At 43.8% G+C, this 72,089-nt stretch overlaps 1 protein-coding gene across 5 annotated transcripts; it reads left to right on the plus strand.

Annotated features, from left to right (window-relative positions):
• Positions 1-17,734: 17,734 nt before the first annotated feature.
• Positions 17,735-53,118, plus strand: LOC133351507 (transcriptional enhancer factor TEF-1-like). Of its 5 annotated transcripts, XM_061566766.1 has the most exons (12): positions 17,742-17,806; positions 19,452-19,514; positions 19,613-19,675; positions 21,571-21,582; positions 24,434-24,571; positions 27,075-27,118; positions 28,245-28,300; positions 33,541-33,674; positions 36,574-36,747; positions 44,143-44,283; positions 46,687-46,839; positions 48,888-53,118. In XM_061566766.1, exons 2-12 carry the CDS (start codon positions 19,488-19,490, stop codon positions 48,999-49,001), a joined length of 1,056 nt encoding a protein of 351 aa, XP_061422750.1. In that variant the 5' UTR covers positions 17,742-17,806; positions 19,452-19,487; the 3' UTR covers positions 49,002-53,118. The 5 variants fall into 5 exon arrangements, with proteins under 5 accessions (XP_061422754.1, XP_061422750.1, XP_061422751.1 ...); XM_061566767.1 differs by lacking the exon at positions 21,571-21,582; XM_061566768.1 differs by lacking the exon at positions 19,613-19,675.
• The last annotated feature ends 18,971 nt before the right edge of the window (positions 53,119-72,089 follow it).

Below are 72,089 nucleotides of genomic sequence, written 5' to 3' on the forward strand. Positions count from 1 at the left end.
ACTAATGTACGGTCGACTTCTCACGGTGAATTATATGACACGCGTGCTTTTGCAAGGTCTCTCACCTGTTCCCTTTCACTGCTTCACAATGCTTCCTGTACATTGCCTTCAGTGTTGAATGCGTCCCTGATTTATTGACTGTGTGCACAAGAGGAGACCCAAATCCTCGTTTTTGGTTCCAACTCAACCCAAATGTGGGAAGGATGTCTTGAAACAAACCAGCTCGGTTTTACTGGGCACGCCTTGATGACATTCAGTGCTAAGGGCCCTTGCGTGGAAATACAGTAGATGTCCCATGGGAAATTAATTTGGCACATGTAAAAAAAAATGGAACAAAAACTGAAAAGTGCACAGACGAAGCATGGAGAGATGCATGCTTGGAATTGTATTGAGTGACAGAGGCATCACATGGGTGAGAGAAAGTAAGCAGGTTAATGATATCATTAAAACTATGAAAATTAAAGTAAAGTGGGCTTGGGCAGAACACGTCGCCTGGAAAGTATAGTGACCGATGGTCAAGAATAATGAGGGAGTGGCAGCCAAGGCACAGGAGCACATCTAAATGGTGGTTCACCAAGGCGGTTGAGCGATTAAACAAGCTCACGTGCAGAGCTGGGTGGATTTCTCCATCGCAGGATTGCGAAGGATGTTGGGGGGGGGGGTAGACCTTGATCCAGCAGTGGATTGACCGAGGCCAAAGGTGACGGATGATGAATGGCATAATCTTTCTAAATCCGTGGAGCGATCTCGCTGCCCACAGGTGGACGTGACGGCAGCGGCTAGCTGCCCAGGCAACAGAAAATGCGTGCCACATGCCGCTACGCTGACCACATGACACGGTGGAGGGGGGCTAGGGTTACGGTAGTTGGCTTCAGATTTATGATGTACAATGCATTCATATTAGCACTCTCGGTGTCTTTGCACCTATTCGGCATTCATATTAAGGAACCTTGAGCCTCTTCGTTGTTGCAATTATCATGATTTACAGCTTATGTCAATGCACTGCTGGATATAAAGCCTCTCCATGGCCTATCGGTCTTGGGGGTTGTTTGACCATACTTCATCATACTGTTTGAAGAAGGTAGGCGGCCAGAACTGGTTCCGATGTAGCCCGTGCCCGACGTCGCCGTGGCTGAGAATGGAAACTCGTCCGCCGCCGGGTTCATAGCACATTGCGCTCACCGCTGTGCCGCCACTTTTTGACTAACGTTAAAACAATTGTAGCAGTAGGGCTTTTGTTGTTTTTGACTTTATCTGTATAAGTAATTTCTGTTTATTGAAAATAAAGATTGAACATTCACGGAATAGTTTTTGCAAGAATTTCAAGAATGTTTTCCGCACTTTACATTTCCAAGTAGTGATGTGTTTTTATATCCATATTCAGTATTTAAAATTAATTTACATTCCAATTGCTTTGTGCTATTGCAAAGTATGGAATATCGAAGTGGCTTTTAGAGCATGGTGTTTGCAGTTACTCTGAATCAAAACGTTTTTTAAAAGCATGTGTGCTTACAATAATCAAAATGCATATTTTCATAAGTACTATGTTTATAAATGACAAGGTCACCGGAGTGCTTTTAATGGAAGTGCAGGTGTAGATCGTGTTTACCCCCCCACGTTCCCCCGCTACCCATCCCCTCTCCACCATCATTTTTCCCTCGTCCCCCCCTCCCGCTCCCCTACCCCCTTTCATTTCAATTTGTTTTAACTCCCGCATCTGGGGATTGAACGCGTCTGCTTTGCATGGCTCTGCTTTTGAGCGGAGTATACAACCAGATTAGTGCAGATCACTTGGGCTGATTTTAGAACCGCCAGGAGCCAATGCTTTGCAGGCACCAGGGGCAGATCTGAGAGGAGGAAGAGAGCGGGCGGGCGGGTGGAGGGCGGATTGGTAAAGCCTGGATGGCTGGTAATACCAGCCCTAGAGGCAGTAACCAGATCTGGGCGAGAACTCTGGGCAGAGAAACGGGGTTAAGCACCAAAGGAGCCATTCAATGTCTCGCAGATCTTCAGACTCATATTTTTTGCGCACACTCCCTGAACGCGCGCAAGCGTGCCGTTTTCTCACGCGTTTTCTTCCGACGTGGGATCGCCTTCGAAAATAACCGCGGCTTTTGATTTTTGCCAACTAAGCGCGTGGGTGGCTAACGTGTGCGGCAGTGGCGTCGGGTGTCAGGCCGCCAGCCACGGATGCGAGCGCTGTGCACAATATCATCGCTCTCTTCGTCGCAGGGCTGCTGCCACGTGTGCGACGTGGCGGTTGTGTTCCGTGTACCGCGCGCGCTATGAATCGACGTCCGAACAAATCGTCCCGCAGCTCACCCGAGTTCGTCGGGTCTTGGGAAGCTAAGCGGGATTTGGGCCTGTGCGGTGTTTGGAATGTGCGACCAACGCGCATTTAAGCAGGTCGTTGTAGGCTGCTGATGAGTGGGGCAATGCAGCGAAATTCGCTGGATTGACGGTGCTGGCTGCGTGCCATGAATCAGACATTGATCGCCCTCTGTTTTTCCGACATTGTCTCGGGATGTGGTCACATTTAGACGCTGCATCAACCCAGAATTGTTTTGTGTTTTATCGCCATTACCTATGCTCTGTGGCACTTTGCGGAGTCTGCGTCTGTCGATACATGTCACGGCATGTTGGGTCCTGTTCCAGAACAGTTGTTGCCAGATGTTTTCAATTTTGCGTTGATTTCGAATGGTTTAGTCTGTTTTTTGCTGTATGTGTTATTTTGAAAATCTGCCAAGACTAAAAGACGAGTGATAAATTACAAGGCTGACCACTTGCAACAGATGGTGAATGTGCGATTAGAACAATGCCTGTCCACTCCATATTAATACTATTTCTTGCAAAATAGGGCGAACATACTTTATTAGTACCGTATTTTGTAAGACCTGCCACACTTTTTGCCGGTGGTCACGTAACCTAAAAATGTATATTCTATTTGATATGGTGTAACATATTACTTGATATGATCTCAAATGTTAAGGTCTGGCTAGACGTTCATCTCCTGAATTCTGCCTGATAAAAAATAATCATGTGGATTGAAAGTTAGTGCTGTCGATAAAACTGCTATTCTTATTATAGTATTTCTTTTGAAGTAATATAGGAATGCACTTTTAGGTTTGTACATTTTACACAGTGAATAGGTAGCTTTAAGTAAGGAATACTGGATTGAGAATAGGTTTTCCCCTTTTTTTCTGGTAACAAAACAGGTGTTAAGATTTTTATTTAAAGCTTTCATGACTGCAGGGATTCATATTCTTGGTTCTTTCTGTAAAGTCACGTAGAAGGGAAACAATAAAATAATAAAAATATAAAACAATAAAATTCTAACCTGATGATGATTGCTTGTGTTGCAGTCATCATCAGGTGTGATGATGATTGCTTGTGTTGCAGTCGAAACGTCGTGAGAATTTTATTGTTTTATATTTTTATTATTTTATTGTTTCCCTTCTACGTGACTTTACCGAAAGAACCAATAATAGGTGTTAAGATGTTAAAACACCAAACTGAAACCTTTTACAAGGAATTATGTCTGCATTAACCACAATACTTGTGGTCAGAATGCAAACAAAAACATACTCTGATAGCATATCCATTGTCTTTTAAACTGATTGGTCCACACCAGAGACAGCTTTCTTTGGAGCCTAGTCTCAAACGGTGTTAGACCAGAGGACGCCAAAAGGCGTACTATATTATTTTATTATCTTCATAATAATTATTCTCAGCCTCTGGCAATGACTTTGTGTTTGGTTGACCATACTTTGCTATGCTGGTGAGGGCAGGTTGGTGAACGGGGGAATGGACTCTTCCGTATCTCTCTCGCCACTAATTGTATCTCTCGCTGAGAATCAAACTGGTCTCCAAGCTTGTAGCGCAGTGCACTAATCACTGCGCCACCACTCCATCCCATTTTACTCTCTTGCACTATATTCCCCATATGTACTGTGCGAAAGCCGTTCTACATACATAGTTTCACAGCACAGTTGCTTTTTCCCTCCCACCCAATGTGATATGTCGTGCGGCAAAGACTCCATTTGGAACTCGCAGAGTAGTGCTACCATTCCATGGAAATAGATTTCACAGAATTACCACAGAAAGGCCCCCTTCAACCGATCTCTGGTCTGGCAGTAGGGGGTGGGGGGGGGCAGCGCTTTCCCATAATTTTCGTAGCTTTACAGGCAAACCAAATACTTATAATTGCCTTTGCTGGATTATTCGCCAAATAAAGTGCAGAAGCAATTTAAAAATGAGCACCCGTTGCGTTTGATCGTTTTCAGGCGTGGTATTATTCCTGTATTGTCTGATCGTTTCCAGTGTCCTCTGTTCGCGGTCTGATTCCGCCTTCGATTCCGTCACCCAATTCCCCGCGTTGCGCCCATTTACACGTTTCCTGTGCTCGTGCGCAATGTGTCTCTTCGCAGGTTGTGCCGCAACACGCATGACATCTTTGCAAAGGGCAGGTGCTTTCCACGTCCCCCCACCTCCCACCTCCTTCCCCGTTAATATCTGTGCTGTGGCACGAGCTGTGGCATTAGCAGCAAAGCACTCTTACTTCCTCCCCCTTCACAAATTCCCCAGTCCCATAGGAACACTAACACACATGTACACAAGACACACACACACACGTGGGCACCCGGGTTTAAGGAGTAAGCACACCACCGGCATAGGTTAAACTTTTCAAGGTGCATCTAAATTGGGTTTTAACATTTTGTTTTTTTGTTGGTATTTTTTTTATTTTGCTGACCGCAAGCACGAGTAATAATTTGTGTCAGTGGTGTCTGAAGCATTCAAAGCTTGCGTGTCCTTAATCTTGTTGGCCTTTGGTCTGGTTTAAGTTTCTGATTGTGCACTTGTTTTACATGTTTAGTTAAGTTGTAAAGATATAGCTTGGAATCAAGGTCACGATTGACATGTGTTGGCATAGGCGACATGAATGAACAATGGTGATGAGAAATGATGTGCTGTGTGTACATTTGGCTGTCGTTATTATATAAATAGTGCTTATGAAACGTGGTGGATGCCAAGATGTAAGTAATGTTTGCAGTGTGGTGAAGATGGTGGCACACTGCAGATAAGGTTATGAAAGATGACAAATGATATTTCAGTCTGAACACAACCGACTTTAATGTTTAAACAGTCCAAACAAAAGCCGCCAAAGTCGTTTTAAGAGGAGAACTTGGGACATTACCAGTTGTGTTTCACGTTTCAGCCGCTGTTGCATTTCAAAGGCCTTTGCACTGCAAGTTTAAACATCGAAAAAAATCACGAAAGAATTTTTTAAAGCAGCGGAAATTAAATAATGGCCAATATTTACAGCGATTCAACATTTCATTTATTTTTGTCCCAAGTCTGGGAAATCTGAGCCGTTTCTGGACAACCAATTTTTCTTTTAAAAAAATACTCTTGCTTACTTTTTACTGGGCAACTTGCCCAAGCATTAAAAAAAAGTACATTCATGATGCATTACATTTAAAAGGCATAACATAGACAATAGCGCTTTGGAGAGGCCGGAGAGTAGGAAAGGTGGGGAGGGAAGGATGCAGTGCATAAGACGCGCAGAGCCATATTTTTATTTAAATTGTAAACAAGAAAAAAGTTTGCTCGCCACAAGAGAACTACATGGTGTAATTGAAGCGACAGTAAATTTCACCCCCCCCCCTTCTCGGTTTGTCGAGAATATATTTTTTTCTATCGAGGCGTGCAGCGTGTCCCCTGGCCTTGGACTAAATCAATGAATGCACATGAAGGCAGTGATTAGCTGTCTCTGCATGTAGACGCATTGGGTGCTCCAGGTTTGTGAATCTTAATTGGTCTCAGGTGCGGCAGCTCGGTGACTCCCTACGGACGCGTTTATCACATCAATGCCAGGTGATTATTGTCCTGCATCGACTTGCTATTGATCGTCAGCAACCCATGCCAGCAGCGTTACGAGAGCCACGGAGGATTTTTTTCTTGTGTGTGGAGTTTTTTTTCTTAGGCCGTCCGCCCGCCCGCCCGCCCACCCTTGTGCAGAGGGAAGAAATCAAATAAAATAGAAAAAATATTAGGGCCGGGGATATTATTTTTCCCTTCAAAAGAAACTTTCCTTTCAACAAGTCGTTTAGCGACTCTACATCATTTAACATCGCCTTACAGATGTATCTTCGGAAGTGTGCGGGCGGGCGGCGGTGGGGGTGAGAAAGAGAAAAATAAATTAACGGCAAATTTCGACTTGGCTATTCATATGTGAAATACATTGTCAAAGGCAATTTGCAAGTGATGGATACGCCTTTGGCTGCTTAATAGGCGCACAAGAAGTCATGTTCATGAAAGGCAGAGCCTTCACAGCCACCGCGTGCTCTATTTTGCATGACTGCGGCGTGCAGGCTGCTAACAGACCGGGCGGGATTGCTATAGAAACCTCTGCAGGTAGCATTACAGCACAAAAGCGGGTCCGTACCCATGTGCGCTTTTTTCCATTGCCCAGAAAAAACAAACAGAAAAAGATTGTGCGGCTTAATTCATTGTGCAAAGATGGAATATTGCACTGCGAGTAAAAAGTAAATTAGTCGCCCATTGTGGAGCGTTAAAAGCCTCAGTGACTGCCGCAACAATAGCTATGCTGCGCTTAAAGCTGTTGGTTTTATCTTTTGAAAATGTCGCTCTTAAAAAAAAAATTTGCACACCAACCGGTAGTGCACCTTGCTCTGCTTGCAACCAATGCAATGCACCTTTCCAATAAGGCATGCTGGGATATATTTTATTGTTGTCGTAATCTTCATGGAAAAGAACGCGAATGCAAACCACGGGGCTTGAGTCCCTAATTAAACTCCCTATTGCGGCGTTGCCGAGGCTGGTTACAGGTTTACCTGAAAAGCATAATCATGTGCGGGCATGAGCCCCTCCGTGTGCCAGAATGCGCCAGGTATGCAGATGCTAGCAGTCGCGCGCCTTGATTGCTCCTGAAGCACTGAGCTGGCATAACTTCGTAGTCTGTCGAGACGTATATTGCACATCTGTCGGCATTTCGAGGCACGCAGAAAGCGCGCGTCGATATGATCGTTTAATAGATCATCAGCATTGGCGTTGAGTTGCTCAAACATGTACTCAATACCACTGCGAGTGCTGCTATGGCGGCGAGGACATTCCTTGTTCGGTACGAGATGATGAAAATGCACTCCTCCAAATCATATAACACATTTATGTCAGTGTGCGAATATTGGCCATATTTTTTTTTTATCACCGATCAACTTTTCTGGCCAGGCAGTGTGTCATCTCTGTGTGGCTTTAGCGATTTCAGAAGTTCTATCGGATTCCTCTGTTTTGTTCCGTCTGAATAGCTGGCCGTGCTTGAATCCTATCACTCGGCAAGACTTGTTAAAAGAGCTTCGTCTGCCCAGTGTTTGCCGCACTTGGTCCATCACTTTAAGACTCTCCACCAGCATCTGGCAACCTATTGCAGGGATTGTTTGATGTCGTGAAGCAAATGAATGAATAAGCCAACCATCATAAAACCTTGGGTGCTCTTTCATACTTCCCTCGAAAGCTGTTGCTGCGCAATTACTCGCATTGAGGTTTTGTTTCACAAGCAGTACACTATAATAATAATATATGTGGAACGGTGGGTTTATGGTGGTTAGCCCACCATGCGATAAACCCAGCGACCCGAGTTTGATTTCCGACCACGGCTAACATCAGTGGCACGTGATGTCTGTACCACTCCTGGTCTCCCACCTCTCCCCCTCCCCGCTTTCTCATCAACCCGCTGCACTGGCCACCATGGTGAAGTATGGGGGAGGACAACCCCCCCCCCCCCCCTGTGGCTCCCCATACACATAGCATAGGGTCAGGCCTTCATCCAGCAGTAGATTGATTGGAGTCTGTAAATGATGTGTATTATTATTTTTATTATTTAATCTTCACAGCACGGGTATATACGTGTTTGCTGTGGGGTATACATTCCTAACATTTTTTTGGCCATGGTGAACCAAGCACGTGTGTGTGTGTTATTGTGTATGTCCGAGCATCAATTCCGCCGCACACATTTTTAACAAATACATTTTTTTTGTTGAAAACAAAACGCAAACGCCCCTCGCAGTGACCTGTCCATCTTGAATGGAATCTGTTGTGCCGTGGCTTTTCATGTTGAGTGGACGCATCCTGAGCTAGACGGCCAATCGATGCGTTCCTTTTGAAGCTCAATTCTGTGTTCTAAGCATTGGGAAAATGCACACTGGATTATGCAGCATTTGATGTTGTGCATGTTTTGTTCTACGTATTAAATTGCTTCCACTAGGTCTTGTTTTCAAGTACCTCATTAGATTTCGGGGATTGAGTGGTAATTGTTGCATAGTGATGTTCTAAGCAACTCAAACGTGTTGATGGATTCTGTTTAATATTGGTATTATACAACCCCCAGGCATTATCAAACCAAATATGCCATTGGGATTACCGGTATAATATATAAAGGATCGTGATCCGATTACTTTGCACTTTAAAATGGGGTAGATTTGAAGAGCCATTTTTATGTAACGGCAGAAAAGCATTATAAGTGGCTTAAAGTCTCTGATTTTAAAGCAGCTTGTTGCCTTCCGTGTTCTGGCAGGTTTGCTTTGTTGCTGTGGATACAAATGATGAAAGCAAGGCTGCGTATTTTTTTCAGCAGCAGCAGCAGCAGGCGAGATAAAAGTGAAGGAACATTTGCGCCCATTCACTTGCGTAATTAAACAACATGTGTTTCTTTGAAAAGGTGCTTTGCAGCGCTGCCCTCCGTTATTGTTTTTCATTTGGTCCCTACGGGGGCACCCGATTACAAATGGGCGCACACGACACGCATTTGGAATGTCTCCCCGAAATAATTACATGTGTGGCGGGGACAATGTTATCAAGGAATTTTCAGCGGGCGTGCTTATGTCAGTCGCCATAACAAAATAACAATTTGAATTGGTGATTTTCATTTGCTGTCACATTCCCATTCTACATCGTCGGCAAGTCGAGGCGGCAGGAGGATTGGTGATTACCCTCGAACAAAAATGCTTTTTGAGAACTTCCCGAATTTTCTGTACGCGGTCTCGTACGAAAATTACTGCAATGCCCGGGCCACATTTGTAGCCGTGTCTTTAACTTTTTTTAATCCTTTATATTAAGTTTACTTGCTTGCTTGCTTACGCGCTTACGACCGTGCAAATCTTTCGGTCGTTTTTTAACCCACCTCCCGTGATCCAATCGAGCTGACTTTTGCACACAGACTCGTTGTGCGTGACAATTTATTTGCGTGAAAATTTTTTTCCAAAATTTTCCACTTTTTAGGAAAAAAAAAATTCATATTTAATTTAAAATACCAATGTGATAAAAATGAAACTCTTACTCAAGAAAAACAGAAATGAATAATAAAATAAAACCGATGCCACGCATATAAAGGATTTATAGTGAAAAACTTTGTTTTTACGGGTACATTTTTTGCAATTATTGTGTTAATGTGTGAAGAATACGATGTGTTAGGCTGCCACGACTCGTGCGTAATTTGGATGTAGGTCCCATATACACGACCGGCGAGAGTTAGCCAAATAAATTACCGTACAGCGAACAGTGCAATGTAGCAGTGTGTCAATCTCTTGAAATCACCAAAGCTTGCTGCCCTGTGGATTATTGTCACATGGCGCACAAAAATGACCTCTCGGCATGTGACACTTTGGGTAAGCAACTTTTTTTTTTAAATGTTGACTTTGAATGCCGTCCATTTTTTAAATTCCATGTGGGTGACGGGTTTAGCCAGCTTTGCACTGTAAAGCGCAGAGAGAGAGAGAGGCTTGCAACACAACCCACCAAGTTTGCATTGTGGAAAAACAAAAAAATAACAGAAACAAAGTGCGGGCACTTAGCAAACCGCTTGCGCATGCAATGCGGATAGTCGTGGACATGCGCACCGGGTTTCCTGCAACGGGAAGGAGAAACAGGCGCTGGATTTTGCCCCGGTGGAGGCTACTACCTCGCCCTTCTCTTCATGGCTTGGCAGAGACTCCGCCAGTCAAAGCGTTGTTTGTTCAGACCAGGTCACATGATTCCCAGCCACAGTTGTTTCCTTGTGTCGTTGCTAGGCTCAGATAGCCCCCCGCATAAGGAATAAACGGCAGGCCTCAATTTTAACACGCGGGCCAATTAGCAGATGGCCGTCTGCAATCTGACGCTTATTTGTAGCTGACGCGCGGGTTATTGTGGTTTGAAATTGAGTGTTGTTCCTTATTGAAATTTTCGGATTTTGTGAAAATAATTTATAGCACATCATGTGGGACAGTGCTTCATGTTATCACGATACTGTATGCGTACAGCATCTATAATGGAGAATTTACTGGCTGGTATGCTAAACGGAACCAGGTGGCTCGGCAGTAGAGCGAGCGGCGAGCAACTGGAAGGTTACGAGTTCTAATCCCAGTTGAAAGGTCGACTCATCCCATCATTTCTCCTGGGCCGCTAAAGTGAATACTACTCTGCGGGGAAGGGCAGCAGTGGTTGTCGCCCCGTGGAGAGGCCTCGCCCATGCCACAGAAGTGTGGAATTTCCACCGTCGGACGGGAGTTTGTAGCAAACCACTTCAGTGCTCGTGTGAGCAAGAAAATCACTTCGACTCTCGAATGTAACGTGGGTGAAATCTAAGCTTGCTGGCCAAAAACCCGAAACGTCGAGACACAAAGACCCCAAAAAAAATGCGCCTTGTTTTTTTATACGGTCAAGTTGGGTTACAGTTCCGCTCCATAATGAAAAGCAATCCCGAGTGGGCTGAAGAAAAACACATGACAATTCGGCAAACGCTCTATTTCCGCGCGGGGACATTTGCCAACATTTTCGACTTTAATCATCCTTTGATTGTAATTCCTTATTATTTTAATATCAGCAAGTTCCCTTTGTGGTGGTGGTTGTTGTTGTTGTTGCTGTTACAGCACTTAATCAAGAGCAACTTGATGAAGGGCTGTAACAAGTAATTTATTTGTTTTCGCCCACGCTGCCAGCACCCAAAATCGCCACTCTCCACCACCCTGCCCGCCCGGCCCCAACTCGCCACCTCCCGCATCCAACACAAGCCCTCCTCGTGGCCAACGCGTCGGGGGCGGGGGGGCACCCACAAGGAAGTGATGAAATCACGTGGGTGTTTCTGCCAGGTCCGTCCGTCGGCTGATCTGTGTGACAGCTGGCTGGCTGGCTGTCTTAGCCAGCAGGGTTAATGTTTAACGTACTGGCAAATTCTGATCCTGCCAAATAACCAAGGGTTTGGGAAGGGGTTGGGCTGTGGGGGGGGGTAGCTCTCAGGGCTGCTGTATCTGTGGGGCCAGAATTGGGAGGGTGGGGTGGTGGTGGTGGTGGGGAGGAGGATAAGAGTTGGGAGTTTGGTGGTTTTGCTTGCAAGGGAGGGGGGAAAGAGGGGAGAGAAAAACAAGTTTAAGCCAGGTGGTAAGCAGGGGGAAGGCCTTTGTTCATTCAACAAGCAGCTTGCTGCAGCAGCGTTTATTGCGCAACTGGTCCGCCCCGAGATTTTTTGCGTTGCGCGTGGCGTGGATGGGAAACGGGGTTGCTTTACATAATCTTCGAGTAACACATTGAATGTTAATTGTTATTTTTTTTTACAGCATTGCTGGCAATTTCCTTGTAATGTCATGCACGTGCGTTCGTATGTGTGTACACGTCGGTAACGCCATGGTAACGTCTGAGCATTAGACATAACAGATTTGGCAAGTGATGGGCACAAACCAGTTTGATTTCTTCTTCAAATCGTTGCCTGTGGTAATCTGATAGCATTTATGTAATGCTTTAAATATAAAACTGCATCAGTGCGATGTGTGATCACGGGCGCATAGTTTTTAACGCTGCTACAGTATTTAGTTACCAAGAAATTGTTCAAATAAACACCGCTGCACTGTATCTTCGTCCATTGCATGTAAACCACACGGATTGCTGCGGAGGTGCTCCAAGGTTTTTTGCATCGGGCCCATATCTACCCGATCCATATTTAGTATTTTACACTTCTATCCGCACGCACAGAAGCGGCTTTTAGCGAGAGGACACCAACACAAAAACATGTTTAGCTCCTGCCCCAGCGTGTGTCCCTGTCTGCCCGGCCGCCTTTCCCCGCGCTCCCCCCTCTTCCAAAAGGGGAGCAGGCGCACGTGGGTGTGTGGTAATGGCCTGAATCGGGGGATGACCCAAGCGCTTGTTGCTGCTGCTGCCGCTGCCTGTGCCGCTGCTGCCGCATCCCGTTTGGGCGTGGAATGCGCGGCACTCTGATCCTGCAGCGTGCACGCCAGCCGGGTCCGTGCTCTCGTATTTTAGACGCGCGGATCATCGGCCAGGAATGGCACGCCGGCGCATGCCAAGAGCTTGCGCTGGACACGCCATCCATCCATCGCTAGCCCGCCCGCCCGCCCGCCCACCCTCACACTCAGTGTCATCCCTACACAAGGAGGGTTTTTTTTTAATAACTAGCAGGCGCTGTATTAATAGCCAGCGCGCTTGTCGGTCGCGTGGGGATGCTGCCGTGGGTGGAAGGGTTAGTGCGTCGGACTCACAATCCGGAGGGCACCAGTTCGTTTTGGTTCGATCTTGTGATGCAGGAGGTTAAAGCAATGACGCAAATTTCTTAGGCTCTCCCCTTGCTCCTCTGTCCAACACGGCAGTTTGAACGGGTGCAACCCACAGCTCGTAGCAGATCGGCGGGGTCACTTGTGGTGAGCCACGGTTGCGAGTTGTTAACAAACCTCGCCTGGTATACAAGAGGTCGTGGGTTTGATCCCCACCCTGATGCCTGCTGCTCTATATTTGGAGTTTGCATGTTCAACCCGTGGTTGTGTGGATTTTTCTCTGGGCCCTCTGGTTTTTCCCTCCACATTTTAGAAACATTTTGGCTGCTATAAATTTCCACATGATCAGTCACTTTGTGGATATTATCATTTGTGGCCAGGTCGCTCCTGAAAAAAGACCTATACAGCTCAATTGGGCCTTACCCTGGTAAAAAAAAAAATTGTAAATAGTGGCGGAGTGAAGTTACCGTAGCTCGCACTTCTTCCATTGGTGTGTGGCCAGCGTGGAGGGGTCGGCCAAAATATTATCTTCGAAGAGCTCACTGCCACCGTCTAATCGGAGGCCCTTCTGTCAGAATTGGCGTGAGCACGAATTTGCAGCACTGTCCGTCTTCACTTGGTCTCAGAATCTGAATTTTTTTTTTTTGTTGGCAAATGTGCATGAATGGGCCAATTACCTGAACATAAACACAAGTAGAACCATCCGTTGGGATTGCAAGACCTCAAGTCAAATTGTGATATGTATTTTTTTGGGCCTGTTCCTGATTATATTTCCGGCACGCGTATTGGAATCCGCGTCGGGAGACAACAAATCCATTCGGGAATATCATAGCTTAGTGCGGACGCCCACGTGTCCGAGATTGGCTACCCAAGAGACTTTCACAGAGCTACTTCTGAAAATCACAGTCCCGGCGGGGATGCACTTTCCTGCACACTGCTACCAGACTGTATTTTCAGAATCAGAATGTTTATTTATACTGGAGGAATCCGATGCGCTATAATGCTCTTTTTTCACAGATGTCCAGTCAGGGCTGATAAGAACTTTACAACAACAAACAATACAAAAACACGATCGGCGTGCAGAGTACAAGATAGATAAAAAATTTCCAAACACATACAAATAAAACTAAACCATCCCCATCTGACCAGTCATCGATGGTGTGCAGCGGCAGTCGGACACAAATCGGCCTTTGATGTTTTAATCGGCCTTGGGTCAATCCAATGCTGGATTTTAAAGCCCTCTCAATGCCGTGGGTGATAATCGGGGTTGTTTGTCCATACATCACCGCGCTGAGCAATGCAGGTCGGAGTATGTGTACAACGTTAGCCGTGGCCAGAAGTCAAATTGGGGTTAGCGGATTCTTAGCTAACCACTGGGCTAATGCTGCCCCCCAGTTTAATGGAACGCCATGCCCTGAAATTTAAAAGTACGCGCGCGTTTGTTAAAGCGCAATGTCATTTTTAACTACGTGATTTTATATCCATTCTTTTTTTTTTGGTATATTTGGTCACCCACCCCTCTTACAACTATCCAGTCCGACTTGAGAGTTATGGATGTCCTTCATAGCTTTTTTTTTACTAGTACAGCAGGATTCCCTTCATTTTTCCCCGTTACGCTTCTTTTGTCTGAAAGGGCTCATTATTGTCTCCCTTTCCCCTCCCATCTGTCTCGTTGGCCAAGCCAAGCGATAGACGACATCCCGAGACCATGGGAAGGGAATTGCGATATCGATCGCCGAGGGTTAGCTTCAGAGAAATGTAATAAACTCGTGGTGGCAGAGTGATGATTGATGCGGGCTGTAGCAAAGCGCCTCTAAGTGACCGAGATCCTTGCCTTTCACACATCTAATTGTAGTCCACAGGAAACTTGTAGCCATGGCGACTTTTTGCACCTGTATCATGGCAGGCACGTGTGTGTGTGCCGAAGGAATCATTTTCAGCTTCAAAGTGGTCCGTGTTGTTTGCTCGCGCTCACTGAAAGCGCCCTTTCTCTGTAAGTTCTATAAGTTATGCCTCAAGGTTACCTGCTGAAACTCTATGCCGTTGCAAGGCAAATACAACACGCTCGCATGTTTAGAATGCGAATTGTTAAAGCATTCGGGTAGCTGGTTAGCTTTCCGCACCGTGAACCCAGCTAGCCGAGTTCAAATCCTGGCCATGGCTTACACTGGTGGCGATTTGATATCTCAACCGGTCCTGGCCCCCCTGCATTTACCAACCCGTACTGACCAGCAGAGTGAAGTATGGTTACACAAGCCACGTGGCCGACGCGACAGTGGATTGGCTCAGTAAAATGATAGGCTGTATTTTACTCCTATTATTTACAATGTAAAATGTATAGTTTCATACTTCAGGCACCAAATATCAAACCGGGACCGAAATCTATAGTACTGTGCGAGTGACAGAAGTTCATTGTGTAGCGGTGGTGTGTGCCTTTGTTTAAATAATCTATTAAAATATGGCAGGTGCCAGATGTCCCGGGGACAAAACGTATAGCACGGTAAGTGTGCCAACTTTAATTTTCTCACTGGGTTCAATGGATACGTCTGCTGTGCACACACACCAACACTGTGTACAGCTTACTTTAACCCAGCTGAGTGAGTTCCTTGTATGGGTGTCCTCAGCGAGGCAACCGGCACAATTGTGGAATTAAATCGGCCGCGCGCTTTCTTAATGTTGATCGAGTTGGGCTTTTCTTTTTGCCGTTGTTGCTTTTTATATATTTAATAACGGTCTGATTGCTTCCAGAACAATTTTTTTAGCACAAGGGTTGCCATGGCTGTCTCTTGCTTGAGCTTTTCAGATAAGGGCCGGCAAATTGCTGCTCTGGGATTTGTCAGGATAAAAAAGGCACGATAATTCCAATAAAAACTGCCCACCTGTCAAGATAGAGTGCCATTTGATGCAAGGCTCCCGTGTGTTTTTTTACAAGTAACTTACTTTGAAATGACAGAAGACTGGAGCAATTTTGAGGATCCGCATTCACGTCCGTACCGTTTTGGAAATGTTTACGGAGAGTCGAAAATATTTACCGTCAAATGCAAACGTGTTCCTTGGTTTTGGGATATAATACGGTCAAAAGGTAAAGGTGCAGCCCTGAAATTGCTTGCTCACTCCACTGCTGGCGAAAGGGCCTCCACTAGAGGGAGCTCTAGAGAGGCCCCCCCCCCCCAATCGGGGGTCATTGGTCTACTCTTCCACGCTATCCAAATGCATCGGAAGGGATGGGAGTACCCACACCATACCCCCCACCACACACGATCTGCCGATTGACTAACTCTGATGTAGCCATGTCTGCTGCTGGGTGGGCGGAGGTGGTGTTGTGGTGGGGGAGGTACAGGTAGTCTTCGAGTTACGATGGTCCAACTTACGATATTTCGATCTTACGATGGCGATAGCGATACGACAAAATTGTTAAATATTTTAAATTTCGCGCGGCAGGCAAACGCAGCAGCGTACGAATCTCGGTGAGTACATCACAATATGATACGTTACGATACGTTCCATGCATGTATGATACGTAGCTTTAGCGATTTCATTTTAGGGTTACCACGATACGATACGTTCAATGCATGTAAAAAAAAAAATTATATAGCAGATAGGATTGTTTCCTGAAAAAAACTTTCTATTAAATTGCAGGCTAAGAATTGACCTTGTTTTTTTTACTTTACATTTCACTGTGCAATACAGTATTGTAATTAATAAATACATACAGTATATCGTTTATACAGTACGGTACTGTAAATTTCTCTGTTTTGCTAAATTATCACCATTCTTTAAGACTCCTGGGTAGGCTAGGCCATCTTCGACTTACGATATTTTCGACTTGCGATGGGGTCGTCGTAACGCATCTCCATCGTAAGTAGAGGACTACCTGTATTTAATAAACTGCCACCATTGTTTTAACTTGCTGCGCTCAGAGATCGATCGAACTGGGAAAACTCTGGACTGCAAATCCAGCGTGCAAACCGCTACACCATGGCAGCATTCGGCTATAATAAGCGTCATTAAATATAACTGACTTGCAAAATGCTGAGAGAACACCGTTATGAAATAAAGCATTAGCCCCGTTCTTTTTTGTGAATAGGGTATGTAAAGCATTCATTTGAGAGGTTTTATATTTCCAGCGCATTACTGTGTCGTAGACCTGCATATATTATTCATTGTCATATCAAGGTCGCTCTGAAGTTGAAATATAGCATTTGATCAAACGTATGACCAACATTGTGAAGGTGTTTTCTTTTTCATTGTCGTAATTTTAAAAAGGGTTCATGGCAATGTCCACGTTGCTTAGCTTCGTGCAATAGTCGTGTAGTGGTTAACTTGCTGTTGTGTCATTACGAGTGGTGCATATGTACGTTCTTAACGTAGAATCTAATTCACAGTAACTGAGCTGTCGAATGTATCCTGAGATCCATGATTAATCATGGCATTATTATACGTGCTTGCATGTTTTTGGCACGTTATTGACACATACGACTGTGTAGGCTTTCGCGGATGTGCTGTGGAGCTTCCAATGTGCTTTTGAGCTGGTACCGTGCGTCCTTCGGCACGATGTCTTGACGTTTCGTTCCGTGCGCTGAGAGATTCTTCAGGAACCTGAATGTCTTCGGATGTTACTGTGGGACCACAAGCAGTATAACCCGAGTGACATTACCAATATGTTGCCCTTGGCAAAGAGATGGATTCCAAATTTACAGCAAAACCTCGCCACACCTGCCATAATATATATTTGTTGTAGTCGCCACTGGATCCAGGAACTGATTATTAATCAAGTATTTCAGTCTCCTGCAGAAAACCAAAAGACAAAAGTTAAAAAGAAAGGTGCAGCAGCCCTGTTATTGCTTGGTCACGCTACTACTGACAGAAAGGCTTCCACTGGAGGCAGCTTTAGAGAGGCCCCTCTGGAGGGGAGGGTTATTTGGTTCGACTCTTTCACGCTGACCCAGAGGTCTTGGAAAAAGGGGTTATGGGACCATTGACACTTTATACCACCACCACCACCACACGCGATCCTACGATCGACTAATTACAGAGTGCTCATTCATTCTGCCGGGTGGACGAGGACAGAGGCAGAGGGGGGGGCGGTTTCTGTATTTAAATCGAAATGTTACAGAGATGGAGCAACTTGTTCTCTCGTGATTATGGTGGCTCACGCATTTGTCGTCGTTTTTGTTTGTCTTGCAGGGCGGAATGAGTTGATTGCACGCTACATTAAGTTGCGCACGGGAAAGACTCGTACCAGGAAACAGGTATGTTGGGTTAGGGACCAGCAGTTTTTTGGCGCAAAGTTGGAAATGAGCCATTGTGCCTTGAATCCAGTGTCAGGTTTGGCCACCGTGACAATATGTAAAAGCTGCATGCCAAATAACCACGAGTGAGTGGGATATCACCGAATGTATACAGATACCATTAGAGCCCACTTTCAGCCCACCGCCAGTTGAAGGCATCCCCTCAATGTGCACATTTGGGGAGTGTTTATTTGACCATATGTCACCACCCTGGTCAGTGTGGGTTGGTGAAAGTGGGGCGCATAGAGGTATAGTGCAACAATGGGTTTTGCTGCACCGCCCTGCGCTAGCCCTGAAGTGGCCCGGATAAACATGTTTTTTATGAAGAGTGTTCACCCATCCAAGCACGATCCAGGCTCAACCCCAGCTGAGACCGGTGCATTCTGGGTGAGGTGATCACTCTTATGCAAAGTGATATACAACCCTACATCAGTCGACTGCTGGATAATGACTTCCCTACTCTGTGTGGGTTGTTTGACCGTATTTCGCCACGCTGGTCAGTGCAGGTTGGTTGGAATCTTACGTGCCAGTGGTTTTAGCTGTGGCTGGAAGTCGAACTCCGTTGCCGGGTTGATATCACGGCGAGCGCACTAACCACTGCACTCCTCCACGCTGCCTTTATATATGAGAATTGTTGTACCTTGACATCCCACTTTTTCAATTTTTTGCTTCGATATGAAGGCTTCCCTTTATTTGTGCCTTTGTTTTCAGTATATTGAAGCCTCGTTGAATTGCAGTTTAATCGGTGGGATAGTGAACAACATAACGCATTAAATCTTGACTTAAAGCTTTCGTGACTGCAGGAATTCATATTCTTTGGGTCTTTCGGTAAAGTCACGTAAGATGACGATTGCTTGTGTTGCGAGCGAAACGTCGTGATATTTTTATTGTTTTTTATTCACTTTATTTTAATTTTTATTATTTAATTGTTATTATTTATGTGACTTTACCGAAAGACCCAAAGAATATAAACACAACACCTTATTAGACTTTTCAAGTATGATGAAAAACAAACTATGTAATGAATGCTTTTGCTAGAAATGTCATTCTTTTTGTTTTGTAGAATTCTATAGGACACAACAGTTGACTGAAAGGGCCATTTTTACCTTCAACCGATCGATCCTACAAATTAAAAGTTCCAAATCGAGAATGTAATTTGGTAGCATTGTTCTTTCTACAGAGAAATGAAGTGATAAATGGCTGAATTCCAAATTGATGGTGTTGCATTGCATTTTTTAAATCATATATATATTTTTTAAAGCTTGAGCACACTCAAGCATATGTCATTTCTTACCACCACTTAAGGACGTGGCTGAGAGCGATTGTATCATGACGTGCCATTTTGCTTACTTTATGTTTTGGATAAATGCCCCTAACTCAACCGTGTTGCTTAATAAATCTGACGTGCCATAAAGATCTAGTTTTATATTTGCCCGTGAATAACAATGTTTGTGTTTTTCTTAATTCATTAATATATCTGTGCACTTGTTTTTAAAGTTCAATAACCTCGCCCTTTGGCAGGCCTGAAATGTAGCCCTGCGCGAGCATGTGTGTGTGACAGAAAATGCTGGATGTTTCTTTGTTTTTCACCATGTTACCACTGCAGGTATCTAGTCACATACAAGTGTTAGCCAGGAAGAAAATGCGCGAGTTTCAGACTTCCATCAAGGTACGTGCGTTCGGTCTTTTCGGCACTAAGCAATTCCAGGGTTGCACTCACCTCCAGGGTCCTGTCTCTTTCCTGCTCTCCCTCCATCTCTCCGGCAGGTGTCTAGTCACATACAGGTTCTGGCCCGGCGGAAATCTCGCGAGTTTCAGGCCAAGCTGAAGGTATGCGCTGCTGGTGGCTGCTCGGGATTTCCCTCTACCCTCCTCCGCCACTTCCTTGCCCCCCTACCCTTGCCCCGCCCCCGACCTCTCCCTGGAACTGCGCCTGGCTTCACCTGCTCGCTGCATGGCGCAGGGCTTCTGCTCAGGGGTTGCAAGTTTCTTATGGCCTGGCTCGCGAGATTGGACACCTTGCAGGACAACCTGCACCCGGGAGGGCAACCTGTAAACAAAACAACTGGAACAAAAACACATGGTGCATTCCTTTCCCAAGCAGGGGGGGAGGGGCGAGGCGCGTTGTGTGTGTCTGTTCCTACCACGAGACTGATTTTCTGTTTCCTTAACGTCAGCGCTATTAGCTGATGCCCACGGACGTTTGGTTAATGTAAAGCCCCGTGTGTGTTGGTAATGTCTGTACGCGTGGGCTGTTATATTGTTCTCTGATGGCAGCGGCGTGCAAACGGCGTTTAATTCACCGACATTGGTGAAGGTCCTCACGCAATCCGTTTTGTTCTGTGGCTCATAAAGCAAGTTTATTGTATGCATGTATATGAAAAAGCATATGGCAATAATAACTTTTATTTTAGCGATTTGCTTTAAACGTGTTTTCCTAAATTCCAAGTGTTCACTGGCCCTTTTTTCACGATACAAAGACTTTTTGCTAGACACGAGGTTCATCTCTGCTTCTGTTTCTTTGGCATGAATTTGCTTTGCATGTTCAGGCTACAGACTAAACAACGCAGACTTGGCCGCTTGTTTGATTAACCCTGTAGAGGCGGAATAGAGAGAGAGAGGGAGGGAGGGAGAGAGAGCAGCAAACTCGTCAGATCCTTCCACGCAGAGAGATGGTTTACCTCGTGAAACGAGGGTGTTCCCACACAACTTTTTTTTGGAGTCTTGCATTTCTTTCCCGAAAGAAAAGGGGGTGGGAGGGGGGGGAGGAAATGACACTGGTTTGTCGATCACTTACAAAACATTTCTTGAACGTAATAATATTAAAATATTATTTGGTTGATTGTAAGTACGAGACGAAAACCATCCCACGGAGATGCAATACTATTTAAAGCGGATAAGTGATAACTTTGGTAATGAGTCAAGACGGTGATTGTTGCAGCTCTAGGTAATGTTTTGTTTATTAAATTCAATCAGTTGCTGGTCGCTATGGCATGCATTGGCTGATTGGCTGATTACCTGCTAGTATGTGCAGCAGGCTTTTAAAATCTTCCTTTGGCTGTTTCATTAACCAACAGCTTCAATTGACCTATTTACCGCTCACTCTTAGCTCGCTCTTACCGTGACACCATCCTCATTCCTTTCAATTTCTAAACTCTAAAAACACATTTTTTGTCAATCTTGTACAGTTATAAAGTAAAAAAAAAAATCGTCTTTTTTGCCTCCTAAAATATTTCAAACGTACACATATAACTATTACCGTATAATAATTGCTGTTTGTCTTATGATCTTTTTTTTATGTTTCTTTTCAAATGTTATGCATGCTTACCGATAATCAAGTCGTGATATATTTAATTAGGGGAAAATAATCCCCCGACGCTGAGATCTCCAGTCTTGTGAACACAATGCTGTATTTAAAACAAGAGCAGCCATTTCAGTTTTCTTAAATGTACAATGTTGTTGAGACAAAAGCCTACTGCATGCCTGCAATTGAGCAATGATTACGCATATTCTAAGCTAATTTATTCCTTTTGGTTATCACAACAATGGGTATTTTGCATCTTCTCATTATTAATATTAATTGTGAATTGCAGTCGCTAAATGTTTGCCTGTAGCAGGAAATTGTTTTGTAAGTGAAGGGATGGAAATAAAAAGGCTTTATCCTCCTCTTTTTTTTCACTTCTTCTGGATGGATACATTAACACGTCTTCTGTTGTTGTGCCCAGGGAATGAACATGGTAAGTTTATGTATCGCCATGCCCAACATCTCGCTAATGCCATTGTGCAATAATGCATTGTGGTGGAACCCTCGTGAAATGTTGTGCCAGCTTTGACGATTAGAAAAAAAACTCCAACCCACACACATACAGCCAAGCGCGTCACTTGGATGGCATTTCAACCCAAATTCTTGAACGGTGACGTGGCAATAGCAAAGTAAATAAACTGCCCTCGCGCGGGTTTTGTGCTGCACGCACACGTATGCCGCCAAAATACACGCGAGTGAAAATGAGATTACAGGAAGGCAGAGAATGCCGGTTTGTATTCCAGTAGCCTTGCTTTGGGTCGTGAAAACCTGTTAACAAGCTGACCACGTGGTGACGGTGAGAATTGGGTTATACTCGGCAAATCACTCATTATTAAATTATTTAACACAGCGATCCATCTTGACCACATGTAGAAAATTACCATATTGCCCCCCCCCCCCCTCTTGAATTCCTGAATGCCTCGTGGCTGAACCTCCCCGTGCCGAGCCGGGAGGTCTCCCAGTGGGCCAAACTATTCCAAGACAACACTTCACAACGTATAATTACGAATACGGCAATATTAACGTGGGTTCTATTGCATTTTGCCTGTTGCACTTTCAGCCCGTCATGTTTTAATATTCCTTGCCGTTGCCGATTGTTGTTACGATGCAGATGTTTTACGCGAAGTAGTTCAAGATGAAGTGCGTGCGCTTGTGCCCCGTTAGCGCTAGCAAAGTTGGAGGCGGCAGTGCAAACGGGCACGCTGACCTTTGCCGACTGATTAAAGCCGCTTAATGTCATGTGACTGCCCCCCAGTGACCTTCCGTGGGTGGGGGGGGGGTTACACAAACCGCCCTGTCCGTGCCTCTTAGCGTCAGGTTGTAAGGAGGGCCGCTCCTCCTACCCCCCCCCCCTCACTTCGCCTGGCACACACACGCACTATATTAGCTGCTTAGTGACAGTTCGCACCAAACTGCGAGAAATCGGTGGCTTCCATCATTTTGTGGCCGCCCGTGAATGCTGATTTTGTGCCCCGTGGAACCTCTGAAACGGAGGTTTGTTAAGGGCCCCAGGACAGTGCCGCCCGTTAAAGTTCAGAAGGCGCTCCTCCGAGCACACAGGCACTTTGTGGCACAACTTGTTTTGTGTAAAACAATTAAAGCCGTGCCCTTCTGTCTCCCAGTTTTTTTTCTTGATCAAAATTGTTGGACTGTAAAATGTAATAATGTTTAATGTAATTCCTGCTAATGCCCGGGGCAAGCCTTCAGATTTACAGAAGCATTTAATCCTATTGGCATTATCTGGCTTTCTGGTCCACTGAATCTGTTTAACCTAATGAGGGAATGGCCAAATTGGCACTTAGTGTGAACCGGTGACCCTGTTTTGAGCCCAAATGTACAGTGTGAGAATGACCCTGACTGCAGGTGAATGCAGACGAGCCAGTTTGTGATTGTGGTGGAAGTTGTTGTCGTTGCGTAATCCATGCTTTGTGCTGTTATTTTTTTTCTTATTATCTGATATGACTTTTCAAATGTTTTGATTCATTTTTTTGTTTGCCATGACAACTGATAAGTGATGCGTTTAATAATGTTGGATGTCAGAGTTATGATTGGTCAATATGTTTCTCACGTGTGGTGTGTGTGTTTTTTTTCTTGAATGCACCGTTTGTTAATGTAACCAAACATGTTCAATGAAAATGTGTTATCTTTGTCCATTGCCTCGTTTAACTTCATGATATAAGAAATGTTTATTCACTAAATAAATGCATCCTAACGAGTACTGTACATGTGTGCATAAAAGTCCACGTAAGATGTGGACAAAAGGTTTAGTGTTTATAAAATGTTTACACAAGCGACAGGATCTTAAGTGTCACTTGAAAAATCGTCACCAAATCTTTTAAGAGTTTGACTGCTATAACATTTCCACGTGAGCCACTCTGTTGAGCTATCATTTGTGATAGCCAGGCCGCATATGAAAGAGTGCTACATAGCTCAGTGGGCTTTACCTGGTAAACAAAAAAACTTGTAGTTGAAATCCTGATGTCGTTTGAATTTCAGATATATATTTTCTGAATATGAAAACACAATCTCAGAAATGTTGCCCCTGTTGCTTTGCCTTTCCTTCAATAGTCCTTTCGTCCTTGTGCCTCCTCTGACGTGTAAACATAACAACAGTTCCGTGCTCATACAGTGGAGGCCTCGTTAAAGCAGCGGGCCTACGAACCTAAAATGTCACGACTCTGGAGCTTTACAGCACATCGGGATTTCACCCCGTTAAATAAATAAATAACAACCTTTGTTCCACATTCACGATATATAATGGATTTTAACTATCTGCAGTGGAATGGGAGAATTTAGCATGATACGAGGAAATACAGGGAATTTGAATATCTCTTGATTTATGTATTAAAAATGTTTATTAATAGTGGGGAAATGGATTACAACATTGTGAAATGGCCTGACAATCGGCTGTGTGACAAGCCTGGGCTTGTCTGTGTGTGATCCACTGCCATCGGCGTCCAACTGCTGTGAATGCTCACAGACATTGGTGCTGACACAAGTGACCCTATCAACAAGTGGGCCCTAGCACGTGCCTCAGGTCCAAGGTGTCGTGCCCAAGGCTTAGACATCGCCGATTTAATCCTGTGCTTTTTGTAGATAGCAAAGAGACTGCAAAAAGTTGCACCCAAACAAAGCAACCAGTTTTTTGCCGTAATGAGACTAGGCTATAACTGACCGTCAGCCAGCCAGCCAAATGCATTGCACCTGTGTCAGGCTAAATTTATCCGGCGGTAGGCGCTGAAGGTGGCACGGTGGAGTGACGCCTGCGTTTGTGACATTCCCAGGATCAGACGACGAAGGAAAAAGCGATGCAGAGCATTGCCAACATGTCATCGGCACAGATCGTGTCAGCCACCGCAATCCACAACAAGGTGATGGGGCTCACAGCTCTGCCGCAGCCTTCCTACCCGACAGCAACCGGGGTGAGAAACACTCGGCACACGTACATTCGTTATCCACGAGCCGAAAATTACCTTGTGCCCGCAGAGGAATAATTGCATATGAGCTTCGCCACTCCTTAAGCCACCCAGCGCCGTCGACGCAGAACTCCGCTCGCCTCATAATTTTCAGAATTCTCAATTAAGGGTCGTCCCCACCTCCTACTCGCCTCTAGAGTAAAGTTGACGTGGTTGTCCTTTAAGTTAAAACCCATGCCCTGCAGGTCATTCCTGATGGCGACCACACCACAACGGCCCCTAAACCACGCCCCGCATGATAGAAAGACAGCTTTGTAAATTCAAATTGTATTGTAAAGTTTACGAAGCTTTTGTGAGATCCGAGTTGTGTAATGATTCTCCCACCCCTGCTGTGATTCAATGAATTGTTATTCAGGGTAGCAGCTTGATTAGGGAATTGATGGAGCTGCCTCTTAGTGCTGTCACAAACCCATTCCATATAACGTTTACTAATAAGAGAAACGCACATTCTTAGACGATTTGATGCATGTATTGGGAGGTTAGCAATCAATGTTAATTAATGCAACACTACCTCTCATATAATTAAAATTTGAAATATTGTTCAAATCGTAATCATATATACACAAAAAAGCATTAAGCTACATGTCTAAACATAAATATTGCATCCAAATGTATTCATATTTCACATTCTGGTGAGGGTTAAAGCTGAATCTGATAGGTGAGATGTGCCGTATTTATGGAGGTTTTAGACATACACTTTAGTAGATATGCACCGATACAAATTCTTATTAAACAAATAACGTGGTCCGCACGTAAAGTTTGAAATGTAAATAATTTTAAAGCCAATCACTTAATAGTTACAACAAATATTTTGTCGGGCTTTGTTACATTCACGTTTTTCAGTGACCAACGTTGCGTTACTGCGCGGTGTCAAAAGCAAGATTGCGTTACATCTGTACGCGGGTTGCCATACGCAAGTTAATACCCACTCATGATCATGTAATCCACAAGGGATATTTATTTCAAGTACTCAAAATAAACTCGTTATAAGCAATGAAAGACGCTCCTCATCAGTTGAACGTGATACTTTAATTGTCAGTGTTGCTGGAGTTTATTTTGTTGTTGAGAAAAACAAACATTGATTACTTGAAATGAAACTATTGTTTTTAAGTGACAAAGATAAACTGTACTTTGCTGGTACAGTTTACAGTAAGTGCTGGTGGCGAGATGTTAATTCCCTTTCATGGTATACAGGAAGTCGTTGAGCTATCATTTGTGGCCAGATCTCTTCTGAGAAAGAGCAATATAGCTCAGTGGGCCTTACCTGGTAAAGTCGAAATTGTTTATAGTTTACTATTTTTGTTGGCCCTGGCCTTGATATATGGGAATTTATTTTTTCAGTTTGGTTGGTAGAGATGGAATGTGAGCCATGCCATTCTCCGAGAGATGTGCTCCTGATGATTGGGTTAATCTAGGAAAATCTGAAAATTATGGGAAGATATTTCTTATGAACGGGCTGATTTTTTGTAATTGGAAATGACATCGCAAACTGTCACTCCTTGTTTGTCCCGCCAAAAGTGGTGTCATGTGGCATTGGGTGATGTGGAGAGGCGTTAAATTATTCCATTCATATAAACTATCGAGAAAATCCAGAAATCTGACGAGATCTCCGAGTAGCACGAATGGCTACGTATGGTGCGAAAGAAGTTATACGTACGTCTGAAATTGTCCTAAACTCCAAAAATACTTGTATTTTTAAATCCTTTATATTAAGTTTGCTTGCTTGCGTGCTTGCTTGCTTGCTTACGACCGTGCAAACCTTTCGGTCGTTTTTTAATCCACTTCCCGTGATCCAATCAAGCTGACATTTTGCACACAGACTCGTTGTGCGAGACAATTACACTGTTTAGGGAAAACAAATTAAATATTTAATTAGCAATTGCTTAATACTGGCAGACAATCATCTGACCCATAGATTGCAGCCATCTCAAGCCAGAGGACGAGAGAACTCTAGCCGCCACGCATATAAAGGATTTAGAGTGAAAAACTTAGTTTTTATGGGTTTTACATCTGAAACTCATCTCTCCAAAATACAGAGGGTCGACCAGAAACAAACATTATGGAGATCTCCTGAAAGTTGCTGCAACGTACAGAATAGTATAAACAACCACCACCACACCAATGACGCTTCACTAAGGCATATAACGTATTTCGAAACGATAAATAATGGAAATTACTGATGCAGTTGCTCTTGTTATTCTAAAAGCCTGATTGGTTGGTTGGACGGGGCTGGCGGAGGGTGTTTGTATTGCCATTAAAAATATCAAACCTGTTCGCCAATGCACCTGTGAAGAGTCGAGCGTTTGCGTTATGAGAAAGGTATGCACGCCCCAAACGTCCCTTGCGTTTGGTGTACATACCGCTTGTTTTGTGTTTTTTTTTGCCGATGTTGGTGTTATTAACGTAAGCCTCTGAAACTTCCCCCTCCTCCTCCTCTCTCTTCTTGTAGTTCTGGCCAGGTGCTCTGCCAGGGCAGCCGGGCTCCTCACAAGAGTAAGTAATAATCCTCACTTCTGAATGCCGAAAAGCCAGATTTTCTGGTCACTTGATACTTATCAAGGGTGCCCGAGGCTTGTTACAACTCGCTCCACCTGTTTAAATTATAAATAACAATAAAAAAAGACAGTAAAAAAAAATCTGCTCGGGCTGACATTTTCAAAAATGTCAGAAGTATATAAATGTCATTCTTTGATTTGTTTGCCATTTAAAATGTTGAGGGGGGGGGGGGAGTGTAGATGCGAGTTTAAGAGGCTAAACTTTTATCAAAATTGTATAATATCGTAGGACGTGTGTGTTTCGCCCAAACATCTGTTGACAAGTCTTAAGTTGATGACGTGCACAATTCCGACTGCTTGCCAGTACCTTTCGAGGCTGGCTCTTTTGTCATTGGTTAGCATCAGAGCAAGATTCCATTCAAACAAAGAAAAACCAAAAGATCATAAGGTCATGCAGCTTTCAGCACATGGCTAAGATGCATTCAAGCATGCCGTTATATATACATACACCTTTTACAAAGTCTGTGTATACTGTATGCGAGTGTGTGTATGTGTATATATGGGGAGCGGTAGTCGAGCGGTTAGCGCACTGCCACTACGTGGGGGAGCATGGTGCTGGCCACCCACCCCCTCAAGTGCCGTGCCGGCTTTCATAGGTGCTCGCTAACAGCACTTGCCCCAACAGTCTTTAAAGGCTATACGGGGGATAATTGTCTTTTTTTTTAGATATAGCATGGAGCGATGACGAAATGGTTCATGTTCCGCGCTACAAAACCAACAGCCCAAGCTAAGTTCCTGGCCACAGCTAACAGCAGTGGCGGGTGAGATACATGAACCAATCATGGCCTTGAAACGAGCACTCGATGCTGCTGTGTGTGAACATCAGCACTGGGGAGACAAAGGTGGCTGGGCGTGGTGTCGGACACACCCCACTCCCCTGATGTGCCAATCCAGGCCTTAATAGCTACTTACCAGCAGTGCTTGCCCGGAAGGTATATTATGCAATTCGGGGATTTTCAGTGTGTATATATTTATATATATAAATATCCTTTTTGCCCTTTTCGATGTGTGGAAATACTGAAGCACTGTTGTAAACAATTGTGCACTTTTATCGCCTTTTGCAGCATCAAGCCCTTCGTGCAGCAGCCGTATCCTCTGCAGGCAGTCGCCGCCATTCCAGGTGTGTTACACACGCGCAGTGGGGGAGCTGAAATCCGGACTGAGTAGACTCAGTTGGTGTCATACAGGCAACAGCCAAAGTTACTTCCTGCTCAAAAGAGCATTGATGCGCTGGTCATCTCCTGTTTTTACAGCTTTGAGACGGTGTCAGAAATTCCACATTCCTATGGCGGGGGAAAATCTAGACAGGGGACTACCACCGTTGATTTCACCACAAAGTGGTATTCATTTTATCAACCGCAGAGGGGGAGGGATGATGGCCCAAGTCAATCCCCGTCTAGGATTTGAACTCACAACTCTCCTTTTGCGTCTCGCTCGCTGGGCCACGTGTCCGGTAATCGTTTTTTTTTTTTCTCGGCACAAGTGTTGCACTTGACATCACAATGTGGCTTTGGTTCAAGCGCATTTTGGGAACAAAAATAGGCATTCAATTACTTCTTTGAATTTCTGGAATACAATGCTTAAAAACACACACACATTGGACAATTTTAATAATTCTGGAATACTGTTTCTTGTACCTCTGTCTCTGTGGCATTAAAACTTCTTCCCCCCCCACACAAGAGGTTTGGTTCGTTACGATTGTTTTGAGTGGCTGCCAGGGAATGTGCACCTTGAGAAAAAAGAGACGTTTGATTCTTTGCATCTGATGGACTATAAAGAGAATAAAAGGCAGCGACTTGAAACATACACGAGTCTTTCGACAGAACATGTCTGCGCTTTTATTGGTTTTATTTCTATACATAGTACTCATATGGTCGAATGTTTCATAAGGGCTAGCTTTAAATGGGACCGTTGTCTAGTTTGTTTTTTTATATGTCTGATAAATGTTTCAGTTTAGTAAAGAAATATTGATGTATTCGAGTTTGTCATGTTTTGGTGTGTATGAGATGGGTTTTTTTTGCATGTTGTTGCACTTAGTCATAGCGTTTTGGCAGGTTATTGGCTTTTTTGTGTGCACAGCTTCAGAGGTTGCGTGACTGCACGAGTTAGGTTGGTATTTTGAAAGTGCCTTCAGGCTTAGTGCGAGTCTTACCTTGAGCAGACGAATGTAAACCTTCTCTCAGCGCTCAACTGTCCAGCAGGGCTTACAGAGAAATCGACAGAGCCGGTTACTTCCTTTTAACAAACTTGTTTAAAAAAAACATTTATTTACAAAGGCTGCCTTGCCAAGCTTGGGGTTCAGTTCCAACCCGTGTTCATGTCAAAAACAACTGTACGCTTTCCTGTATGTCCACCACTGCATACCTATTGGTTATGTTCAATCAGTACGGTGTATCACTGTGAAAGAAAACAAAAAACCCATAATACTCAAATGGATTCTGATAATTCAGGAAATCATGTTTCTATCATATTCCATTTAATTTTTGTTTACAATGGAGAGCTCGCTACAATACAACCCCGCCCGTGTAGTTATGTGCATCTGTGGAACCACAAATGTCCATTTCATCTCAGGCATTAGCAATCAATTATTTAATCAGTCTAAGCTACCAATCGCACTGAAAGGCTCCCCTGAGCAGTTGAGCTTTAGAGTGTGTACCGAAGTGGCAGAGAAGATGCCTCTGCAATGTGACGAGAAACAGAGTAAAAAAGTCAGACGCTATCTCAAATGCTCCTTTTGTCCTGCTTAACGTCAACAATGACTCAAAGCACAAGCTGAAACTAAACTTGTCGCTGTCATTAACGTACATGGTCTTATCATGGACAACATGAACACGTTGACAATTCTGGAACGTCTTCTTGGTTCTTTCGGTAAAGTCACGTAGAAGGGAAACAATAAAATAAAAAAAATAAAACATAATAAAATAATGTTGTTTTATTTTTATTATTTTATTATTTCCCTTCTACGTGACTTTACCGAAAGAACCAAGAAGATGAAACCCTGTAGTCGCGAAAGCTTTAAATCGAAATTCTGGAACGGTCCCTTCTTTTTCTCTCACGAACGTTGGATATATTCTTCAGTCAAGAGGCTTTGCTTATAAATGAGTTACGGTGGTAAATACATATTTTCAACCTGCGCTTCCACACTCCTTCGGTTGCAGGCATTCTTGAGGTGTACTTGAATTACTCAAAACACTTGCGCAGTTCATTTCCACATGATTACATTGGTGAGTTGATCCTGGCTGATTCCAGTTATATAGAAAAAAAATCTAATCGTTTTTAAGAAAATAAGACGACTTACTTTAGACTAGTCACTGCGACATTAAAATCCCCAGCCTTCTTGCTTTTATATAGTATAATACATAACCTGATGTTCCAAAAATACAACTGGAGCCTTTACTATAGATGGGTATTATTCCATTGCATGGGCTCCTGTTTCGTTTCCAAAATCAGATTGTCACGTGGCATGCCACTTTGCATGACATTGAAACATTGCAGAATTGAGTCTACCCCTCCGGCCTCGGTTTGCCCGAAACGTTCACCTATTCACTTTCTTCTCTTTCTTATCTTTTTAAGGCCACCGACGGTGTTGTTGAGTATATTCTTTTGACTGTGCTTGAGCACCACTGCCGATGCAGTATTACCAAATAATTTGTTTCGTTTAGCATTGAGGTGTAGCTCTTTGAGCGACCATTGGACGTATGTACTTTCATAGATATTTGCGCTGGGTTTGCAGCAAAGTGAGAAAAACTCCATCGCCTACTTATAAATCGAAGATAATGCTGTTATGTTGTTGTTGTCAATGTATTTGTTTAAAAAAATAACCTGTACAGTCCACCAAGTAATTGGCATTGTAATAATAGGGTTTTTCCCATTTTTTTCTGGCAAAAAAACTGAAACCTTTTTTTACGAGGATTCATGTCTGCATTAACCACAATTACTTGCAGTCAAAATGCAAACAAAAAAACACTGATAATAGATGCATTGTCCTTGAAACTGATTGGTCCACACCAGGGACGGCTTTCTTTTGAGCCTCGACCCAATTGGTGCTCGACCAGAGGACGCCAAAAGGCGTACAGCTCAAAGACAACGCACCATCAAAGTAATGAGGGCTCGGGGTGAGCATCTACATCATTAGACCTCCTTTGCCAGTACCAAAATATACTAATAGGATGATGAAATTGGCATTGTGTTTACATAAGTCTGCTAAGCCCTGATTCACATCATGAGGCAGACTACAAACACCCATCCGCAATCGTTGGAATATAGCCAGTGTTTAAACGACACCTTTTGCTGGTTGTCAGTGCCATCATTGTGGTATTTAAAAAACAAGAATCATGTATTTGTTCTCTCTCCCTGTGTTTGTATAAATAAACAAAGCAGCAATGGGTCGTGCATTAATGATGTAGGTGTGCCGTTGATTATTTGGAACTTCTTTGAGCATTCTCTACTGTGCTGGTTAGAGCGGTGTAGTGAATGGAGCGCATTTTGTCTCGCCTGTTGCCGAGCGACGGTGATGATCTGGGGATGCCTTCATCCGGCAGTGGATTGCTCACGGCAAATGATGGTGATAATGGTGACGTTAATCCGTGGTGATCGGTGTTAATTCGATGCATCGTTGACCTCCCGAGGTTGTGGGTGTGTGTGTATGTAATGAAGCAACCAAACATGGTTGGTGTGTAATGAAAAGATTGCTTGTGTGATGCCCATAGGCATATGCAGCCAGATGCTTGTAGGAGGCAGTACTGAGGGTAGGTTACTTAGGCTATCTTGTCCATCTTCGTCTTGCGCGTGTGTGTTTTCTCTACACGTAGCAGTTTCTTTTGCGTACGTAAGAAATGCTGAAATTAAAAAACAATGCCGAATATTAGTTTATTGGGCAACTGCTCAAAAGAGATTTCATTGATTAATAATCAAAGATGAACATATGTTAATAACCTAAGACTAACACATCGTGTATTAATCGTGGATGATGATGATGATGATGGTAATATGCTGACATTTGAAATCGTTAACTTGTAACAGGCATATATGTATTTGACTGAGTGGCCAATGTAAAATCAAATACTTTTATAGTTAGGCTAGAAAGGTGGAAAATAGCACAATTGATCATCAAACTTTTTAAATTAAGTTCTTCAATCATTTCCTGTAGTTAATTACCACATTCCCATTGGTTATTATTATAAATGTCATCAGCAATTCTGAGAGGGTTAATATTGTCACCATTTATCTCCAATCCTTTATTTCGGAAATATTTTCTCGTGTGGCTGCGAAATAACCTTGGGGAGAGTGCTGTCCTTGCTTCAACCTTTTTGCTGATGTGTGTATATATACTTAATGTCATCTCAATACATCTGTTTGTTCCAAAAGCTCAAATAATTTTGATATTTTTTTAAACATTGTTATGAAAGCCTAATATGTGAGAGCTCTTATGAGTGCATTAGTTTCCCAATGCACTCATAGCCTACAAAAGCCAGGCACAATGGTATTGGATATTCATTTGTCTTTTCTGGAATCTGATTGATGGAATTTGGTCAATGGTAGAACCATCCTATCCATAATCGGTGGTTTGGTGGTCTCTACATTGACCACTATTCAGTTTTATGTGATCTTAATGAATAGGTTGCATGTGATCTGTAATTTTTCGGGTCAGTTTTGACTGATTTCTTTGCTTAGTAAAGATTAGTAAGCTATCGATATATACACAGAAGCATAACTCTTGTTATTTGTCTCCATATATACATTTAAAGAAGCATTTATATTTGTAGTTCAGCCTATTGGTCCTCTTTAAGGATGAGAATCCTGGGTTGTAGTTCAGCTGGGATGTCAAATGTTATTGTAAAGAGCACTCCATCTAAACGATGGGGCCCTTTTCAACGCAAAAAGCAATGATGTATACAAACTCTTACATTGTTTGAAACCTTTTAGGTGAAAACATACATATGCAGAACTCCATTCTGTGTCTCCACATCACAAAAAACGATGTCCTGGACCTCCCCTATGTCAACTCAGCCTTGATATGAGTATCTGGTGTACCGTGTGAACATCATCACTGGGGAGACAAAGGCAACTGGCTGGCTGTGGTGCTAACTCCACCACCTCCTTGTGGGCTGTGCCAGCCTTACTGCAGATGCAGAGCACATGTCCAAAGGCCAACAATGGCAAATGGTCAGGAAAAAACAGCACATTGATGGTACAATAGAAAAGAGTTTCTAATTGTATTTGTTTTGTCTTGAGCAAGATTATAAAAACGTGAGAAAAGCGATGACGCGAGGCAATCCAAAGTCGAGCGGAGTTACCGTTGTGTCCCCAACAGTCTGTTCAAGACCACGCACACACACGGTGGATCTCTGTCTTTGTCAGGATACGAGAGCGCGGCCGGTCTTAACCCTCCTCCTGGTGCGGGCCCCGCGTGGCAAGGCCGTGCCATCGGGACGTCAAAACTCCGCCTTGTGGAGTTCTCCGCCTTCCTGGAGCAGGCGCGAGACCCAGACACGGTGAGTGACCTCCCCCCCGACCCATCACCACCACCGCACACTCTCAGATGCGATGGCTGGCCATCGAACAAAGACGGTCACCGCATCGCGCGCTTTCAGATGCGCTTCCTGCGTCCGTCTGGAACGCTCTTCCTTCCGATATTAGGAAGCCGCTGGAGCTTTGCACGTTTAGATAATCCAGATTGACAAACTCATTTCTTTAGCTGTGGCTTTTGCGTTTAGTTTCTTGTCCTTCCACCCCCGCACCACCGATTAGCACGGTTGGGTACCTTTTGTGCGAAAGAAGTTGAACATGCGTACATACGTACACCCAGTCCCCCCACCCCTATTCCCAGTCCCCAAATCCTCACAATTGTGCAGGATGTGCCGTGATAGAGGAGCGACGCTGGTCCACTTGGGATGGGTTGCGCCAGGGCCTTTCCATGCACCAGCATGTAAGCTGTGGTTACCTCTATCATATGGGTCACACACAGTTAAGGCTAAATACTACAATGCATAGGTTAAATTATCCATGTACACGTGCAGCCCTTTCTGTCAATCCACTGCGCTGGATGAGGGCCTCCCCATGTATCGTGGGTTGCGGGGGTCATTTGACCATGCTTCTCCACGATGGTCATTGTGGGCGACGAAGGAGGGGAGCATAAGTGTACAGTCCAACAAGTACTGTTTTGTGCTGCACTCTTGACTACATTGTAGACCTGCAGTTGCTTTTTTATGCATGGTGGTCATTCATCTAGACATTATATCCAGGCTTACCCTTGCTTAGCTTGTGAGGTTTGATGAAATTTGCTGAATTTTGGTATACACCAAGTTATTGACTTATATGACATTGTTTTTCTGGTTGTTAGAGAGGCCAGGATGACCATAGCTACATACATAAGGTTTGCTTTTTTTGTTAGAATTTATGTGTGCATTTTCCAATGTGGGATTTTGCCTGAATGGAGAAAAGTGCCCATCTCTTGCAAATTATTAGAATACAGGGTCAAATGATATTGCCCATGATTACAGTCACCCTGAATGTGCCCGGCCTCATCAGAGCTCGATAGCTAAGCAGGGTTGAGTCATGTTAGCAATTGGATGGGGATACTACCGGCTGGCATTACCAGGAATTATTGTAGGCTTTGGCTGCGAGTTGTCCAGCAAGGTAGCATTACGGCAACATCGCTGTGTGGAGAATTTCAGTGTTGTGCTCTCGTGAGCATGTGTTTTCTATGGGTGTTTCAGTTTACTCCCACAAAGCCACGCGTTAATGGAATTGCTCAAACAACCCCAAAGCAAGTCCCTCGTGAAACTGAGTCTTAAGACTCGGGGGGGGAGTCTTTGATGGATGTATAAAGGGCATTATTTGATGGATTCTAATACTTGATAACATATGTGTATATGTTGTGTATATTTACACATGTATGCGTGCACATTCATTCCTCCTTTGACAGTTTCCAATGCAATACAAGCAGCTTTAGAAATCACAGCTGCTCCAGTCATGTGCTTGGCACAGGCCAGCATGTACCGTGTGTATTAAGTGGCCTTCACAAAGCTGCGAGATCTGTAACTTTAGCCAGATGCCCTGTAGGAAAAGGTGACAAATCAATTCATCTGAGCAGGTGGCCGCTGCCTAATACACTGCTAAACATAACCGTGTTTATTTAGGATGCTCGGTCTTTAAAGTTGAATCCTCCAGAGTTAGGTCTGGGCACATTAAACAAACAACCTTAAAGTTATTTCCATTTTGTAGACATGGAATCAATAAAGTTGGAACACTGCGTAACAGCCTCTCTCTTAGCTGAGTAGCTCGACACAAAATGAGCATCCTTGTTCACAAAGTAATAAAACTTTCGGCTGTTATTAGGTGGCATTCAATATACACTGTCTCATCACCTAACTTTAGAACCTGACAAGAGAATGCCACGGGCTTCATTACAGCAGTCACGTAAGCTTGAAATAACGGGAAAGTTGGCAGCTTGTTGCTACAGGTCACCCAAAGTTCATGTTTTCTCGCTGGAATGTATGCAGCTCACTCAGCCTTTTGTGAATTTTGCATTAAAAATTGCAAAGACTGAAAGCCTATATCCTGCAATGAATACTTTGCAAGAGTTAATTGATGCTGTACTGTTACTCTGCTTTAATGTGTTTCATTTTCTCTTCTCACCTCCCGTAAAGAATATTCCTGGAATATACAGTCTCCACTTTGCTTTGTAGAATTTAAGTGCAAAAGACACTTGAAAAAATATATTTTTTGTTATTTTTTGTTGATGGTCACAATAAAAATATTCTACTTGTGGGTTTTAATCTAAATCGCGTGTGTATTTAGAAAAAAAATACGTTTTTTTTACAGACATGAGTAGTTCATTGCATAATTTTTTTTTCTAAGCAACTTTAACCCCTGCCTACCTACCCGGAATTCACTTCTCTGCAAATGGGCCGGACTGCTGTGCAAGCTTTGACCATCTGAGTGGTTTTGATTTTAAATAGTTTCATCTAAGATTATTGAATTATTACGTTGCACCGGTTACTTGTCTTGAGCCACCTTTTTCTTGGTGGCCAAACCAATTCCAAAATAGCACGGCATTGCACGTGTGTAGTTGTTGGTGCCGGTGTTGGCTGCCTTTCTGCCTATCCGTGTTTTCCCACGCCTCTGCATCATTTCTCTCTCTTGATGGTGAACGGAAAGTGTATGTGTTAAAAAAAATGTACATTAATATTATTCAGAATCAGAATTTTTATTTTCACTGGAGGAATATTATTGTTTACAGTGCTGTATATTGCTTGATGTTTAATCCCTGGTCTCTCTTGAATGAATGTGAGCTCTCACCTGTCTATACACTATCAGTAACAGTGAGGACGACACTAAACGGTTGATTCCTTATCGCTCCCTCCGCCCCCTCCCCCCCCGCCCGTGCAGTTCAACAAGCACCTGTTTGTCCACATTGGCCAGTCAAACCCAGCGTACAGCGACCCACTGCTGGAGGCAGTGGACATTCGCCAGATCTACGACAAGTTCCCCGAGAAGAAGGGTGGCCTCAAAGAGCTGTACGACAAGGGCCCACAGGAGGCGTTCTTCCTCGTAAAGTTCTGGGTGAGCCGCGCACACATGCACGAGCGTAAGCAACCAGAGCCGCCGTTCGCCAATTAGGGTGACGTGGTGTCCACCGCAGGGCCTCATGCCAGACCAGGTGCACGTTGAAGCCACGTGTATTATGGAAGGTCCTCGCTGGCAGGTCACTAGATGGACTCAGGTGCCAGGCCAGGTGCACTTTCAGGCCACGTGAGTTGTCGAAGGTCTCCGGTGGCAGAAAGTTGCCAGACAGAGTTCACTGGACAAAAGCAGATGCTAAGCTAGAGGCCCATTGGAGCCACTTGCAATATCAAAGGTGTCCCTGGCAGGCGGTCGTGCGGGACATAGATCACGGAGCAGACTCCGGTGCCAAGCTAGGTGCATGTTGAGACCACGCGGATTGCCAAATGGAAACGGACTGGCGGTCACGGGATAGACCCAGGTGTTAATGGTTTCACTGCTTGATAAGAGATGACTGGCATATGAACCACCTGTGCTGCCTACTGTGCCAGCTTGCTATGTTTAAGCCGCCTGGCTCTCCGCTCATTATTGACGCTCGCACACAACAAAGGCAGAGATCCCTCGTGTAGCTTTTAACAGAAGCTCTAAGATGGTATGGGGAGAAAAAGTAAACCTCAAACCGCTATCGAACGCTGCTCTATTCAGCAATAGAGAAGTACGGAATATAATCGCCTAATGTTTCGGGCAGCCGCTGGCCTTCACAGCAGAAAGGGCAACAAAAAACAATCTTATTAAATCGAGAGTTATTTATTTTTTTCGAAGATTTTATTTTTATTGTGCGGATATATAATGTCCTGCAAAATTGTTACTTGGAGAGATACGTGTAAGGGATTTTGTATCGAGCACAGAAAGCCCCAACTGGGTTTTGGCCGGGGTTAGTTGAGCAATCGCGTTTTAGCTGGCTTGCAAATGTTAGTTTAATCTCAGCATTTCCTTTGTAAAATCCTTTGCAAACACAGCACCACCTCTACTCTACTTTAAGATGACTTTCATGATAATAAGAATGTCTTATGCCTCATTTAACCTGTCCTTATACCACCTCATAATGCATGCAAGCCTACTGCATTACCCATTGCATACTTACACAGCCACACGTTTTCAGCTGCAGCACTGCAATTGCTTGCTCACAGCACTGCTGTGCCTCCACGAGAGGGAACTCTAGAGACCGCGCCTTAGGGTTTTTTTTGTCCTCTTCTATGCCGGCCAGACCTCTTGGCGTAAAGAAGTGGGAGTACCCACACTTTACCCCACCGTGCACGATCTGCTGATCAACTAACTGGTCTACACATACTGCTGGTGTGGACAGAGGTGGTGGTGGTGGGGGAGATTTTTAAGATGCTCGCCCCATTACTTCAACCGCCGTGCCCTGAGATAAAGTTAAACTGGCGACCTCTGGATTGGGAATCCAGTGTGCTAACCATTACAGCACGGCAGCTTCGTGCTGTGCCTTCTGAACCCTGAATAATTAACGGGGGTCACCACTCTCCCTCTCCACTGCTGTACCTTGCTCTTTGTCCCGGCTTGAGTCAATATTGAGCGAGTCTGGTTGACAGCTGCCTCGAGCCGATAGGAAGGCCCTCTCTGCTCCTCATGCCCCCCTCTCTTTCTCTCTCCTGCCTCACCCCCCCCCCTCTCAGAAACCAACAATAAACAATAAACACATTCCCAGTGCAAAGGAAATGGATAATAGTGCAGATTAGCAGCACCCACAAAGCATTGCTTCAGACTGTTTGTCTCACCCGTTGCTATGAAACACAGGAAATCGTATAATTTAGAAATCTATTCATTAACTGTTTGTTTCATTTGCTGCACCACCTGTGTGTTACTCTGTTCTCTTCTGGTAGTTGTTGTGTACGATGTGAATGGTGAGTGTTAATGTGTATCTTGCAAGGTATTTTTCTCCCCATACAGGGCTGACAGCCAGTTTGTGTTTTTTTTCTGCGAGGTTAATACTTAATTTGGAGCTTTCGTGACTGCAGGAATTACTCTTTGGTTCTTTCGGTAAGTCACGTATAAGGAGAAAATAATAAATTAAATGTTAGCATACGACGTTTCGATTGCAACGCAAGCAATCATCTTCAGGTATAAATGAAATAGAAACACAAATCTAGTATACTTAGAAATGTAATGTAATACAACGGAGAGTCGGATAACATAACAGTCAACACCCTACCTAAAGGTTAATACTTTACACTCCGTGCTTATAGGGAAGCGCATGTGCTCTAACCAGTGATCTGCCCTATTGACCTTCCAGTATTATGTTAACTAGCAGTATGAATTTAAAACACTCAAACTCCGGACCGGTGTTTTTCCCACGTTGTAGCAGGCAACATGGGAAGTATGTTCATAGTAAGTCTTGGCTGCTGATGAGTTCCAAACGGGGAAACTCAGGATTTTCACGTTTAAACAAATGCTGCCGTTTAAAAATACGTCTGGAAAGGCATACGGCTGATAGAATAGAATATTTTTTTTGTGAAAGTATGGAATGGAAGCTGATTAAATTATTCCAAAATGCTTGGCCTTAGTATCATCAAAACTACTACCACACGTTGGGAAATACCTCACAGACTGGTTTCTACTGTGAAGAAAAGTGTCAAGAACACAAAGGAGGACCTCCTTGTCTGTCCATCAGCCCGGCCTTAACATGAATCTGCGTGCGGTGGCTATCTCGCTGTGCTGGAAACCCAGCATCGATCTGTAAACCTGGGTTTCCTGGCCATGGCTGACATTGGTGGCAAGCGATATCCTTAGGTCGACTCAGCCTTAAATGAGTACCTGGTGCCATGTGTAAACGCCAGCATTCGGAAAAGCAAAGACCGATCACAGATCCTGCTCATGTGCCATGCCTAATAGGTGCTCACTTATAGCACTCCCCTCAACAGCTTTTATGGCTATGCGAAAGATATTTGTCCTCGTGTGTATATGTTTAGGGTAGTCAAGGATGTGGATATGTTGTTCGAAATGTTCCAAGTAAATTGGTTCACATGTGATGCGGAAAGTTTTTAATTGTCAAAAAATTGTGAAAAATATAAATGTAACATTTTCACATTCAGGGCGAACAAACAACGTGTGTGTGGGGAGCCGTCGTGTAGCAGTTCCGGGTCGAGTTCGATTCTTGCTCACGGCCAACATCGGTGACGATTATCTGAACCTGTCCTGGGCCTCCCCTAGGTCGACTCGGCCTCAAATGAGTATCTAGTGCCGTGTGTAAACATCGTCACTGGGGAGACAAAGGCGGCCGGGCGTGGTGTTGGCCACCCAACCCTCTTATGCAATCGCGGCCTTTATAGGTGCTCGCTAACAGCACTTGCCCCAACAGTTTACTCGGCCTATCTGGGGGATCTTTGTTTTTGCAGTTTGTATGAAGATTGCCTTCCGTGGCAAGAAACTGACAGTGCCAGCTGGCTTCGCTATGAAATGTTCAATAGGAGTATGATGGACAGTCCTTCCTGCCTTTGCAATGGGCAGGCTTGCATGGTGCACATTTCCATCGAATGTCGCCATCTGCTGGTAGACAAAAAGTTTAAACGTTTTGTATGCACGGAATGAAGTCTGCGTTAACCTCACGACACGTACTTGTGGTCTGCATTCAGACTTGATTCCATGCAAAATATATCTATTTGGTGTTTGAAACATCTTAACACCTGTTTTATTGCCATAAAAGGTGAAACCTAATCTTATTTTTCATATTTTGATACTGGCAAAAAAAACATCCCATGATATTTTGTATGCAGTTTCATGTTGGCTTCTTTTCCACAATATGATGAATGTCAGGGACACACTGGATTCCACTCCCAGAGGTGTGTTGCGTTATCACAATTGAGGGATGTGATCTGATTAAATAATAATCAAGCGTGTCATTTTAAGTGTTAACAACTGCAATCGTATAATTGTTTGGATAAAGATAAATATGTCATCGTAACCAGAGCCTGTAATGGCACCAGATCTTGCCAATGCTTTCTACCTTCTGCCATATCATTAGCACATAATTGATTATAAATTAAGAATCTTCGATTCTTACCCGTGTAACTCTGCACATCTATCATGAACCTTAAGAATCTACATTAATCAGTACACATTGATCGTTACACCTCTGCTGTATGTGTGGCGTTGTGATATTGTTATTTTACTTTTTTATATAATATGTTGTATTATTTTCTCGAACCATGTTATATTCATTTCCCAAAAATATTTCAGGTACATCATGCAATTTGCACGGTGAAGCTACAGTACTCATAATTTGCCGTACAATTTGATATTTTTTTACCTCTGTGAATGTGTACGTATTGGCCATATTTGTGAAAGTGATAGTCTAGGAGAAGCGTTGTGGTTGTTAAGAGCCTATGTTATGGTTATGTAGTATATTTAAACATCTGTTTAAATTGTTGAACAGGCTTGTTTTAAAGGGAATGGCGTTTGAGAGCTGTTGGCCTAAGAAATGTAAAACCGACATTTAATACATAAATCTCCATCCTCCCGTTTGATGTTTATCTCTAAAGTCAATAAAGAAAAGTCATGGGGAAGGGCTTTTTTTTGCATCAGCCTTTTGAAAGTAGATGTGGTGTATGCTTTCACGCTGGTGTTTAAGTTATGTGGCTGGACATCTTCAAAAATTTAAGTAAACTTGCTTGAATGGCCAGGCTCACGAGTGGGCCTTAAAATGGGAAAAGCGCAAGACTAGCCTGGCGAAAAGGCCGAGACACTTGAGCGCACATCAACGTATTGGCCATACGAGGAGCAAACGCAGCGCAACTGTGCTTGTGATAGAACGCACAGCCCTTAAGCTCTTTGTCAGTGAAGGGAATTCTGCTGTGCTGTAATGGTTAGCGCACTGGATTTGTGTTCGCCGCTTCAATCTCTCGACAACGTGGCGGTTAAAATCAGGCGCAAGTTTATTAAATCACCCCCCCTCCCAACACAACCCCCGCCTCTCTCTTGCCCAGGAATATAAAAGGGGTCCACTACAGTTAGTAGAGCAGCAGATTGTGTGTGAAGGTGGAGTGAAGTGTGGGCTGTCCCCACCTCTTCTCCATGATGTCTGGACAACGTGGAAGAGAGAGATAAAAAAAAAACTGTCAAAGGAACAATCTCAAGCTGATTGAACAACTGTGGTGAACCCATTTATACCGCTCAGTGCACAGAGGAGAGGAATGGATTTCAGGAACATTGCCCATTGTTTCAACTGCTGTGCCGGGAGATCGAATCGAATCGATGACCTCTAGGTTGCAAGTCCAGTCTGTCAGCCATTACCCTACAACGGCATCCCGAGCCCTTCTCTAATAGTCTAGCCAGCATGGGCGAGTAGGCCAACATACCCCCTAGATGGGCTCTCTGGATTCCCCTCTAGCAGAAGGCTCGTCTGGCAGCAGTGGCACGAGCTTGTAGTTCGGGGGCTGCACCTTTATCTAAACTATACCCAGTGTATGATGCAGCGCTACCAGAGCTTGCTGGCGGAGCCACGGCATGTCGTGCCATCTGCTTTAAGCCCCGTTTTGGAAAGCCTCGTGCGTGACGTTTGACCTAAGTGGGTGACATTGGGCCGCGTTTCAGAGGCAAAGTTGGCTCATCCTGAGGGAGCTTTCCACCGTGAAATTGTCAAAGGAAACATGAGAGACTGTTTTAAAGGCTTCTTGAGGATTAAGAAGGGTAATCGAAAGGGTGCACAGATAAATGCTCGCTACATGAAATGGTTTGCAAATGTCACTTCAGTGATGTTCGGGCCACAGAGGTATCGGTTGTTTTTTTTGTCAATGAGATGACTCGGCTTTAAAAGTAAGCTGTGGCTTTTCAAAAATAAATCTTACATGTTTAGAGGAAAGATTGGGGGGATGAAATAGCCTGTTGACAGATACTGTATTGCAGTAGTCTTAATTGTCGATCTAGGTTTCAGGTTCTGATACATTTTTCACGACAGATGTTTGCTGTGTTGTATTTCAACTACGGTAGGTAAAATGGGGTTATGTAGCCCGCAATTAAATTGAGTAGCGCGCTGCCGTGAGCTTTTGTTGTTTAGGTTTTGTGCATTAATGGGCGACATGGTAGCACTTGTGCCTCATAACAAGAAGGCCCCGATATACCGACTGAAGTGCATTTTTGCATTACGTTTGTATGTTCTCTTCCCCCCCCCCCCCTGTACTGCGTGGTTTTCCTCTGGGTTGTCTGGTTTCCTCGCAGAGCTCATTAAAACGCACGTGTTGGTGTAGGCCAGGGGTTGGTAGCATGCTACTCCGGAGCCTCGTGCGGCTCTTTAAGCACTGCTTTGTGACGTTTTTTATTAAGTACCACAGTCTCGTTTTCACCACATGCATTGCGGCTCTTGAAATATTGAGGGTATTTTTTTTTATTACCGAATTCGAAAAAAATGGCTCTTGTCATTTTGGTTGCCAACCCCGGGTATAGGCCAAACATCCCAATAGTGAAACATTAACTGCTAATTACTAAATTGGGATTACACACAGCACCATCAACCCCCTACTTTGAAAACTGTGTCAGGACCTTCCTGAACTATAGATGAGGGGAGGCTTTCCTAGGTAAGCAAACATAGTCGTCATAGTAATAGTCCTGTTCGAGGTTTTGGTTTGTGTGTTAATATTTAACCTGTCAAGAGTTGCCATGGACTGGCTTGCCACAAAATAAGGGAATAGCACCACATCTTATCCCAAATCCACGTTCTCCCGATGTAAAGTCACACGATCTTGGGAAGAAATTGGATATTCGTCTGCAAGAAAACATGAACCACTTTTATTTTTTAGTTTTCCTTCAAATTAAATATTATCCTGCTAAGACCTTGATGTAAATGGAGAATCCCAAGTGAAAGCTGATACGGGCACTCGCATTCCTAATTGCTCCCAAATTTCCCTCTTGAAGTCAATGTGTCACGCTCAATTGCACTGATGATGTGTATAAGCGCGCAAATGTTTCTTTCTTGAATTCACACGTCAAAGATTAACTCACGTCGGTTTCCTTGGTGTGTACATTGCCGTAAGTTGTCAGTTAGGATGTAAGAAACTGTAAAATAAAAATCTACATATTTTTGTTTACTTTGTTTTTACTTTACTGTTTAGCGCTTTATGGTATGAAACATTGGGCTTTTTAACCAGACTTTAACATACATGTCAGTAGTGCGTGCCAGAATGTTCATTTGGGCAAATGCAAATCATCGGGTGTGCAGTGTCGCATCGATTCTTCGATCAGTCTCTTTTGACACTTACCGCAAATGCATCGAATCGCACGCGAGAGTCTGTTGCCTTCGGTTTGTACAAAGTGATTTAATTTGCTCACGCGTCGGCTGGAGCCGAAATGGTCAGTAAAAATCATCGATTCAACGCCGCCTCACTTTGGCCGCTGGGCCTTGCGCGTTTGGCCCATGCGTGTATTTTTTTTGCGGTCGCGCAGGCGGACTTGAACACGAACATCCAAGAAGAGGCCGGGGCGTTCTACGGTGTGACGAGCCAGTACGAGAGTGCGGAAAACATGACCATCACGTGTTCCACAAAAGTGTGCTCGTTTGGCAAGCAAGTCGTGGAGAAAGTGGAGGTAAGATGTTTTTTTAAATCCTTTATATTAAGTTCACTTGCTTGCTTGCTTGCGCGCTTACGACCGTGCAAATTTTTCAGTCGTTTTTTAACCCACTTCCTGTGATCCAATCGAGCTGACATTTTGCACACAGACTCGTTGTGCGTGACAATTTATTTTCGTGAGAAAAAAAATTCCAAAATTTTCCACTTTTTAGGGAAAAAAATTTCATATTTAATTTAAAATACCAATGTGATAAAAATGAAACTCTTACTCAAGAAAAACAGAAATGAATAATAAAATAAAACCGATGCCACGCATATAAAGGATTTATAGTGAAAAACTTTGTTTTTACGGGTTAATTTTGTATCTTCTTTTATCTTAGGAACACGATGCTGGGTTCAAATCCTACACCACTTTCTGTAATGACGAGAACAGCTCGGGTTGTCACGATGTGGCGATGCTGCGATGATGTGTACATCGTACGACACGATATGCACGATAATAGTGTCGTACATTTTCTAAATATCGTTCTATCCAAGTTGTCATTGCTCATTTTCCTTTGGTAAATCTTTTAATTCCGGACACGATATTTATGACGTAATTTACTGAGTAGATAAAGTTGTAATACTTTGCTTGATTGGTGCTTAGCAAGATGTTTGTTGGAGCAATTTAGTCGTTTGTTATTACTTTTTCACAACTGGCAACATGTGTGTTATGAGCATTGCAGATTGTAAAGTTCGTTTTGTTAAAATACTCATGGTAGGATTATGTTGTGTGAACTTCAGTTAAAGAACTTGAGAATGGGCTTTATAATTTAGAAGTATAGCAAATCACAATAAAAACAATAGATATTTAAATTAAATACTAACATGTGAGAAACTGATATTGCTATCTTGTTAATATAGTGAAATTACATTTTGTGTAAAAAAAAAATCACAGCAACTCTCGTAGTATCAGCCTATTTTTGTGTTATTATGACAGTGTTGTTCAGCCTGCTTGTACTTTGCTAATTGGGGATCAGGTGTGTGACTCAGGGACACTCTTGGACCTGATTTCGTGGTGCCATACATGTCTGATATACAATAGGCCACAGCGCTTTGGTAACGCCCTGAAGAAATACGCGGGTTGTCTTATGGTGACAAATGAACCACGATCTCTCTATAGTGCCAACTTGAAACCATGCCCACCACTGGACAGTCCCAAACAGATATATATTTGAAATCTTGATATTAAACACTCTAGATTTGAAGCTTTCGTGACTGCAAGGATTCATATTTTTAGGTTTTTTCGGTAAAGTCACGTAGGTAAAAAATTAAAATTAATAAAAGTAAAAAAAATCACGACGTTTCGGAGGCAACACAAGCTTCCGTCTTCAGGTGGAACCGTCACAGCATGATAGCTGTATCAAGTGAGAGAAATTCCAAGAAACAGTATTTGTATATATACTGGTTGAGGGTGGGAGGAGCCAAGGTAGGCTCTGAATCTAATTTTTGTGAGGTTTTTTTTTACTTTTAATAATTTTAATGTTTTACCTACGTGACTTTACCGAAAAAACCTAAGAATATTAAACACTCTCTCCGCAGCTGCACGGTCACTCAAAGAAGGCTGTGCATCAGTGACAATGCTTGCTGCTCTGAATTGTGCCTCTAAAATATTTGATTGTCTTTGGCTATAGGCGGGTCATGAGTGGGTCACGTACCATGGATTGAGAGTCAATAAACCAGCAGGGGGGGTGGTGTTTGAGCATCAGTCCCATCGCCGTTCCGTGCAGAGCAGCCCTGGCACGCGTCGTTTACAGACGCGTCACTCATTCACATTTAAAAGCACCGTCCTTTTATGTCCAGGCCTCGCACTGTCGTTCGGATATTTTCTTACGGCTTCGGGGTGTGTATCGCCAGCTTTTTGATCCGTGATCATATTTCTTTGTCATAATCAATAATTGTCATCGTCAAAAGGTCAACCGTATTAAATAATTGGAGGATGTATTTGAAAGGGTGTGACATTGCCAATCTCAGAAAGGCTGAAAAGCAGATAGCTTAATGTAAAAAATGTGACCTCTGTCCAGTAACGGTTCATCATACTGTCTTATCGCACGAGTTATGTGACCCACTTTAGTTTATTGTGGGATTTTTATACCTCCTTGGCACCGATGTTAGCCGAGTTTTATTCCTGGCCATATGAGATGTACCGTTATATTGTTGATTGTAAATGCCTGGTTTTATTTTTGTAGATTGCTTCATATAGTATACCTGTAGAGAAACATCCATTGTGAAAATTTCATTAAGTAGATTTAAATGTATTGTTAATGTTACCAATGTGGATGAGCCCATAACAACAATGAAATGAAGGCTAAAATCCACCCATGGGTCACGTGACTCCTCGCCTCACGAAAGCGCTCTGCTCCCCCCCCCCCCCCCACAGACGGAGTACGCGAGGTTTGAGAACGGCCGCTTCGTCTACCGCATCCACCGTTCCCCGATGTGCGAGTACATGATCAACTTCATCCACAAGCTCAAGCAGCTGCCCGAGAAGTACATGATGAACAGCGTGCTGGAGAACTTCACCATCCTGCAGGTGCGCCTCCCGCCGGCCATACCGATTCTCCTACCACTCGCCCTTCTTTTTTCGTGTGGCTGATGTAGATGCAGAGCAACGACTACAATTTCACATTCAGATGGTGAGGCCAGACAACCGTGTCGGGAACAGCGGAATGTTTCGCTCTCATGTCTCCCTTCGTATTTGTGGATCGGGGCATTGCGTCGTTATTATGTTGTACGGTCTGTTCTGGATGACCGCAGTCGCACACCACTAGGCAGTTTAAAATTTTCCGTTTGTGCATCAGGTAAATCCGCATCTGCCCATGGTTTGTGTAGTGGATACGGTTTAGGGTGGACCATGAGCTTGGTGGAAGATCAAACTCGGGTAACTTCAGCGTTGAGTCTTTCACTAGCCCCGACACTAGCCCTGCTCTGTGTATGCACCACCTCTTGGTGGCACGCTCCAGGTTCAGCAGTAGTCCCCCAACTCCTGCTCAAAATGAGCATCAATTACCAGATCATAACCGTACATCACGTGGTTGAAAACATGTGCATTGTAATGAAGAATTATTAGTCTCATGCAGGCACGAAAATTATTGATAAGTAATATTCCATACATCTTATCGCTTAAATAACTTTTACTGAAGCCTTTACACCCCTTTGGTTCTCAATCGTAAAACAAATTATAATGTTAATTAATACAAAGGTTTGCTGAAACAAAGTAGTGGTACTTGCGTGCCTGTGCTTAATTTGTGTTTTGATGATTTACCTTCTAAAACAATCTGGCCATGTCTCGCACCCCCAGAGAGGGCATCTTGCACCCCCAGTGGGTGTGTGCACCCCAGGTTAAGAACCCCACTGGGTTAGGTGAAGGTCCGGTCAAAGCCAGTGCTTCAGGTTAGAGCCAAAAACCCATGCCCATCGTTCCACACGGTTTTAAAAAGTCCCTTTTATCGTCAGCTTGGACGAAAAGGAATAAAACATTTGTGCTGGTCACCGGCGCCTGATTCCACACACACTCTCACAGACATCGCTTTGAAGTGATGCCTTAAGAGTTACGAGCCGCGGGAGTACACAGAGTCTTGGCAGTTGTGCTTCTCCACTCCTTGAATCGATTATTTACAACTCAGTTTTTGCTTTAATGTGGCTCCAAATTAGACTAATTTTATGTAGTGCTCTTGGTAATCCTTTGCAAGAAAAAAGAAGTATTGTTTCGAGCTGTGGGTATCTGAGAAGAGGTGGACGAAATTGCTACACTTACACGAATGAAAAGACATTTCTCTGCATCCTATGTTCATTTATTAAAAACATATGGACATTTTAACGTGTGTTGGTTTGTGAGTGCAGTACATTTGCTAAAGAGTATGTATTTTTCTACTCACTCTGTTGATTCTCCAAAAGCTTTTACACGAGTAATTCCGTCTATTTGTGCCAAAAAAGCTAATTTCAAACCAAGTTTTTTTTGGCTTACTAATTGTTTTTAAAAATATTATTATACATTTAATTGAAATGCGAATTTTGTTCGTAATAAATAATCCATGCCCCCAAAACTTGCCAACTGCGCGGGCTTCTTTGCCTCAACATAAGGCTCTATTATTTTATTTTACCAATCCTGGCTTAGCTAACTTTTCATTCAAACTCATTGCTACGTAAAATTTCGATTTAAAGCTTTCGTGACTGCAGGGATTCATCTTCTTGGTTCTTTCGGTAAAGTCACGTAGAAGGGAAATAATAAAATAATTAAAATTTAACATAATAAAATAATTCTCACGATGTTTCGGCCGCAATGCAAGCAGCCGTCCTCAGGTGCTTGCGTTGTAGCCTAAACGTCGTGAGAATTATTTTATTATGTTTTATTTTTATTATTTTATTATTTCCCTTCTACGTGACTTTACCGATAGAACCAAGAAGATGAATCCCTGCAGTCACGAAAGCTTTAAATCGAAAGTTATTGACACTGTTTATAGAAAGAAAAACGTACACGTACGTCATCGCAATGGCAAAAGGGTTTTGTGTTTTGACCAGATGCTCTAACTCTGCGTGTGTTTCTTTTTCTTCTGCTCCTCGTCCCTGACCGCACTGCAGGTTGTAACCAACCGAGATACGCAGGAGACGCTGCTGTGTGTGGCGTACGTATTTGAGGTGTCCACAAGTGAGCACGGTGCACAACATCACATCTACAAGCTGGTTAAAGACTAAGCCCCATGCCAACCTGTACAATCGATAAACAAACTTCAAAACAAAAATCACTTGTAAAGTACCAGTGCCTCAGACCCTGTTTGGGATATCGTCTAAAAACATGTTTGAGCCTTGTGACAACACTCTAGCAACAGGTTAGAGGATTACTAAGGTATGTTTGGTACTGCTTAAGTAAGGGAGGCTTAAGGGATGGGTGATTTAGTCGTAAAAAAATACAGAACAATTGTAGATGTTGAAGCATCTTGTATTTTATTATACTGCAAAAGAGTGGCTATTGGGGTACACCTTAGATTTATTTCTATAAACAGTGTATATTTTTTGGAAAGTATTTTGTAGAAGAGACTGGATATTTTTGCTGTCGTAGGAAACCAATCGGTACTTGTCGTCGTTTCATTTTAATTTAACAACCCCCTTCCTCCCCTCATACGCCCGCACCCCTGCGATGCTTTATTCACATTTCCGGCTTATTTAGAAAGTTCATATTTTTTTCCCCTCGTTCAGTCAACCATCGCGTCATATCTGCACATAGTCTAGTTGCACATTTTTTTTTTGTCTTTGTGAAAGAAATCACTTTGTGTCGCTCATCGTGAAAGTGAAGGCATTTGGAATTTAATCGGTCTGAACAACATTAACCAAACTATTTCTGCCCTCAATTCCCCCACCCATTTATCTATACGTTTTAGATATCCCGTTTGTCATAACTGAACCTCACACGCTTGTACTTAAAGATTTTTTTCACGGTACAAGGAACGAGTTCCGTTTGGATGCGCTGATGTAAAAGACGGTGGTTATTTGTTTAAAAAAAAGAAGTCACCTTTGCATTTTACTAGACGTTGCAATTGATGCAATAACATTGCAAAGATTCCCAGGGGCCTTGGATTAACTTTGACTGTGTATTGATACTGTGTCCTGCCTTCTTTTTGGAAATTAACATTGGGTGCCTATGCTGTAGTCCGTACAAAATATCAAGTGGTTTGTAACTCAAAAATAAGGGTATTCCTAGGAGAAAACAGAAACAAAAAATGGGAAAATAATACTGAAAGATTATATATATAAAAAAAAAACACAGAGCATTTAAATATCCATCCAAAGGCTGCATTTATGTGTGTTTACGACAGTTCACCGGGAAATGCCTTTTAGTCATTTTACAAGTGCAGTTCAGCAGCCAGCAAAGTGTTTCTATAATCAAGACTGTTGTGTCGGTCTGTGGAATGTGATTCTGTAAAGGGGAAAGAAAGCACTCTGTGCCGTCTTACGCGTTACTGTGATTTGAAATTAACAGGTACATTTATTTACACGGACGGTACTAAAAGTGTCATGTGGTTTAAAGTTTTGGTCAGTTTAAGTCCGTCGGCTCCGCGTGACTTGCTTCGTTGGTGGTGGGTTCTGAGCTACTGTATAGTGATCTTAAAATAACACGTCGGTTAAAAAACTGAGCTTACACTTAGTGACGTGGGAGAATTTTTTTTTTAAAGAATAGCGAGTAAAAAAAATATATGAAAGAAAAAAAAGGCTTAAAATTTGGAGGTGGCTAAAAATCATACATCACGTGCCTCAATGGAAATTTATACAAAGGTTTCTGGCTTTCTAAAAGTGTTCTTTTTGTATGTTTAGAGTGTAAACTTCAGTATCATATAAAATATGAGTAAGGAACATTACCTCATTCTTATGCAGGTTTGTGTACATACATTTTTTCGTGTTGAATTACAGTGCTTGAGACAAAAACAATAATTGTGCGTGACGGCTGTCCCAGCGCTGTGCTTTCTCCCACCATAAGGCCCACCCTTTGGCTGCCTAGACTTGCTTTAACTTAACAGACTCGAAATTTGTGTTTTTGTTGTTTTTTTGTTTCACGATCAACACACTGCATTGTCACTGCAATGGTAAATAGTCATTATTTACACTCTGTAGATTCCTCCGAGCCCAATTATTACGTCGGGGTTCTTGTAGAAGACGGTGGAATGACAACGTAAAATATTCAAACCCTCGCAGGGCATGTGTGATTGTCTATCTGTATATTCACACACGTCGTATGCAATGTTCATCTCGACATGACTTGTTTTTTGCCCTTGAATTTTTCTTTGAGAGAAAAAAGGCTTAACACGGTGTGTAACCCAAACCCTTACTTGTCAGTATGTACGTGTTTGTACACTTGTGGATAGAATGGGTTTTAGGGACCCCCCCTCCCCCACCCACCCCTCTAGGTATTTAGTAGTTGGGTCTTTGTTGTGGTTCACATTAAATCAGGTCCTCGCAATCCATTCAAGTAAATGAATTGGTAGAACACTGAAACTCGCTCACGTTTATTAATGTATAATAAACACAAGACGTTTTATTTTTTAACTGGCACTTTTCGGGCTGCATAACAAATTGGTACGCTCCAATTTGGTCGTAACATTCACTTCGTTCATCTGGCCGCGCCCCCTCCACTAACCCTCGTGTGCCAATTTGTTTTGTGTGTTGGCATCTGGCTTTTATTTAGGTAATTGAACTTGAAAAAAAGGGATACAATATGATCTTTGTGACACTTGGACACATTGTTTTAATACTCCCCCCCCCCCACACACACACACAACAACCCGTGATGAAATGAATGGTTGCAATTGGCCCGCGTCCCACACACGGGTTCTGCCAGTGGATGGGGGGGGGGGGCACGTTTTCTCTCTCTCTATAAGCGATGGCCCCTTTTTGTGGCAACTTTCACGAAAGTTAGCGGTGCCCTTTCCAAATCCTGGGAGCGACTCGCCACGCACGCCACCTGTTGCTGTCAGTGACGCGTTTTGTATTGAACACACGGCGAATTGTGTGTGTACTGTCTCTCATACTCGTGTGTTGTGAATCAAAGTTGTACCCAAAAGTGTAGCAAACAGTACATATTAGGGATGAGTTTAGGATTAAAATATATATACTATTCTTGGGGGAGATTTGTGAGGATAATTTCAGATGTTCTGATTTTCAGAGCATTTACACGATCGGGTTATTGAACAAAAGTGACGTTACCACACTTGAAGCCACTTGAAAAATTGCAGAAGTGGCATTGTGACGTTTCCCACAAAGTTATACTTTTGCATAAATCCGATTTTTTTTATTATACCCACGGATCAGCCAAATTTTGTATCTCGGCCTGAATTTTTGATTCTTTTTTTTTTACGGTTTATTTAAAAGTTGGGAGCAACATCCCTCCTACATATATCACGAACACATACACACGCCCCTATGGCCAGGGAATTATTTTCCCAATTTCTATGTCGGGTTCAACCTTTCTCGTTGAATGTTTATGCCGTGCTGGATTCCTTTGGGTTTGGAGGCTTGCAAAATATGATTAATATGAAAGAAAGCCTTGCATTGTTAATGAGTCCTAGTGCAGTACCCTGTATGATACAACTGCTCAGCAGGGGGCAGTATTCACTACCATTATTATATACTCTGAAAACAATGCAGTGATGACACGTTTGGCAATGAATGAGTTTCATGTATGTGCGTTTTATGAAAGGTAGATGACAAGTTTTTACTCCTGGTTGATGATATAAATATGTAATATAAATTATTTGGTTTATAACTGAAACTTGCAGAAATTTTCTTTTTTTTTAATGTTTTGATCATTTAAAAAGTTTATCACAAGGGTAACCAAAAATTATATATATGTATCCATACCTAATTTGGTAACTTGTTTAAACTATTCTGTTGTCCATAATGGTGTGGGAAAGGGTTGTCTGTATTGCTGTTTGGTGTTGGTTTTTTCAAAAGTATGCTCCATGTATGGTATCTTGTTACATATGGTGGCCGTGGTATATTGCCAGTAATGCTGGAGACTAAAACACACACACACGAAAAACCTTTAAAAAAAAAACACAAAAAAATGTACCCTAACAGTGCTGTTACTCTAATTGAATTCTCTCTTGCGAGATCCAGTTAATCATGTACATCCATGACAGACCAGTGCAATTGATTGGTCCTATTATCAAGGCCAAAAGCTTGTCTCAACATTAACATGTCTTTCTTACGCTGTCCTTACCCACTGCCTTCTCAAACTGAATATATACAAATGCCGTATTTGTTGTGTTCATATTATTTGTGCCATTATGTTTGTACGTGAAATAAATTTCGTTATACATGACCGATGCGTTGACTTGTCGTGTTTGCGTTTTTTCGCCTGCGTGAAGAGAGTTGGGCGCCCCGGTGCAATTGGTATTCGAACGCAGGTTGAAGTCAAGTTACCTGATGACGGTTGCTTGTGTTGCAATCGAAACGTCGTATTCTATTTCGATTTAAAGCTTTCGTGACTGCAGGGATTCATCTTATTGGTTCTTTCGGTAAAGTCACGTAGAAGGGAAATAATAAAATAATAATATGACTTTGAGACCCCCCCCCCCTCCTACGCATTCCACAAGTAGTGACTAATCCCATATCTGCATTTCCCATAAATATGCTAAATTCCTCTGTTGATATGCCAATTCCTTTGTCAAGGCGCCCTTCCTCCCCTAACCCAGCTTAAATATACGCTGCCAAGCTTGGTGGTGTTCATTCAGACGCTGTCTTTCCGACAGACCTGTTCTTCACCTGAGGACGGCTGCTTGCGTTGTGGCCGAAACGTCGTGAAAATTGTATTTTGTTATGTTTTATTGTTATTATTTTATTATTTCCCTTCTACGTGACTTTACCGAAAGAACCAAGAAGACGTCGTATTCTATTATTTAATTTATTTTCTTTCTACGTGACTTTACCGAAAGAACTAAAGATGAGTTCATGCTGTTTAGGAAAGGAAGTGGGTTTGTTCGGGACATGTCCCCTCGAAGGGATCACTGCAGATGGTGAGGAATAATGATGGGATTGGCAACCAAGGAATGGAATGCATCAATCAAAGAATATTTGTACCGATGAGATAGAGTGATTATATGAGCTCGTTATATAGATAGGCAAAAAACGTCTAATCGTTGACGTCGATGCTTCGGTTCTGATATATCGATGTTTTGACGTGCACGTTGATCCCTCTCTGAGAACATTGGAAAATGTGTTTTCCTTTTGATGTTTTGTTTTTCATGCCGAAAATAAAAAATATAATGAAAACACATTCCTGCGGAGGGAGCTGGTAGGAACGTTGGGTTGCTCGGTCAATGGCCAGGGTCAACGGCGGCGTGGTGTATTCCGCAAATATGGCCGACTGTGAGGGTGGGCACAAGCTGGCGTGAGTAGGTTAAACGTTGAGTTTTATAAGGGCACCACGGGGTGATCAGCCCCTCCCCACCCAGCCCCACCCCTCCCACTCCCCACCCAGCCCCTCTTCACCCAGCCCCACCCTCCCCACCTAGCCCCTCCCTTCACGACGGACGGACGGACACAATAATCCTCTGTGGGCTGGTGTAACCAGGAGGTTCCTACCAGTAAAAGAACACTCACTGGTCCCTCTCCAAACGTAGGTGACCGGTGCATACAGTGTGGCCCAAAAGTTAGGTAACATATTTAAATTTACAAATGACACAGAGGGTGATTTCATATTTTTTAACAAGTGTTGAAACTAAACTTCCATTTACATTAATGCATGCATGAATTCTCTTTTTAAATTTATTTAGGACATTTTTTTTAAAGCTTGCCTTTTTTAGCATAGCAAAAAAATTAACTCGTCTGTCTTTTGGCAGTTCTATTTCCATTGTTAATTTTAATCTGAAAAGGAATAAGAACAAAGTATAATGATAATATATACAATTTTGACTTAAATAGTAAACAATTAAAATGTTTAATGCCAGTGTTGAAATAAATGAAATATCCGTTTGTGTCCAGACTTTTCGGACCACCCTGTATAAAAGAGATAGGTTGAAAGTGAATATTCTGGAAAGTAGAAAAGTGCTGTTTGCAGACTGCTGACCGTTCAACGACAGCCTTAAGGCATTGTCTTCTATCTAATTATTTATCATTCTTATTTACAATACTGTACATCTGGAACAAAACCTAAGTTCACTTTGAGCATGAGCCTTACAACGACAGCCTTCAGCAGTTTTATTATTCTTTTGCTATTTAATTTGATAATAGAAGTTCAGATTTATATTTACAATGCTCTTGCCTGGAAGCAGAAAACATAAACAAAAATCTAATATTTGAAATATTGGAAAAAATCTAAAGGTTTTTTTTGTTCCAATCTTTTAGTGTACATTCATTTTTTCATTAATGTCGAGTGCATGATACATCGACTATATGGCAGTGATGGGAAACCTATGGCCTGTGGGAGCGGTGGTGTAGTGGTTAACGCGCTGTGCTACGGATCCGGCGATCCCAGTTCACCAGTGACGAATATCTGAACTGGTCGTGGGCCTCCCCAAGGTTGACTCGGCCTCAAATGAGTACTTGGCGTGGTGTGTAAATGTCGCCACCGGGGGGGAGAGAGCCGTTCGTGCGTGGTTGCTGGCCACTCGCCCCTGTTCTGGCCTTCATAGGTGTTCGCTAACAGCACTTGCCCCAACTGTATGTTAAGGCTATATGGGGGATCTTTGTTTAGGTTGCCCATCACTGCGATATGGTTAGCTCGTGAGAAATGGCAGCCGTTTGGAAGAGGCCTTCATCCAGCAATGGAATAACCAAGACTCGATCATGACATCAGTTGGAAGTCAAAAGTGGTGAATAGACTAGCCCCCGCCATGGTAACGTGGAATCGTCACCATTGGCTTTGGCCACCAATTGAGGCGAACGCCGCCTCCACTGCTCGTTTGAACAGTAAGACTGAATTATTCTTTGGTTCTTTCGGTAAAGTCACGTATAAAGATAAAATAATAAATTAAATAATAAATTAAATTTAATACTATTTAATTTATTATTTTATTTTATCTTTATACGTGCCTTTACCGAAAGAACCAAAGAATAATTCCTGCAGTCACGAAAGCTCCAAATTAAGTCAGTAAGACTGAAGTTGATAAAACCGACGCACTGATCAACACACGGTGAAGAATGGTCAAATAACCCCCACGACACCCATAGTGAGTGAAGAACATGATTCATCAGTGGATTGACAATGCCTATATTTTGTTCCATCATTGGTATAACTGATCAGTTGACTGATCTCTTGTTTTTTTTCATTGCTTCTGTGAACATTAGTCCCAAAAAACTGCCATGGCCCAGCAAATTAACTCAACGGATGTGCATGTCTATTGAACGTTGAACTTCTTTCGCACCGTACGCAGACAACCGTGCTACTCGGAGGTGACGATACGTTGCTAGGACTCTTTATTTTGTTAAAGTCTATTTGGTTTAACAAGGTGAGAGAGTCAAGCGACCAGAATAAGTCTCATGTGCAAAAGTGAACTGGGGCATGAGTCTGCCCGTAGGGAAGAGGTGATGATTGCTGATGTACGTAGCCCCAAGTGCAGTCATTTGCGGGTGCTTCTCTAATTGGGCACACAGTGGCTTAGGGGATCTTAACATCAGTATTGTTCTGTGAAGCAGACGGCGCATAGTATTATTATGGTAAATATACGCGCGCAGTAAATAACCAGGGCGACCGCTTGGATTTGAACCGTGAACATTTTGCAACAAGCGACAAACGCGCTTCGTCTGGGCCCACGTCACCATTGGTGCGACACGGGCTAAGTTGCTTGGGCTGTGCATGTCCACATTATACTGGTAGGAACGAAGTGGACCAGCCTACAACAGATTATATCGTCCGTCCGTCCGTGTAGCAACATCGCCCCCTACTGCAAACACTTGGCCTGACCCTACAAAAACCTTTAGACTCAGTGGGGCTTTCCTGGCCAAACAAGTGTAATAATACATTATGTTTATATTCTTTGGTTATTCGTTCATACCAGCCCACCCCGCAGGGTCCTGTTTATAATTCGCGTTTGTAATACACGAAGTAGCTCTCGGCACACACAATCGTATGTGTCGGTAACCCTCGCTACATTGTCCACGGCTCGAACGCAAGAGGGCGTCTTGGCATTACGGTTTAAGCTTCGCGAGCTACGGTCGTATACTCGCACAGCTTTATTTTTATTTAAGTTGCATTTGAAAGCGTTACTCGAGCAAGTTATTCCTTATGCAGCTCTGATTAAAAGGATATATCTGCTTAGCTTTGGCAAGAAGTTGTAGCATTCATCAAGCCGCTTTCAGCGAACGAGTGGAATGAGCATGGACGCTCCCCCCACCCGCAATGTCCTCTTTGAAATAGGACGGTTAATCATTGCAAGAGTGAACATTTTTCGTCCAGTAATCATTGCACCTCCCCTAAGATCCATAATCCCATCTGCAGGTTTACGTTTTTTTTAAAGCGTTTACTCGAATGACCCGCACACTCTTAATGCCGTTTAAATTGAAATGAAACAAAGAATATATTCAAAGTAGGATACGTTTTTTTCTCACGCTGTGTATAAATGAGAATATTTTAATTCTAGTTCATGGTTGTTGCAACAATAATACAATCTTGATTTAAAGCTTTTATATTAATATGATTTTATTATTTCCCTTCCACGTGACTTTACCGAAAGAACCAAGAATAATAATGCAATCCTTTCCTGGGGGGGGGGGGGGGCAGTCTGCGATTTCTGCATTGGGATCTTTGGCAATTTCCATGAACGAGTGGTACACGGGAGGAAACCGGCAACTCCCCATGGAACACCCACGCAGACGACGGATTGTGACACTCCGCAACCATTTCCTGGCCCGCATCACACACCCCACCCCAGCCCTGGCAAGACGCGGTGCTCATTCATTTAAATGCTAACCAGGCTCAACCCTGCTGCTTAGATTCCCAAACATGATGACTTTCGGGTACATGTATTGTGGTGATATGAGCATAGCCAATACAGGTTATAAGAGAAAGAGAGAGATAGAAAAACATAAATTTCGATTTAAAGCTTTCGTGACTGCAGGGATTCATCTTCTTGGTTATTTCGGTAAAGTCACGTAGAAGGGAAATAATAAAATAATAAAAATAAAACATAATAAAATAATATAATATACCAAGAAGAAAAAAACACAATTTTATCGAAATATAACGTAATGGGTTTATTCGTTCCCATCCAGCTCCTTTACGCCAGGCGGCTGGATCCATGAACCTCTGGCAGCAACAGCAGCAGCTTTAATCCTCTACTCTTGGCGATCGTCATCCCATCAACACCTGCTGCCGATATCATCCCTCTCCGTTCCAGCGCCGCCTCCTTCGCTCCATCCGCTCAAATTTGTCTCGGCCCTCCCCTGACTCCAATTCCGTCGACGTGCGTGGCCCAGAGGTCGCAAACGGGTTTTGATTCCTTACCCGTACCCGGCCGCACCAGAGTCGCAAACGGGTACCCGTACCCGGCCGTACCCGTACCCTAGGAACTTAAATTGTGAGAAGAGACAAGACGTTGGGAAATGAGTGACAAACGGTTACTCACCAGTGACTCACGGCTTACCCGTATCCGTACCCGGCCGCACCAGGGTCGCAAACGGGTACCCATACCCGGCTGGGTACGGGTAGCCGGGTATCGGGTAGGGTACGGGTATCGGGTACCCGGTTGCGACCTCTGGCGTGGCCATCGCTTTCGGTGTAGTCGCATTCGGTGCCATTGTTCTGACGTGACCTTAATGCATTTCCTCCCTATGGAAATTAAATCCTGAGCCCAACAATAGCAGTGTTAGGTACAAACGACAACACATCTAAACAACACATTTTTGCTCAGTGATGTTTCGCTGATTGCTTGTTTGCTGCTCTGAGCCAGTGGTGGAAATTCCACATTTCTTGTGACGAGGGGCGGGGGGCAGAGTCTATCCACAACCACTGTTAACTTCTCTACAAAGTGGTACTTTTTTGATTGACCCCAGAGGAATGATTGGCTGAGCCATCCCCCATGTGAGCTGCGCTTAGCCACCTGATCGGTGGGTGTCAGGTACACACCATGGAAACGCGAACACTGGGACTGCTGCTTCTAAAGCAACAATTTTGGGGGAGACGGTATACTTTGGGCGTCTTAAGGACCTGTGCCAAATGAATGGAAGTAGAAAATCTCCTCGCTAGTAATGAGCACCAGGCGAATTACGTTGTGCCGGCACTTTGAAAATAAGACCTGGAAGCAGTAGGGCACAAATATATTAACCGTGATTTGAAGCTTTCGTGACTGCAGGAATTACCCTTTGGTTCTTTCGGTAAAGTCACGTAGAAAATAAAATAAATTAAATAATAGAGTACGACGTTCGATCGCAACACAAGCAGTCGTCAGCAGGTAGAACTAAATTTGAGAGAGAGACAAAACACAGACACGGAGACACACAGACAGACACACAATCAGAGAGAGACAACAAAGACACAGAGAGAGACACACAACATAGACACACAGAGACCCACAAGCAGAAAGAGACAACACAGACACAGAGAGAGACACACAACATAGACACAGAGACCCACAAGCAGAGAAAGACAACACAGAGACACAGAGAGAGAGACACAACATAGACACAGAGACCCACAAGCAGAGAGAGACAACACAGACACACAGAGAGATACACACAACATAGACACACAGAGACCCACAAGCAGAGAGAGACAAACAGACACACAGAGAGAGACACACAACATAGACACACAGAGACCCACAAGCAAAGAGAGACAACACAGACACACAGAGAGATACACACAACATAGACACACAGAGACCCACAAGCAAAGAGAGACAACACAGAGACACAGAGAGAGAGACACACAACATAGACACACAGAGACCCAATGCCTCTGTGTCGAGGCCTTAAATACAGAGAGAGGCGGGGGGCAGAGAGAGAGAGAGAGGTGGGTCTGCTGGGGCAGCTGCTGGAGCAGAGAAATTAGCATGCCAATAAAACGTCGTACTCTATTATTTAATTTAATTTCTTTCTACGTGACTTTACCGAAAGAAGCAAAGAGTATATTAACCGTGTTTTTGCAGGAAAAATAAAAACTTGATTTGATGTACATTTACAATCCTTGGTCAAGCCACTGCTGGATCAACCCCCTCCCCCCAATTCCCCACCCCCAGCCCCCCGTATTGGTTGTTTGACCATACTTTACCATGCTGGTCGGTCAGTGCGAGTTGATAAAGTGGGAGGCCACATGACCGGTGCAGATACCCCTGCCACTGGCGTTTTCCGTCGCCAGGAATTGAAATCAAGTGGCCGGGTTCGTAGAGACGTGTGTTAACCACTCTGCCACCACTCCACCCAATTTGAGATGAATAGTTTATCATGTTATTGATTTTAGATGCATCAAGCTATTATTGTAAACTCCTTAATCAGTTCATTTTATAAAAAAATATCTATTGTACCAAATTTTCTTGAGTTGATTATTGACTATATTTCACGTGGATGATCCCTCGAGATGGAATATTTTGCTTTCAAGGACGTCCAAGATACGGATGGTGTGTTACTTCAATGGCAAATTGGATAAACCAAAGTAACATTGGTTGGTAGTTCAAACGTTCAAATACTCGAGGTGGCAGGTTTGTTCAGGGATAAGGGCAGTTTGTCAGTACTGCTGAGATTCTGGGCTTGAATCCAGGTTGAAGCAACCCATGATTAAACCGGGTTCTCAGTTGCAGTGAGCTCATACTGCCAGCCGGGTCGGCAATAACTACGACAAAAAATATATAACGTGTTTTTCTTCCTCCATTTGGTGTAGTTACAGCTCTGAGAAATGAAATATGTATCTGCCACGCGATGAGCATTGCTTTGCAGCATGGGATGTGGGAAATTGCTGTCCCAAGCGTGGAGATAAGAGGCCACTTGATGTGGTATCGGGACCCGTTCTGTGATATGTGCTTCCATGGGTCTTTCTCTAACAAGGAGTGATGCTGTGTGTGATGAGAGTTCTGAATGGTTTCTTTGTCCCATGACATGAAGCCAATTTGGTTGCACAATTGGAATAAAATTGAGGAAACGGACAAAAGCATTAAAATGCTCATGCAGTAGAATTCAAAATACATCAATGCTTTACTGTTATGAGTCTTGAGGCCTGTTCTCAGATTCTATGGTAACATTGCATACCTGAAAAGGGAGGTTGTGGTGCATGAACAATAAGAAAGGGCTCTTGTCATGTCATCTATGACATGCTTTTGCACAGTTAGGTGATAATATTTTCCCTTTTTGTGTTATTTTACACTATACGCCACCCATGCTACAAGGTTGTTGAATTACAAATTTCTGAAAATAATTGCAAAGCATGGTTTTAAAATTCTCATAAAATAAATTGTGTCCTCGGACTACAGACAACACACATTTAAGACAGGCACCTGATGTGCCATTAAGAAGGGCCATTGCCTGAAACGTCACATTTGTTTTCCTTTTAAGGCCACAAAGTTATTGACGAACATGTTGACTTCTTTGTAATTTAGTCAAGTATGGTTTTGCATTGTTACTATTACAAAGGACACCTGTATTTATGTGCTTAAAGTAGAGTTGGAGTTCACACAAAGTGTTCTACTTCCTCGCCAAATTGAGCGATTGTGCTGAAATGCGTCGGCACAAATCGCAGTGCACCTTAATTGGCGTTTTCTTGCGAGTAACTCCGTGGACTACACTTGTAGGGACCCACAATTCAGCAGTGACGATGCCCCCCTCCATAGGATGCAATGTTCATTTCGTAACATCCCTGCCGTGCTTCCTCGGGTGGGCCTAAAATCAGCACGTCTGAAGAAAAGACCAGTCGGCATTCTCGCAGTTGCCTGTGCACCAACTTGTATCAACAGCGTGGTCCTAGAAGGTGACGCCGCAATATTTATCTCTGAAGTTGATTAAGTCAGCCTTTTTATCCACACTGAGAGCATATCGTTTATCTGCCCTGCAAAGACTTGTTCGTGACATGTCAATCAAACATTATTTGGTGTATTATTCTCAGAGCCGAAATAATGCAAATTAGTGCAAACTTACATTTAAAGACGTTCTATGTGTGTGTGTGTGAGAGAGAGAGTTTGATTCCCGCTCACAGTCATCAACAGTGACGATTATCTTAACCAGTCTTGTGCCTCGCCTAGGTCAACTCAGCCTCAAATGAGTGCCCGGTGCGGTGTGCAAACACCGCCACTGGGTTTGACGGCTGTCCCGGGTGTGGTGCTGGCCACCCACCCACCCCCTCTTGTGCCGTGCCGGCCTTCGTAGGTGCTCGCGAACAGCACTTGCCCCAAACATCGGTCAAGGCTAGTGCGGGATTAAGCGAGTGCGGGGTCTGTAGCATACGTGATAAAGGGGCCCTAATAAAAAAAAACACATAAATATTGAAACACACATTTTTTATATGCTTTGGGTCTTTCGGTAAAGTCACGTAGTTAAGTTCAAAGAAAATAACAAAAAACTACGACGTTTCGATCGCAACACAAGCGATCGTCAACACACATTTGTAACTCGCACAGTAAAGTAATTGTATTTTTTCATTTGCTATACAGCCAGATAATACGACAAATCGCTCATCTTAAACACTCAGTCGTTCATAAAAGTTGAAGGCGGTATAGTACTATAGTAATAGAGCAAGTGCAGAATCACTGAACCGGATTTGAGAGCTTGAAAGCATTTAGCGCGGGGCACTTGAAAGTGCGGGGCCCGTAGCATATGTAGCTACTTTTTCTACGAGGATAATCCGGCACTGGTCAAGGCTATATGGGGGGGGTGTGGGGGTCTTTATCTTTATAGCACCCACGCGCTCTGACCCACAAACAACGAATTATGAATCGTACTTTGAGAGGATTCAAATATATATATAAAAGAGCCTGCATCACAAAATAACACTTCGCTTGTACTTGTGTTGCATCACCGCGCCGAAAAATATCGCTGTCGTCCGCGTTTCCTTCGACCGAGGGAGAGCGACAACTGCAAGGGCTCCATTCTCTCTCTCTCGAAGCCCTCTCTCGTCGTGGCAGGCAGAACTCGACATTGGCATTTTCAGCTCCCGAACTTAGCGTTGTCATACGCAAGAATCGAAAGGAATTGCTGCATCATCATAGCTTCACTCGTATTGGTCCGTAAATGCCTGCTTGAAGAAGACAATACATCATTTGGAAATCTGTCGCTTGTATTTAGTTGTCATTTAAGTAATACGCTTTCCCATGTTGTATGGAGTGCTTAATTGCCACTTTAGCCAAATTTCAGCCTTAATACACGATATCACATGAATGGATGATTACAAACCGAATTGAGAAGCATTGTTGGACATCACGTGAGACTGAAAGAGATTAGCGGTAAGTCAAACAATTGTCTTTGTCTTCTTGGTTCTTTCGGTAAAGTCACGTAGAAGGGAAGTAATAAAATAATAAAAATAAAACACAATAAAATAATTCTCACGACGTTTCGGCCACAACGCAAGCAGCCGTCCTCAGGTGAAAACCAGGTCTGTCGAGGCGACGGCGTCTGAATGAAACAGCACCACGCTTGGAGCATATATTTAAGCTGGGTTGGAAGGGGGGGAAAGGGCGCCTTGACAAGAATTTGCATATCAACAGGAATTTAGCATATTTATGGGAAATGCAGGTATGTGATTAGTACTACTTATGCCCGTGCATTATGCAGTGACGTGCAAGCGCACAATGGATACGACAAACCCGGCCACCTGAGTTCAATTCCAGGCCACGGCCAACATGAGTGGCAAATATTAGAACCGTTTCTGCCCCCCGACCTCCCCCAGGTCGCTTCAGCATACCAGTCAACCCTTTATCAGTGCCCTATTACAGACCAATTCAGACCTTATTGGTCACCCCGTGCCCTTGTTCATCTCAACGTTCATCCTACAAAGTCCGACGACAAGGGAGAAACGCAAACAATTAGACAAAACAAATGTTGTTGCCCGCATTGAAACGGCTGTACGCCGTATATGACCTAAAAGCTCAATTACCCTGTACAAGAATACGGGTAAACCGCATGGGTCGAGAGCTATGCTCCAGCCTTAAGTTAGTAGCTGGTGCAGCGTGTTATTCTTATAATCGGCGCCGGGGAAACAACAGTGGCTGGGCGTGGTGTCAGCTGCACCATTCCTCCGCATGCGCCGTCTCTAGGCCGTCAGAGCCGCTCGCTAGCGAACAGCTCATGCCGCCGACAGACCTCGCAAGGAACGACAGCATATGTGCTCCATTGGCGAGTGAGAAACCAAGCTCCTGTATATTTCGATTTAAAGCTTTCGTGACTGCAGCGATTCATCGTCTTGGTTCTTTCGGTAAAGTCACGTGGAAGGAAAGTAATAAAATAATAAAAATAAAACATAATAAAATTTATATTTAAAGCTTTCGTGACTGCAGGGATTTATCGTCTTGGTTCTTTCGGTAAAGTCACGTAGAAGGAAAGTAATAAAATAATAAAAATAAACATAATAAAATTTTTATTTAAAGCTTTCGTGACTGCAGGGATTCATCGTCTTGGTTCTTTCGGTAAAGTCACGTAGAAGGAAAGTAATAAAATAATAAAAATAAAACATGATAAAATAATTCTCACGACGTTTCGGCCACAACGCAAGCAGCCGTCTTCAGGTGGAGAACAGGTCTGTCAAGTAGACAGAGTCTGAATGGCACGTCCCAGGCTTGGAGCGACTATTTTTGCTGGGATGGAGGGGCGAAGAGCGCCTTGACAGAATAATTTGCATATCAAGAGGAATTTTGCATATTTATTATTTTATTATTTTCCTTCTACGTGACTTTACCGAAAGAACCAAGACGACAAGCTCCTGTATTTACAGGGGTGGGGAACCTTTTTTCTGCCAAAGGCCATTTGGATATGTATAACATCATTCGCGAGCCATAAAAAATTATCAACTTAAAAATTAGCCCGTTATATTTGATCAAACATTTCATTAACTCACCCCTAATGTGATGGCTGGAATTGCTTCTCTTTGGTGAGGCGTGTGATGTGAGCTGGTATTTATGATGTTGCTACTCGCAACTGCTTTTCCAGGTTTGCTCCTCTAGATTTATTGAATTTCGAGTCCCGCCTGTGGTTGCCTTGGCAGGGCCAGACACCAAATGATTTTGCTCGCCTTATACGGCCCGCGGGCCGGACGTTTCCCTCCCCTGTCCTATAACAATAAAGAGAACACGCAAGCTGTAAACGTTACCTCTCCAACAGCCGCAACGCAACTATCCCACGAGGTGGTGTAAAATACACCCAGTCTCGTGACAAAAAGGGGGGGACAAAACTGGTCCATTCTCGCCGGTGAAGGAGACTATGAAATCGCCGGTGGGTTTGTCGGTGGCATTGTCGACAAGGATACGTTGCACCGAAGCAAATGTACCGGAAGAGAGGAAACACCTCTGTGAAATTAGATGTCCATCGTTGAGCAGCCCCACGCCTGGCGCTAGCGTCAGCAGTGATAATTATCGCTGCTGACGCGAGCGTTAATTATAATTATTGATCAGCGTTCACAAGGGTAGTTTGGTTGTCATATGCTGATGGGCTGATGGAGGTTTGCTGTCGTGGTGCAACTGTTAGCGCAATGGACGTGCACTCTGGATGTCGCCGGATCGGTTCCATCTCCGAGGGTGGCAGATATAAACATCGGTGCAAGTTTGGTTTTCACTCCCTCCCCCCCTCCCGCTACTGCCTCTGTCCACCGAGCAGTATCAATGTGCTCAGTTTGATAATTGTTTTTTTACCCTTCTATCTGGCAACAAAACTGACACCTGGTCCAACCCATGTGAGACTAGGCTCTATGGAAAGCTGTCTCGGGTGTGGACCAATCAACTTCAAGGACAGTGCATACAGAGTTATGTTTTTGGTTTGCATTATGACTGCAGGTATTGTGGTCTATGCAAACATGACTCCTTGTAAAAAGGTGTCAGTTTTGTTGCCAGATAGAAGGGTAAAAAAACAATTATCATATTTTTTACTGGCAAATGAGGTTCCAATGGTGTGCTCATTTTGTTGTCTTTCCCCCGCACCTCCGATTATCACGGTTGGCTACGTACGGTGCGAAAGAAGTTCAACGTACAGACGGGTTCATCGTCGTGAGAGAACGTGGCGATCGCGTGCATCGGGGGGCAAGGTGTCGGTTCTCCCATCAGTTGGAAAGTCGTCTGGCCAGCGTGGAAGAGTAGGCCAAACACCCCCAAGAGGGGAGGGGGGGGCTCCATAGGGATCCCTCGAGTAGTGGAATCATTTCTGCCGGCAGCTTCAAGGGGCTACGTCTTCATCTTGTATGCTGATGACACCGAGGTTTGAAATCCGTCCAGAGTTTCCCCGATTAAACAAACGCTCGTGAGTGTGACACATAGGACTCGAGAAAAACCACAGGGGCCGTCCATAAATGACGTCACGCGATTTTGGACGATTTTTGACCCCCCCTCCCTCGTCACACAGCGTCACAAAAGTCAGACCCCCCCCCTCAAATATGACGTCACAAAGCTCTGCCCCACCCCCTCCCAAAAATTAAACATGCTTCAAATCGCTTTAAACTATTGTCATTGTAGTGCGTATTTAATGTGGCGCTGCACTCTGATGTTGTAGGAGAAAACATTTAACAAAAAGTCTTAATTAAGTAGAACGTGTTGTCTATATTTATTTAAAGTTGCGCATTTTGATGTTACGTCACATTTCTCAAACCCCCCCGCCTCGTCACACATCGTCACAAATGTCTGACCCCCCCCCCCAGGTGCGTGACGTCATTTATGGACGGCCCCACAGGCGGATGGACGAAGATACATACATTATTTACATCTGATATTAATGTATTTGTTTCCTGCACATTTGTAAAAGTAAAAGAGCATTACATACAGCACGAGTATTTACGATTTTTTTTCTCTCCCTGTGCCCAAATAACCCGAGATGCATTTCCATCTCATCATATCTCAACAAGCCGAGGAGCAGCCGAGCCTGGGCACTGCTTTAAAAAGTACAAAATTGTACTCTTAGTTCTTTCGGTAAAGTCACGTAAGTAAAAAATGAAATTAAAAATTAATAAAAATAAAACAATAAAAATCACGACGTTTCGGAGGCAACACAAGCTTCCGTATGAATCATTGCAGTCACGAAAGCTTCAAATCTAGAATTATAAAATTGTAGCCACCTGGCGTAGCACAGGTGGTGCAGGCTTCTTTGAGCCCTTGTTGTGGGCAGCAGAGGGCAGTGCAGTTCAACATACCCTGTTGGACTGTACTACGCTCCAACGTCTATGCACCCCCCCGCCGCTTTCACCAATCCACACTGACCAGCGTGGTGAGATAGGTCAATTACCACGGCAAAGATCCCCTGTATAGCCTTAGCAGACTGTTGGGGCAAGTGCTGTTAGCGAGTAGCATCCATAAGAGGGGTGGGTGGCCAGCACCACGCCCGGCCGCCTTTGTCTCCCTAGTAGTGATGTTTACGCACCGCACCAGGTACTCATTTGAGGCTGATGAGCACTTTGGCTCCGTACGGTGCGATCGAAGTTCAACACACATACATGCCCGCGTCAGGATAATCGCCACTGGAGTTAGCCGTGAGCGGGAATTGAACTCGGGTGCTCGGGTTCGTAGGGCAGCGCACTAACCGCTCCCCACCCACCCACCCACCGCTCCCCACCCACCGCTCCCCACCCCACCCACCCACCGCTCCCCACCCACCCACCCACCTACCGCTCCCCACAACACCCACCCACCGCTCGCCACCCCACCCACCCACCTACCGCTCCCCACCCACCGCTCTCCACCCACCCACCGCTCTCCACCCCACCCACCCACCGCTGCCCACCCCACCCACCCACCCCTCCCCACCCCACCCACCCACCGCTCCCCACCCCACCCACCCACCGCTCCCCACCCCACCCACCCACCGCTCCCCACCCCACCCACCCACCCACCCCACCCACCCACCCACCGCTCCCCACCCACCCACCCACCCACCCCACCCACCCACCCACCGCTCCCCACCTCACCCACCGCTCCCCACCTCACCCACCCACCCACCCCACCCACCCACCCACCGCTCCCCACCCACCCACCTACCGACCAGGATGTTTGGGGTGGGGGGGTAGGAGGAAAGACCCTGTAGATGTACAACTTCTAACAAGAGCAAAGTGTTTTTATTTTTTTACACCCTATTTTAATTTCGCGCCCACACACAATCACCCTTGCTGGCTCAGATGCAGCGGCAGTCCACGGTAGGCGTCGTCGAGCCAAGATAGTGAATAACACGATTCCATTGTTCTTGTAAACCATAAACTAAACTACGTAATTTTTTTTTTACCAAGTAAGGCCCCACTGATCTATGTAGGTCTTTTTCAGAAGCGACCTGGCCACAAATGATAGCTCAACGAAGTGGCTTATCACGTGGAAATGTATCGCAGCCAAATACTCCAAAAGCACGTTTCTAAATGTGGTGGGGAAAAGCAGCGGATCCGGAGAAAATCCACGCGACCACAGGGAGAGAGAGAGAGACATGCAAGCTCCAAATATACAGCAGGCGTCAGGGTCGGGATCGAACCAACGCTTTCCTGTATACCAAGCGAGGTAGTTAACATCTCGTCACCATGACATCCTTGAAATCCATCCTTAATCCATAAACTCTACTTTTACTGGTTGGAACCTCCTGGTTACACCAGCCCACAGGGGATTATTGTGTCCATCCGTCCATCGTGCAGGGAGGGGCTGGGTGGGGAGGGAGGGGCTGGGTGGGGAGGGGAGGGTGGGGAGGGGCTGGGTGGGGAGGGTGGGGAGGGGCTGGGTGGGGAGGGTGGGGCTGGGTGGGGGGTGGGAGTGGTGGAACTGGGTGGGGAGGGGCTGGTCACCCCGTGGTGCCCTTATAAAACTCAACGTTTAACCTACTCACGCCGGCTTGTGCTCGCCCTCACAGTCGGGCATATTTGCGGAATACACCATGCCGCCGTTGACCCTGGCTATTGACCGAGCAACCCAACCTTCCTACCAGCTCCCCCCGTAGGAATGTGTTTTTTTGGCTTGTTTTCCCCTTTCACGCTTATTCTTTTTCTCTCTCTCTGTGTTGCTGCAATCTGTTGCTGCAAGCTGAGATGAATTGCCACAACCTGACCCAAGGTGAGACCGGAGAGTCGCACAATCCCTTCACCCAATGTGACAACATGAAAATCAAGATTGTGGCATCTGTCAGTGCTCATTAGGCTGATGTGACAGCTACAATCACCGTTTTGATGAAGTACAGTACGAGTCTGTGGGGTGACATTCTCCACGGCCGGGGTAGCAATACACGCGGCAAGAGAGGCACGCAGGGAATTGCATGCAATGTTTAATTTGCGGCGGTGAGATTTAGAAATATGTCGCAATTATACATCACTGTTCTCTTTTGCGCTACCTTTAATTACTGGGAGCTGCACGCCACTGGTTTTAACACGGAGGCTTTCGCGACTAATATTATCCATAATAGAGGTTTTTGGATTAGATAGCGAAAATACATGTGTCGTTAAATTCGAGTACTGGAATTGTAAATGTTGTGAGTTTCCCCTTCAACACACCGGTGTGCTGAACTCGTAACGCATTCGCATGTTTTGTTTACGTAACGAACCTTACGTAACAAACTTTACTAATTGTCTGTGTTGAGCGGTGGCGGTTTTAACGACACATTCATATTTACGGGATCTACCCCAACAAAACCGATATTATGGCCATTGTTTTTTTTTTATTGCAGAGTTAAATAAAATAGCACATAGCTTAGGTGTTAATACAACGAGGCTTGCTGCCACCCACTTGATTGCTACAGCCCCTGTCTGATTACATTTCCCAGCGAATAATGTAATGTCATGGAAATTGCATAAAATACATTGGAAAATGTCGAGAATATCTTCGTTCAGCCGCTGTATAATCATACACACAACGCTATACACACACACACACCCTCAATCACGCGACCTATTTCACTTGCGGAAAGCAGAACGAATATTCGGACCGGTGATTGAACAGGCGGGTGTGAAGTCGTTAAGATTGATGGGAGCCGATGGCCATTGGAGTGCTTGTTATTCTGACAAAGGCCTCCTGAGACAGTGAGTATTTTGCATTAATGACCCCGGCAGCAGAGACCCGCTGGAAGCGGCAATATATCCCCGAAGAGATCAAAAAGGTGGCGCTGGGGTTCACGGAGAGTTAAACTTTAAAGATTTTTCTTCGGCATTTTTATGTATTATTTGTATTGCTTTAATTATTTAGTTTATTACAATGTTCTTTTTCGATTTAAAGCTTTCGTGACTGCAGGGATTTATCTTCTTGGTTCTTTCGGTAAAGTCACGTAGAATGGAAATAAAAATAATAATAATAAAAAATAAAAAAAATTCTCACGACGTTTCGAGAAGGCAGACCTGTTCTCCACCTGAGGACGGCTGCATGCGTTGTGGCCGAAACGTCGTTGGAATTTTTTGTTATTTTTATTTTATTATTTTTATTATTTTATCATTTCCATACAATGTCTTTGTTTACCGTTGTGGCTTTTGTTGTGTGTGTGCGTGTGTCCATTATTAATAGGCCGCGCTGATGCGCTCATTGAAATGCGACCGAACGAGCTGGCCCGTTCCACATGAATCAGGAGTCGAGCCGTTGTTTCATATGGTAATCCATGTAAATGAATGTAACGGCACTTTAGCCGACTACGTGTTCTCAGAGCGAAGAGGTGTGCATCGCAATGTATTTGCCGTGATTGGTTGACGTCGAGGGTGATTAGTCTGTGCTGGCTGAAGAGCGCGAAAATAACAAAAACTCACCCAAAAAAATCACGCCACGGCATGTTGTCTCAAGACAATTCATCGATAAAGCGGGTGATTTTTCAATTGATGGAAAACTAAATCTATATTCCCACACTCAACGACGCAGCTGATCGGCATGCTCGTGTAAGGAATCAATCGTTGAGAATGTATGTCTATTTTATGCACATTGCAACGCTGAAGCACTGGACGAGACAGCACGAGACGGGCAATGCATATGAGACGGTGACAATTGTAGGAGGGAATCGGCATTTCTTGGATTGAATCGTGAGCCTGGATCACGACGATTCATCAAAATACGAGGTGGTGGAGGGAGGGTATTGGTACACACCCAATCTTGATTTGATGCTTTCGTGACTGCAGTAATCCATACCCTTTGGTTCTTTCGGTAAAGTCACGTAGGTAGAAATGAAATTTAATAAAACAAACCACGACGTTTCGATCGCTACACAAGCGAACTTCCCACCGGATGAAGATCGCTTGTGTTGCGATCGAAGCGTCGTGATTTGTTTTATTTTATTTCATTTCTACCTACGTGACTTTACCGAAAGAACCCAAGAGTACACCACCCAATGTTTTGCCTAATTTGTCTCGCCTAGCCCGACACACGATGACACAATGTGATAATAAGTTAGCCGGCATTTATTTGCCATTTTATTGAGGGACTCCAACTGCTGTGTGGTGTTATTTTGGTGTGGCCTGGGACTGGCTTGTTGTTGTCTTTGCTGTCTTGCTCAATCTTGATAAATCGGACTTATGTAATGAACGTCTCATTTATTTATATTTCGTGACTTGCTTACGGTATTCTCCATTTTGCACTCCTATCGTTTTGTTTGTATTGTTTGCTGTTGTAACATTCTGACCCGCGGCACACTGGACATCTGTGAAAAATCGCTTCATAGCTCATCGGATTCCTCATCGAGTCTAAATAAAGATTCTGATTAAGTCAAAACAATTCTTCGCCGGTAATGCGCCCGTACGACATGGCTCCCAGATCATGCGATGCAAATTGTGTCTTTTAACAATCATAATAATTATAATAACGAGGGTAAGCAAGGAGTGTGAGAAAACGCAGGGAGGTATTTGGCCAGCAGTGGAACGTTGCAGGCTGACCACCACGACAACAACAACAACAACTAAATTCTTGTTTATTTCGGTAAAGTCAGGTAGAAGGGAAATAATAAAATAATAAAAATTTTAAACTATATAAATTCTCACGACGTTTCGACTGCAACACAAGCAATCATCATCAGGTGTGAAATCCACAGCAAGACCTTTTGAAAAAATGTTTTCAAATTTTGTGTTGCAGTCGAAACGTCGTGAGAATTTTTATTGTTTTGTTATTTTATTATTTCCCTTCTACGTGACTTTACCGAAAGAACCAAGAATATGAATCCACGCAGTCACGAAAGCTTTAAATCAGAACAACAACAACTGTTTATTATTTTCTGGCAAACACGTTTCCGATGACTGCAATACACCCCAAAAAAAAG

This window comes from Lethenteron reissneri, chromosome 37, assembly GCF_015708825.2.
Source record: "Lethenteron reissneri isolate LAM-NWPU_2019-01 chromosome 37, ASM1570882v1, whole genome shotgun sequence".
In the NCBI taxonomy this organism is placed as follows: domain Eukaryota; kingdom Metazoa; phylum Chordata; class Hyperoartia; order Petromyzontiformes; family Petromyzontidae; genus Lethenteron; species Lethenteron reissneri.

Coding starts and splice junctions, on each gene's coding strand:
- LOC133351507 (XM_061566766.1), top strand. CDS start 19,488: ATGCGCGAGTTTCAGACTTCCATCAAG. Junction 19,515..19,612: donor AGTTTCAGACTTCCATCAAG/GTACGTGCGTTC, acceptor TCTCTCCGGCAG/GTGTCTAGTCACATACAGGT. Junction 36,748..44,142: donor TCTTCCTCGTAAAGTTCTGG/GTGAGCCGCGCA, acceptor GCGGTCGCGCAG/GCGGACTTGAACACGAACAT.